Source organism: Leuciscus leuciscus (genome assembly GCF_965113295.1).
Source record: "Leuciscus leuciscus genome assembly, chromosome: 6".
In the NCBI taxonomy this organism is placed as follows: Eukaryota; Metazoa; Chordata; class Actinopteri; order Cypriniformes; family Leuciscidae; genus Leuciscus; species Leuciscus leuciscus.
Window position 1 is genome coordinate 16708525 of NC_138730.1, and position 72089 is coordinate 16780613.

The 72089-nt window shown below is 37.5% G+C and overlaps 2 protein-coding genes across 2 annotated transcripts in view; one reads left to right on the plus strand and one right to left on the minus strand.

Moving 5' to 3' along the window:
• Positions 1–1490: 1490 nt before the first annotated feature.
• On the plus strand, positions 1491–42854 carry st6galnac5a (ST6 (alpha-N-acetyl-neuraminyl-2,3-beta-galactosyl-1,3)-N-acetylgalactosaminide alpha-2,6-sialyltransferase 5a). Its single transcript, XM_082174085.1, has 5 exons — positions 1491–1669; positions 2331–2522; positions 32386–32798; positions 39833–39940; positions 41475–42854. Exons 1-5 carry the CDS (start codon positions 1655–1657, stop codon positions 41719–41721), a joined length of 975 nt encoding a protein of 324 aa, XP_082030211.1. The 5' UTR covers positions 1491–1654; the 3' UTR covers positions 41722–42854.
• Positions 42855–47457: 4603 nt separating this feature from the next.
• pigk (phosphatidylinositol glycan anchor biosynthesis, class K) overlaps positions 47458–72089 on the minus strand; it is a 49409-nt gene continuing 24777 nt past the window's right edge. The window contains exons 10-11 of the mRNA XM_082174066.1: positions 69415–69490; positions 47458–49240 (exon numbers count right to left, since the gene is read on the minus strand). Coding sequence (XP_082030192.1) covers positions 49124–49240; positions 69415–69490 — 193 coding nt within the window. The 3' untranslated portion in view covers positions 47458–49123. The remainder of the gene's footprint in view (positions 49241–69414; positions 69491–72089) is intronic.

The following is a 72089-nucleotide window of genomic DNA, read 5'->3' on the forward strand; positions in this document are numbered from 1 at the left end:
TGTTTATTGTCAAATTATAAATTCATAAAATAACATTAGAACTGATGATTTTTCATTTAAAAGGGGCCCTGGCGGTTCCTCTCTGATATATTGCAGCCTGTCACGGCGGTACCTTGTATGACTATTTGTATCTGACTGATGCAACGGACTCTTAAAACTGTGTTGCAGCCAGCCAATCACATCGAGACTGGCAATTTCATCACCACTTTTCTCTGCAATATGCATCAGGCAGTGAGTGTGACAAATACTGTGGATTGAGTTTAAAGGGATACTTCAGGATTTAGCATTAAGCTTTGTATCAGTAGAAAACCTGTAGTGTTTTCGAATTATCATGCTTTCCTCCCTCATATCCCCCTGAGATGAGAGATTTATGTTTTTTTTTTGTCTGGAAAAATCCTCAGATGACGCAAAAATCGTCATTTTGCGTCATCGGAGGATTTTTTGACCAGAGGCTAAAGACTACAGCCAGTAGTAGGGGCTGTCCCGCATGTTTTCAGCCCGCCCATAGAGGGTGGGATCTGACTCACAGAATATGTACACAGTGTCAGCCGTCTTTCTTTGGAAGCTAAGCTAGCAGGCTCTTGTTCTGTGGAGAAAGCTGAGTAGTAGGAGAAAACTGAGTAGTAGTCTTTTTCCCGGACATGTCCACCCGTCGAGATCGTCCAAAATGTCCGGGATTCAGCTTTTGCTTTCTGCAGTCGCTATTCATTGTTTACATGCACACCTTTTGTTTCAATCTAACTGAATTCATTCCGATTGGTGAATCTGAATGTAAAGAACATGAACGCTAAACAAGTGATTGATTGATGTGCTTTTTAACATTGCTAAGAAAATTCCTGCCCCTCCGTCGCTCATCAGTAATCACGCCACCGGCCTCGCGCCGTTCTCCCACGGCCCTCAGTCTCGTCCTGCTCATCACGGTAAACATAATGAATGGCGACTGTAGAACGCAAAAGCCGAATCCCGGACATTTTGGGTGATCTCGAAATCCCAGGCAGACTCGTCACGGAGACTCACTAGTAGCCTAGTCTTGTTGTTTAACTGCGTGCTCTTACCGGTAGGCGGGCTTGGGAGTGGCCTCGTAGAGCAGCGAAAAAGTGCATTCTGGGAGTTGTTGTCTTTCATCCACATAAGCCAAAAATACATTTTCTGGCTTTTCTCAGTCTAGAAGGTTCCAAATTCAAAAATAATTCCACATTTCTACTACATAAATGATCCATTTTAAATACACATTCATCTTTCCAGAGGTGAAGTATCCCTTTAACTTGTATTCAACCTGGAATATTACCTGTAGTTGTAGGCACATATTGAAAGAAATCACAAGGTACAATTTAAATATCAGTCTCTTACAAGAGATATTTGATGTATTTCCATGTCACAGCAAAGACTCCAAATGTGCAATTTGTCCTAAACGCTAAATTAGAGTTCACACTCAAACACCATGATCTTTAGGACCGTGCGCTCTCACACGGGCTGTGCTCGCCGAGCTCAAGAATGGGTTCAGTCCGCGCGCACAGCACACACACTGACATCTCCCAGCGCGAGCGGAGCGCGGCGATTTAATGACGGCATAATCTGATAAAGTAGCAACAATCGGGGGAAAAAAGTGGATCTTCATGCGCACATTCCCAGGAATATTCCAGCTGGCTTCAGGATGAAGACACCGATGGTAATTGTATTGAAAACAGTTTGAATGTCTCGCATCTCTCCTGTGCAGCATTGTTGCTGAAGTACTGCGGCTCTCTGTTGCTTTCACATGCTGAATGAAAGAAGATTAAAGACAATAAAACAACCTTAATCCCCATTTCTAAATCATGAGGAGTTTGTCGGAAATTACATTTATGGAGACAGGAAATTTAGCTTTGTGGAAAGAAAGTGGCTTTTGGGAATTTTATTTGTAAAATATTTTAAAAACATTTGCCATGAGAATTTTATGTCTTTCTATGCATTGCAACATTATGCAAACAGTTGTTTTTTATTATTATTATTTTAGTATGGCACTATTATATAATAACATTCTTTGAAATAATGGAGTTTTTTTTTTTTTTTTTTTTTTTTAGATCAACATACATATATCAACATATATACACAATTTTACTTTGTTTAATGTTGCTGTTGCAAAACCATTATTGCATGATCTGGTGCATTAGTTTTAGGCATCAGCATTTAGTTAGAACCTGCAAGTTCTTATAATCTCAATCTGATTAATATTTGAGCATGGGAAATGTGATTTGTATCCTATAATTGACTGCGCCGAGGGCATGGGTTGGTGATGATTTATGACCTTGCGCTCTGTGGTGGATTTGAACTTTTACCCTCATGTTTTCCAGCGTCATGGAGTTGCCGTTTTTCTCGCGATCACCATGTGCACCAGTCTGTTGTTCGTGTACAGCGTCAGCTACAATAATAATTCTACAGCATCCAGCGCGTCTAAGGGCGCGTCAGGTGAGAAAGTGGAGCCCACCAGAGCGCCGCGCGCGCCTCCAGCACTGCAGGGGTACAGCAGCATCATTGAGCACAAGGTAAACGGTTGTTCTTTATCTATTCAGGTGAAGTTGTCTGTAACCAATGCAAGACATTTTTTTGTTTGAAAAAAATAACACTAATGGTTATTTACCAGAGTTATGCACATTTGTATCCTGCTGGAAAATCAGCTTTGTTTTGAAAAAAGGTAGCAAGTTTATAACTGATCCAAGGTAGTTGTTAGCTTGTTTAAGAAACCAGCGTAAACGTGTGTGTGAGTGTGTGTATTAGTGCTGTCAATCGATTAAAAAAAACAAACAAAAATTAATCACACTTTTTTTAAATTAATTGCGATTAATAAAACCTAACATTAAAGTTAATATATTTTTATCTTGTAATATTTTTACATTTAATCTGCAAATGAATGTAGAAACAACATATAGACAATAGCTATTTAAAATATATATTTTTAATGGCATTGTATGAATGAAGCAGGGCAGTACCACTGATACCAATACTGTTACTGATGTCTCTATGAAATAGATTTTTTTTTCTCAATTAATTCTCATTAATTTGAGGCATTCAGAATTACCGTATAATTGAAAGCCATAATTTTTGACATTTATTAGGCTTTAAATAATATAACAACTTTTAATTTATGTGAACTTAAAACAATCTTCACATAAACCCATCATAATAAATCTCACATTTACCTGTGCCCTTCAATATATCAGGGCAAATTTTTTTATCGATTGGCCCAGTCAGACCACTTCAGATTGTTACTTGCCCTGTCAAAATGCACAAAAAGTTATTGTTTTCATTGTTTTCGACCCTTGTAACCTTATAAACAGGTGATCGATATTTCAGTATTGATATGAATTGAATAATCAATATTTTTGACAACACTGCAGTGCACTTAGTTTATTATTTCAGATGCCTTTAAAAAAAGTTATAATATATTCAAAATTCAACCCGCCAAAGCTGGTAGAAGTGATATGGGAGGTTGGTGGATGTTTATGTCAAGCAAAAAAAAAAAAAAAAAAAAAAAAAAATATATATATATATATATATACACACACACACACATATATGGTTAAATATCAATTTACATTACAGATAAGATACTGTATTCATAATTTCACAATGCAGGCTTCTGGAGGTGGTTGTACAACAAACGTTATCTGTGGGATAAGTCCATTATGTTTGAGCCATTATGTTGATGAGTGTACCTGCTGGCTGGCTTTCATTTTCTTTCAGCCCGTAATAGTGTTACAATTGGTTCCACTGTTACATGGAGAAAACAGTTTAAGCATTATGATTGACCTTTAAGCCTGATCATATCTTGCAGTCTGCACTTTATGTACTGTAGCAATGTTGCGCTTAACTGTCCGATTATAATGGGGGAGAGAGTTTTCAATGCTATCTGATTGATTGTTATATCTGGGGAACTTTTAATATATACTTTTAATATCAACACTCAGCGTAGAAAAGTCAAGAATAACGACATCTTATTAGATAATCCAATTGTATTTCAAGAGATTACTGAAATGCAGACACAGCAAATCACTGTGCGGAGATCACAGTCATTTCTTGCTCATGTTTACTGTGGAATCAGTTGCCTTTATTTTAATAAATTGTAAAAAAGTACTACTTTAGTACTACTTCTGGTAAATTACAGCAAATAGTAACCAGGAATTTACTATAAATTCACATGATTGTGGTATTGGGACATGTTATCACCAAATTTTTCCCTCTGCTATAAAGGTGAAAATGTCCAATTGCTTTTAGAGAAATTGACTTTCAAAATAATCCTACTCTAACAATAAAAAAAGGTAATGCATCATCTCTTTGGTCTGATTGGTGTTTTCATGGCTCAACACCATTTCTTAAGCTTGAGATTTATTAAAACTTTAGATAGTGGAAACCAGTTTTATCTAGGCCATGCAACAGACTAGACAAGTGCCTCACTGCATTTTTGAACAATGATCTTCAGAAGGTCTTGTGGTTAAAAATTGAACTGTGGCATTTAAAATGTCTACAGACAGACATATTTCTCGTAGCTTTGAGCCAGTTCAGTCAACGCTGAGCCATTCTGAGCGATTTAACGCTCATTCGGTTGCTGACACTGCTGATCAATAAACCAGATTATTAGTGTGGAGAATCATAACACCAGTGGTGTTCTCTAATCTCATCTTTGGTTAACTGGAGCCGTTTTGGTCAAAAAAGGTATTTCCATTTCACTTCCGTCACTGAATTAATTTCTCTTGTTGAAATCGTCTTGATATTCTACAGAGGAGGGCTGAGGGGAAGAATCAGATCGCAGGCACTAACCCTTCCTCCATCGGCCATTAATCACTATTTACCCCTGGCTCAGGCAGACGGGCGGCTCGATACTCACCTGCCTTTAGCAATATCAGCTTCAACTCAAGCGAAATCCCTCGTTGCCCTCTTCTATCTCTTATTGATAAACCCAGGCATTTTTTTCTGATGAGATTTGACACCTCTCTTCTGATGCCTCTGTTGATGACTGCCATGTTGTTCACACGAGGGCTGATAGAAAATGAAGTGCTGCACTTTAAGTCACGGAAGAGCTGTTGACAAAGCCAAATGAGCCTGTGATCGATCTGCGAGTTTCTTTGACGGCTCTATGTGAGTTGGTCTTCCATTGCTCAGTTTTTTATTTTTGCGAATCTCTGATTCTATTCACATTTATTTGAAGTGCGCTTTTCGCAATACGCATCATTTCAAAGCAGCTTTACAGAAAATGCATAAGTCCACATTACAATTTAGAGTGATCTGTTATCAGAGGTAAGTTATGTATTTCAGAAATGTATATATACAAAATCACAGTTAGCGAAAAAGGTATTAATTTAAACAATGTAATAATTTAATGCAGAAACAATGAGCTCATTGAAGTAATGAATACCTGTTTGTTAACAAATGATTATGACAGATGTAGCATTGGTGCATGTTGATTCAGAGTTTGCGCCATCTGAAGTCTTTGCAGGACTCTGATGGCTTGAGTTGACATTTGCTGAATGATTTCATTTATGAATGATATTAGCTGTAATATATTAATTCAAACTCATTATTTAAGACTGATGTTGTTTAAACTATTAAGGCCAGAAACTTGAGTACATGAGTTGCAAGCAAACACCCTGAACTTTGACCTTGACAATGCATTAAACATGTTGCTATTTCTGGACTGTTGCGATCAGCATTGTTGCTGTCTTTATGGTGGAATTACTCCTGCTATCGAGGAGCACACAAGTGCAGACAGATATCTATCTATCTATCTATCTATCTATCTATCTATCTATCTATCTATCTATCTATCTATCTAAAAAATCGAAACATTGACAAAATGGCCTTTAAAATTGTCCATTTATGTTCACGATTGTGCTCCATTCACTCACAAAAATAAATGTTTTATATGTTTACGGTAGGAAATTTACAAAATATCTTCATGAAACATGATCTTTACTTGATATCCTAATGATTTTTGGCATAAAAGAAAAATCGATCATTTTGACCCATACAATGTATTGTTGGCTATTGCCACAAATATACCCGTGCGACTTATGACTGGTTTTGTGATCCCGGGTCACATTTGAAAAGATACATCTATCCATCCATCTTTATCTATCTTTGATATTTGAATGTTAGTGTAGAAGACAAAATTCACAAAATGTATTTTTAGATGAATGTTGTTGGAACTTTTGTTTCCGACTGTATGACTCAAGTTCAATACATCAGAATTCAGCGCATGTCTTTTCAAGTATTATTTAAGGGCCTCCGCCTCAGTGGACGTCTGTGAGGTCTGTTTCTTTCAGCTGAATCTGAATTTGGTTTTCTGCATCAGATCAGTGGATGTCAGTGTGAAAGCAAAGCATGATTTCAACATTTGTGATTTGTTCAGGCCAGTAAGGTCAAAGATGAGAGCAAAGCGCATGAATCTGCTTAAAAGCAGTTGGTGGTGTAACTGACGGCTGAGTGCACATGCATTTGTGCTGCTTTAAGACTTTAAAGATTAAACCTCTGCACATTTTTAAAGTAGATGCCAAGTGCTGCTTATTGTTTTGTTTGCCACCGGATTATGTGGGTGGATTAGAAAGTCCACCGTTACATCAGTGATGTCTGGCTGACAGTATAGAAAGAATGCATATTATACTGCCCCAAATTCAGACCTGCCAGTTCAAAGGAAACAATTCTCAAGAGCATGTTAGAGAATGTACAGCCTGCTAATGTGATTTGAAGATAGTGGAAGGGCTCATTTTGAATCAACCCCACACGGACGCAAATAGAATTATGAAATACTATTCAAAATGCTTTTAAACCCAGCTGAATTCTTTGAAAAGCCAAGAGACGTACGCCAGCTCATTCTACTGTTTCACAGAACTTAAAGAGACAGTTCACCCAAATAAAAACAAGAAAACTACTCACCCTCAGTTCATTTCAAACTCATTTAACTTTCTTTTTTCTGCGGAATGCAAAAGGAGAAATTTGACTCAATGTTCAAACTCTTTTTCATACGACAAAGAGTCAATGACTAAGGGCTGGGAAACTCAGAAAATAAAAACAAAAAAGCACCATAAAAGTAGTCCATATATATATGCACTATTAAAGTCTTTGAGAGTCATTTGATAGTTTTGTGTGAGGTGCAGATAACAATTTGAGTTATTCAATGATTGTCTTAATTCGCTCCCAAGTATCATAACATTTGTGTATATTCAAAACATGCATTAAAACATGTTCAACCAGGTGTGTTTTGTGTGTCTTGTAACAGATTTTTGCACAAATTCAAATGACATCAGTGATATTTTAAATTGAAATTAGTTACATTTCAGTGTATTCCTCACACAAATCTTAAAACATCAGAAGACTTGCTGTACACAAATTGAACAATTGTATGATGTTTTTGTTGTTGTTGGTTACTAAGAACTGTCATACAATGAAAAATAGAGGCATGCATTCTTAAAAATGTCCTTTTGTGTTCCACAGAGAAATAAAAAAACAGCATACAGGTTAGGAATGGCAGGAGGGTGAGTCAATAATGACAGAATGTAAATTTTTCCATGAAGTATTAGGGTAACATAAATGTTATAGTCCATAGCTCTTATAATTCATCATTACACAGCACATTAGTTGCACACAGGTTCGAATCCGTATATACTTTGAGTGTTTAGTATTGAAAGGACATATACAAATGTAGCATGCATGTGGGCATCAAAGGATTTATTCTCTTTAACCTTAGCGTTTGGTTGTGGATGATTATACCAGAAAGATTTAGAAGTTTAGACTGCTCTTTTTTATAAGTGAATGGTGATCAGTGGCTGTATAGCTCCAAAAATTAAAATAAATAAATAAACTCAAACCGCAAAACTTTTTATGTGTTTTGGCTGTTCATTTACACGATTTGGATGCCTGAAAACACACATTTTTAAATTCGGGTTTCAAAGCGCAAGTTTTGGAAAACGGTCTCCATGTAAATAACAAAAATGCAAATCTCTTAAGACGATGACGTCATGCACATTATGGCTGCACAATTAAATGCTGCTCCATCTGAATGCCAGAGGGCTCTCTCACGCACACACGCCAAATATGCCCCGCCGCAGAAGTACGATAATGCACATAATTTCAAGAAATCCCCATTTTGCATCATACTATCTGTAGCTGAATAAACAGAAGATTGAAAAACTTTGATTGATTAAACATGACTAATAAACACACAACTGCCTTATTCTGTGTAAGAACCCACATCATCTCACAGAAGGATGCTCAAATGTCATTATGAAGTGAGTTTGTAAAAGCATGCTATTAAATGTTGTCTTTTGTTGGACAAGAGGTTCATAAATGCTTCTCATGTTTGGAAAGATGTTTGATTGCGTGTTGCTTTTTCAAATGCTTGTTATAAGTGACTCAAACTCACAGTGCTTTCAGATGAAGCAGCGTTTACAGAGCCGTACATCAATGACAAGCTGCCTATAAAAAATAATCACAGCCCTTACGATTTTAAAATCACGATAAGCCAAATCGGTTTAAGTGCGAATACGTGGAAATTGCGATTAATCGTGCAGCCCTAATGCACATGCGTATTACTTGTTCAGTCTGTGTTTCATCGCCATCTAATGGCAGCAGAATCCAGCGTTTTTAGTCATTTTCCCCATTTGCATGGGGATCGTTTTTGTCGTCTGTACGCAGAAAACTCAAAGGAAAAACGTCTCAGTTATAAGCATATCGTTGTCGTGTTAAAAAAAATATGTGCGGGACAATGAGCAAGTTCTTTTTGTATGCTGTTATACAGTCGTGGTTACAAACTCACTCTCTGCCTCCCTCGTATTTTGAGTGTGTGTGTGTTTTTTTTTTTTACAAATTTTTTTTTGTGATAATATCGTTATTGTGAGTTCTTCTGTCCACGGTAATTGTGTAGTGAAAACCTGATGGGACAGGCCTAGTTCCCGCCATTAGCTGACTTGCATAGTCACACAATTGGTTCCGATCAGACAAAATTCGACATAGCAGAATTTTTTTTCTGCCTAAATCGAAATTGGACACCCATGTGTCCACCTTGAGCCAGGGACCACAGTGGTGTAAGACACTTGAGTCTATGACAAACGGTCTAAGAGTTATGGGCAATTTCATACTTTTGCTTGCTGTAGCGCCACCTATGGGCCAATCGGGATCATACTCTGATAGGTTCTTCCAAATTGAGGCCTACCATCTGGCCAGGTTTCAAGTCTCTCGCCAATAACACAATTGGTGTGAGTGAATAAACAACTTTTAATGCTCAAAAATAGTTCCTGTTGAATTCACCATTGTTTTCTCGAGCTGTGGTCAAGTAACGTTGACATAGCACAGTCAAATATTAGAGGTACAAGGATCATTTAATTTTGTAAGTCACAATTCAGAAAGGACTTTATCCCTGCCTGTGCAATTAACAGTTTCCGAAAGGTGGATAGTGATAGGATTGGTCCCTCTGCTCTCTGCTGAGCTATCTCTGCATTTCATTTGCCGGATGACTGCTCCTTTGAATCCTCCCAGTGTGGGATGAGATGAGTGTCAGTTCTTCTCTCGACTGTGGAGAGGCTGAGCGAGACATCCCAACGGTCTTCCCTCAGCTCACCAAGCCGGGCTGATGTCTCCAGTGATGGCGGATTTGCACGGCTCTCAGCTCTGGGCTGAAAACATCCTCTCCACTCACTCTGAAAACACACAACCTGTGGATGTAAACAGTAGGGGAGCTTTGGATGCGTACCGATATGTATACCTCAGGAACACAATTTAATGGAAGGATGTGAATGTCATTCCCCTACAGTCAGTATATTCCAGTTCAGATGTTACTATGTGCCTGATACCTCATTTCCATTAGGTGTTAAAATTCTGTTCTTCCCAAAGCTTGTTTGTCATACAGATTTGACTTCTATGATGGCCTTGTGGCTGCTAAAATTCATTCAACACTTTAAGTTATTAGCGCTGCTTGCTAAGGTGCTTGGTAGTTCTAAGATTTGAACAAATCTCTAATCCTAAGTGTTAAATGAGTTATTAAATTTTTTTAATTACATTTTTTCTTGAGGTGTATTTATAATGTTTGTAAAGTTAGCTTCCTCTCAAACCCGAAGAATTAAACGTTTTTATTTTTTTACTGCAACTTTAAGATAAAACCAATCCTTTAAATAAGGAAAAGTTGAAATGAGATCATATTTTCTAGTGAATGTCTGTATATTTCATAAAAATGGTTTATTGAACCACCAAAATGTGAATAAAATGTCCAAAATGGGCATTCAAAATGTATATGCTCCCTCTGAGGAGGATACATTTTTAGGAATACACAATATCTCAGTTTCTGTTGGTATTTTTTTTATTTTTTTTTATTTTTTATTGATCAATATCAGTTAATATTTGATATACACAGATGAGCCAAAACAAACCTGAGGAATGGACTCTACAAGACTCTTGAAGATGTGCTGTGGTATATTCTCTGGACCAGGCGACCTTCTTCCACTACTCCAAGGTCCAGTTCTGACGCTCATGTGCCGATTGTAAGCACTTTCTGCAGTGGACAGGGGTCATCACAGGCACTCTGGTTGGTCTGCGGCTGCACAGTTCCATACGTGGCAGAGTGTGATGCATTGTGTGCTGTGACACATTCCCCCATAACCATCATTAAAATGTGTTGTGACTTGTGCCACAGTGGACCTTCTCTTGGCTTCAACCAGATGGGAAAGCCTTCATTTCCCCCGTGCACTGATGAGCCTTGGGCGCCCAACACCCTGAGGCTGGTTTGTGGTTTGTCCATCCTCGGACCACTGTTGGTAAATTCTCACCACTGCTGACTGGGAGCAACACAAAGGCCTTGCCATTTCAGAGATACTCTGACCCAGTCGCCTTGCCTTAACAGTTTGGCTCTTGTCAAAGTTGCTCGGTTCTTTATTCCTGATATTTCTCCTACATCCAACACATTGATTACAAGAACCAATTGTTTACTTACCATATAATCTACTCAGACCTTAAAATGTGGCCTTGTTTGGAGATCATCAACAATATAGGCTTCACCTCTGACTGGTCATAATGTTTTGGCTGATGAGACTGTATCAGACATTGGCTGATATTTCTAGTATTGTATTATCTCGTATTTTGGTGTCTGTTGGTAACAGAGATTTTTAAAATGTAATATTTTAATATTTGATATCTATCAGATATTGGTCAATATTTCCAATGTTTTTAACATTTAGATTTCCTTTGCATCATATATCGTTCACTTATTTTACTTAATTTGAATAACATTCATTTATCGCTTGTCATCCATAACATGACATTAATAATCGGCTTATCAGCATCTTCTAGAATTTTAATGTCTGTTTATCCCCAACATTATTTATTCCAACAAGAAAGTCATGTGACTTTGCCTCCACAAGTCATGTACTGAATAACATAATTTGGTGTCTTCAACTTCATGCGGTGCTGCGCAGGCCGGTTGCCGACTGACTTTGAGTGAAGCACACTGTCCTCTCCAAGACATAAGGCATCTTACACCGATTGCTAGCAAACATGAAGTTCATCAGATATTTTGTTTGTGCACTTTAATCCACAAGTAAATTATTACATTTAATAAAAGATCCACAGTGGCAGTGAAGATTTTGTTCTCTTGAACACATGCTGCTTTATTCATAAACTGATTTGGGGATTCCAGCGTTGAGTTCTTCACTGGCAAGCACCACTCAGGTTTTCAGTGTATCTTTTGGATTATAGCTATTTCAGCTGAAGTCATAACAGAAAGTCCTTCATGATTATGCTTGATCGGTCTCTGTTTAACTCTCACCTCTGCCATAGAGACTTTCTTTTATACTAAACAAAAGCACTCTTGGTAGCACCTTGTGGGCAGCACTACAACTGTGTGAATGTATGTATTTAAACTAGAATTCCTTCATGAATGTAATATTGTGGAAGGGGCCGTTTGGGGATTCTAGGTCAGGAAATTGCATCTAGATGTTTCAGTATAAAGCAGGAAATAGAGGGATTTGGGAAGCACTTGACTGTACAGAATGATGATTTTATGGTTTTAATGTTTAACCTCTTATTTCTTTCTGATCCGTAAGCTTGAGGGAATGATGTTTTCCAGTTGAGTCGCGCAAACCACAAACTGCTACACAACAACAGTCAGTCTACAGCGAGGTTTACATACATAACAGATGGATTGATCTTCCTCTGGCTATTCTCCTGGTGAGAAATTTAGAGGGGAAAGCAGCAGATGAATTGTTTATTAATGATTTTTTTGCACCCATAGTGCTCTAGCAGCCCGGGGCATTATGCAGCTATTTAGCAGTGATTGATGAGTTTGTCGTTCAGCCTCAGAAAAGAGCGATCAAGCTGTTATTTGTGTTTTCTATGTAATCTGGCCTTGATAAGTTTAAATGGCGATAACATTTCCCTGGAGATTTGGAACATATTGCGTGAACCACATGGAGCAATTCATTATTCCTCTACCAAGTCAAATCATTCTTATAAAGTTGCTCCAAATTACATTTTCTTAGTTGAGAGAAATTAGGAGGGATTAAACATTAAAGTATGTTTCTATGAACCAGTAACATTTAAGGAGACGTATGCTATTTATCTTTCCTTGTGTGTAATAGCTGTTTGTGCATGTAAGAAATCTGTGAAGTTACAAAGCAAAAAGCCCATGGCAAAAGTTCTGAATTTCTACAACGGAAAATACATGCCTGAAACGCCTCATCTGTAGTCCTGCCATTATTTCCGTAACGTCACTATATAACACATTTGCATATCTGCTGGCTTCTTTGGCTCGCTGTCAAACAAAGGTAGTTATGGCGCCAAGAAGAGTTTATCACTCTTATTTTTAACACTATTTCTAAGCAGTACAACCACAACCTTTTGTCTAAAGAATGCTTTCTGAATTGTGCAGTTAACGGACATACAGTTTTTACACTGATGTAGAAAAATTACGCAGTTATAACATCAGAGGAATAAAATTTAAAATTAACATTGTGAAACGTCCTGCACAAGTTTGTCCTTGTGATGGTGGTTCGGGCCAATCAGCTTGTTCTTCCTGACTGTCAATATCGGACCTGGACTCGAACTAATAGGTAGGAGGTAAACCAATCACAACAGACCGGGGCCGGCTGACCAATCAGAGCAGACTGCGCATTTCAGAAGGCGGGTTTTAAAGAAACTAAGGGTACGTTTACACAACAACACTATGTTTAAAACGGAGAAGTTTTTCCTTTTAGTTTCAGCGTATCAGACGACACCACTGTCAAAATGATACCCCTTCACACGAACCCGCGAATACGACTTAAATGCTGTGAATGGACAGCGAATATAGACTGAACACGAGATACGCATTAGCATGACGTCATCGTCTTCAGAGATTCACGTTTTTGTTGTTTACACGGAGAATGTTTTCAAAAACAAATTTTTCAATTTCATTTTGAAACCCGTTTCCAATAGTTTGCGTTTTCAGTCACTCAAAACGCCGTTGTCGTGTAAACGAACGGCCAAAACGCTTGAAAGTTGAAAACGGTGTCGTGTAAACAGCACCTTAACCTAAAGCAGAGCATTTAGACAGAGGGTGAAAATAGGTTCTACAACAATGCAAATTATTAGAACAATTATGTTTTTGGAACATTAAATCATGTAAACGTATTCTAGTAGACCCCTAAACTAAATGATGAACCTGTAAATGAGAACAATAGGGGCCCTTTAAATATAATCCTTTGGACTCAAAGCAACTGCAGGTTTAATCAAACCACAGCTGCAAAGGAAAATTATTTCTTACATCAATTTATCCTTTAGTTTCCCCACCGGACTCAAATCACAGCGATCCGAGAACAAGCTGACACTTTCTGCTAGCTTAAACTAAAGTGGTATTCCAAGAGGAATTTGCTGATTTTACCCACATTTCAACATTGACTAATAGCACAGCTTCACGGCTATGATGGATGCTGTTGACAGCTCTCATCAGCGCCTGTGACACGACAGATTGAAATATTGCCTAATAGTTTGGTCCCAAACACACTTGACAGCCCATTGTGTGAGACTTTGTTAGAGCTACAGTACAGACATGAGCATTATCATTCCTTTTTTTCTGCATATGCAGATCCCCGCTGGGACTCCATAGTAATTCAGGATCAGTCTTGTTGCTGAAGGATAAGCAAGAATGTGGGAGATGAATGGAGAACGTTTGTGACAGCATCTCCTTGATCTGCGAGCTTTAATGACTCCTCCTGATATCTGCCAGCTATTAAAGATATGAACGCACTTTCTTTAGAGCTATTATGGAGGTCAGGGGTTTAAAGAGAGGACTGAGTGGTGAATCACAAATGATAATAAACCCTATAGAGGGACAATGGACTTTGTTATCAAGTCTAATCATATTGCATTAATCCCTTTTAAATTGAACCGAGTCTTCGGGTTAATTGCATGAAACATGCCTCTTTATACTTCTGGTTGACTTGAAAATGGCAGCTGTGGCTGCCAGAAGATCACTGCAAAAATATGGTGACAGTGTCAAATTTACAGTTCATAACCATAAGCTGTATTTCATTTATTGATACAAAGTTAATATAGCAGTCTACTTGAACTACAGCCTTATACAACTAAATATAAAATATGCTGATAAAAACCATAGAGGTGGTATTAATACATGACATCTCAAATTTATTTAAAATTGGCAGTTTCATGAACAAAAGCTAATGAACTTGCACACTAATAAACACACATGGCATTAAAATAAAGCGTAAGCAGCAACTAAAAACATAATGTGCTTAACTGATGATACTATTATATAAATAAATACAATGCCAATTTTACTTTATTTTACTGTAAATTAGGTTAAGATGACTTAACTTGACTTAACTTTTTTTTTTTTTTTACTATAGGTGATTTCAGTTAATGTGTATTGTCTTGTTAAATGTAATAAGTATTTTCACCATACATTGTTGTAATTCACGATTGTTATGTAAAAAAAAAATTACAGCATGTATTATGTTAAATCATGTCAACATTTTTCAAATAAGATTTTTTTTTAACTGTAAGTTACCATAACTTATTAGTCAACTTAGTTTTTAATTTATACTCAGTTTGATTTAGATATATTTTACTGCAGAATATAAAAAAGGAAGTACAAATTCTGAATTACTATATACTGATATAATGTATATGTACACACAGCAGTTAAAAAATAAAGGTTAATTTAGTAAGTCTGAAAATTACAAACAATTGTTATAATGGATAATTTATTATACCTTTCTGCAATAGTGCCTAAGTTGTGATGGTCGATAAACAGCTGTTTTGTCTGTGGTTATGCTTGAATGTGGAGTGTGTTAAGAGGATTTGGTGTTCTACTCGTGCGACACTATAGTGTGCAACCAATGAAAGAAGTACTATCTGCTCAACAGCCCATGGAGAAATGAGGCATTATCAACACAAGGTTAGAGTCTCACTAGCTCAGCAGAAGCCCAGGATCATTATCATTATCTGATAAAGAGCAGAGAAGTTAATGACTGGCAGAGCGTGAGTGTATTCGTGTCTTTTAAATGGAGATGATAGGATGTCTCTAATGAGTACTGTGTGTCATTATGGGTAGCGTCATGTGCCTTTAGAGCTGCGTCTGTTATGATGGTTACACACTTTAACCGATTTAATCCCAGCTAAACTTCAGATACACTCTGCATGTGTGTAGAATGTCAAATAGAATCACCCTAAAAAAAGCCTTTTTTTCACATTTGGGTTCTTATTCTGTGAAGCATCTCATCTGGTGTTGTTTACGTTCTTGTTGTGTGTTTGCGAACTTTTCAAATCATTCTTTCAACTCTGCAAAGGTTTTGATCGGCTTTGATCAGCACACTGGCCTAAAGAAACCCCCCTTTATATAATTTTGAAGTATTGGGACATATTGATTTGGACAGTATTGGGATTTCTTTAGTTATTACTAGTCTGGATTTGGCCTTATGGAACGTTATAGAAACTCATAAAAAAAATCTATTGGGAACAAGACTTATACTACTAGCAACTTTGGTGGGTTGAATTTTATACAGTTTGTATTCTTTTAAAAAAGCATCTGAAATAATAAACTAAGTGCAAAGTAGTCTTGTCAAAAATATCGATTTTTCGATGCATATACAGTATATACTGAAATAACTGAAACGCTTCCAATTCTCATTTTACAAAGAATAGATACAAGATACCAGCTGTGCTTTCTCGCTTTTTTATCTCTCCAACAGTGAGTTGACACACTAACCCGCCTCCCCTCCCATTTGTTTAATTTGCTCCGGATTAATATTGTTGGTGTTACAGGGCTTGAATTTCGGCGTGGGATTGCGCGTATTGCGCATAATTTTATTCATTCCCACAGATTTTGTGCTCAGAAATTCAGCACTTTTTCACTGATTATTGCAGTTAAACTGTCAAATACACACAAAATAATGACAAAATGCTGGTCTTGGCGAGTATTCATGTAAATATTGGCGTTTATGTTTTAAGTGAACGTAAACAGTTGAGAAAGAAAACGCATGTGCAACAGTATAATGGATCAGTGCGTCGGGTCTTAAAGTGACAGCAGCCTAATAAACCTGCTGCCAAATTATGAGATAATATAAGAAAATATCTATTGCCGTTTTGGCATCAATGTCAAAATTGTGGCCAGTTAAAATGCAGAGAAGTAATTAATTAAGAAGATAATCAAACCTGATGCTGGTCGTTCTGTGCAGTTCGTGGCCGAACTCTCCTCATTGATTTAATCCTTTTTTTTTTCCTTTTTTTTTTTTTACATCAGATGGGATGCCAGCAGTAGCTGAACCAACTGTTGTTTTACTCAGAAAGTTGGCAAAAAGGTGTAAATCCATAATGAAGGTGCATCAGGCAGTGCAGCAATAAATTTAGCATCATTTTTTAAGGTCATAATACATACAGAGAAGCATTGTGAAAATAAAAATACTGCAATTTCAGACATTCATCAAACAATCTAGACAACATATGATTTCTCAGAGGACCTCTGTGTTTGTTGTATAGCTAGGTGGGTAATTTGCTTCATACTTTGTACAGAATGTGTGATGAAAAAAAAAGAAGGATTAAAAACACAAATTTACCAGATCCCCTCAAGAAAAACAAGTCCCGTCTGAATAGGGCTTAACGCTGATCAATTTGTTAATGCATTTAATACACACTTAAGGCATTCACCTACATTATAACCGTTTCATTCTGTTCTGTGTTGCACAACTACTGCAATCCCATAGCCAGACTCTTGTTTATCAGCAAATGATAGAAAAATACAGTTTTAACAGCAACCTGAAAAGGGACATTTGACAGAAGTAAACTATTCGTTGTATATATCTGTATAGTGGTCTAACATTCTTTATTCTGCAGAACACAAAAGAAGATCTCGTTTTTTTTTCGTTTTTTTTTTTCTATTTGTCCAAGCAATGACAACATTGGGTCCCAGTGACTTTCAATGTATTTTGCTGCACTGTAGAGCACTGCATTGATGACGCAATTTTGTAGGCCAACCCCTAAGTTTGCTTCACCCTGGTTCCCTCGACAAAAAACACAATAGTATTTTTCCATATTGCTATTCTTCCACAATAGCATTTAGCCACTTGTTAGCAAAACCACCTTTTTGAAGACAAGTAAAAGCAGGGGGTATTACTACTCTATTTTATGGTGTAGAATATAACGTGAACTCTTTCAAAAAACCCATTGACTTCAGATCTATAGAACCGGAAGTGCTAAAATATGAACTAGTTTTAAGGTTTTGGCCTACAAAAATAAATCATCCCTGCAACACTCTATTGCTAAATCAAGTAGCTTAGAATTGTAACATTGTAAAATGTATACACTTTAGTATTAACTACATAAATATATATTAATAACATGCTTTTGACATTAAAATATACTATTTTGGGTGTTTCTTCTGGGTCAGTGAGACCTGCATGTTCTTATAAAATGTCATCGTCTACTTCAGAAAAGTGCTCTTTCAAGTACTCCCATGATTCATGCTTGAATCTTCTCCTCCTTTTCCCCCGCCAGAACACCCTCCCCCCTTTCAAAGCACTTGTTCTTGCAATCCTAACCCCTCCTCACACTTTTACTATGATTGCCCCTTCTGCAGCGCATCTCTCCTTTCTATACCCTCACCATGCTCTACTTGAGAAGAGCTTTTTATCATTGCAGCCCATCTCTGGTTTATAAGCCCGGGTACGGATGATAATTCCTCCCTGAGGGCTTGTTTTAAAGAATTGCGGATGTCTGCGGCCAGACCTAATCTGTGCTCGCAAACAACACGAAGTGTTTGCTGGGAAGAACCTTTTGTATTCAGGGCAAAGCAATCATCCCACCGGGGAGCGTCTTCGTCTCATCTCAATTCTGACAATGTCTCCTGCATCTTTTTTTTTACTCGCTTTATTGCTCTCTCTCTCTCTCTCTCTCTCTCTCTCTCTCTCTCTCTCTCTCTCTCTCTCTCTCTCTCTCTCTCTCTCTCTCTCTCTCTCTCTGTTTTTCCCTTTTCCATTCAGTCATATTACCAAAGAGGTACACACATTCTCTGTGTTTCTTTTCTTGCTGAGGATGCGATGAGCCCTCAGTATGAAGTCAGAGGAGCCTCTGCGGCTCACAGATTAAGTTGGAGGATGACGATGAATCTGTAGGCTTTACTTTTCACAAACACACAGATGATGCTGGAAGGGTTACATCCAAATGGCCTTGACAAACGTCAATCTCCTGCAATGCTTTTGTGTAATTTTATTTACTCGATTTATGGAGTGCTTCTGTACAGAGTGCTTCTGTACAGAGTTTAGCTCTAACTTGCTTCAACACACCTGTCTGGAAGTTTCTGTTTGCCTGAGTAGTTGTTTCAGGGGTGTTTAATTGGGGTTGGAGCTGAACTCTGCAGGACAGTGGCCCTCAAGTAGCAGGATTGGACACCCCTGGCTTAAACTGTTGTAGGTTGTGGAATGATACTTTTAATGCATTTTGACTCGTTTGTACGGTGGCCCAGTAGTGCACAGCACAACGAAATAAAGCCACAACACAACAGAAATGCTCCCGACCACTAGAGGGCTCTCGGAGCGCGGTTAGTTTTCCTTGCCACTGTTCTATTGAGTCGGCAGTCTTACAAAGGTTTCAATACCACGATTAGTTTTAACAGTATGTAACCATTGTATATCGACATGAATGCTAATTGAATAATGGTAGTGTGTCGAAGCATTTACATTTTACATTTTACATTTACATTTATTCATTTAGCTGACGCTTTTATCCGAAGCGACTTACAATTGCTATATATGTCAGAGGTCGCACGCCTCTGGAGCAACTAGGGGTTAAGTGTCTTGCTCAGGGACACATTGGTGTCTCACAGTGGATTCGAACCCGGGTCTCTCACACCAAAGGCATGTGTCTTATCCATTGCGCCACCACCACCCCTGCATTTTCAAGTGATGCATTTTCAAGTATAAAAACACATCTATAATGTACGTAGGTGATTTTGAATTAATATTTCATGTCGATATAGAATGGTTACATACTGTTAAAACTAATCGTGGTGTTGATATATTTTTTAGACTGCCGACTCTATAGAACAGTGGCGAGGGAAACTAACCGCGCTCCGAGAGCCCTCTAGTGGTCGGGAGCATCTCCGTTGTGTTGTGGCTTTATTTTGTTGTGTTGTGAACTTATGTTTGCTTTTTAAATTTCGTTGTGTTGTGCACCACCGTACGTTTGCCACAAACACAACACCAGCACAGCTAGTCTACTCAACTGTAATGGTGACTGATTTGAAACCTTTTAGTTGCTGGTTAGCAACAGCATCCTTGATTTCACTCATCCTTGATTGCATCACCTTGATTACAGCATCCTTGATTTCACTCATAGTAATAACATAGTAATATGTGGTCTATATATCACATTCAATACAGACAGCTAACTTAATTAACTGATTTATAATTTATTTTGCTGGGGCTCTGCATGTTAACTTTGATATACACAAATTACAAGCATACAACTTTATAAAATAATAAGAAATTATTGCAAACAATTTGCATTATCCATCAACCAGATGGCATGTGTTGAAACGTACACACCGCGAATAATCATCTAAGAGGACATTATTACAATAGGTTATCAATAATATCTAGGTGCAGACAGAATCTTTGACCTTGAATTTTAAATGCAATTTTGGGGAAGAATGGAGGAATGGAATCTGCAGAGGAAGGGATTTAAATTAAAAAAAAAAGTCAAAAAAAAAAAAAGTAAACAGAGCTGAGAGTGTAAGTCTCCTATTGCCAGCTGAAACCACAATGAGATTATCCTAAAAATGTAATAAATGAAATGTCAGGAGTAGGGGATAGTATTTTTTTAAGTTCAGACACTTTTCCATTTTCCAGGTCTGCAATATCTGCAGAATGTCTTGCCTGAGTGCGGAATCCGTGTGGGTCTTCACAACCTAAAAAAAAAACAAATACAAAAAAAAAAACAGCTAGGCTTATTGGAAATAATTTTTTTTCATTTTTGTAAAACTCCAAACAATTTACCTATACATACAATTCACTGCAGATTCCAATTGAAATTAACACTAGTGGCAGTAAAACACCAACAGTATTCCTTTTCACACAAATTATGATTAGCAGGGCAGATTATCAATTATTAAAAAACTTGTTTTTGCACAGATCTTTGCACAATACTATGTTTTGACCTCAAAAACACTTTTACCAGTAGATCATCTGTAAACTAATACATTTTAACATTTGCATCACATAGCCAGCTCCATATGTGTGGCTTTTCTAATCTTGCCCAGTAGCTCACCTTCTACAGCATTGCACTTGCGATCCGGAGCACTCGGGTACGAGTCCTGTGGAGTAACAACTCTATAAAAGAACTCAAAGACTTGTAGAAGCAAGCTAAAACAATTAAAGAGCATTAACCTTTTAGCTCAACTCACCTGACATTTCATTTCCATACACCTGCGATGCATACACCAACCAATGTAATAAAACACGGTTACACTTTATTTTGATGGTCTCTTTTGAACATAGTTACATAGACTATAAGTAACTTTGCAACTACATGTCAACTAACTCTTATTAGAGTATTAGTAGACTGTCTGCCTTATATCTGCTAACTCTTTATTGTGATGCTCCCCCAACAGATATTCTACTGACTTTGCAAGTACATGTCAACTTATTCTAACCCTAACCCTACCAGTCTACTAATACTCTACTGACACTCTACTGAGAGTTAGTAGACATGTAGGTGCAACACTACTCATAGTCAACAGAATGTGTTAAAGGGACCATCAAAATAAAGTGAAACCTAAAACATTGTCAGATTCATGTTAATCTATTTCTGATCAAACTGTACATGGTTTTAGAGCCGCTCACTGGATATTTCACTTTGAAAGTGTCGCGAAACTTGCAAGTAGCCACGTAATATCAATCCCCTCTGGCAATAGCAGCATTCAGTTAACAATAATAATATTCAGTTTTTCTAGAACTTAAAAAAACTTTGTCAGAAAGTCTCACAGCCAGAACAGTCATTTAGAGATTAATGTTCTGTGCAGTTCCATTACGAGTCTGTGTGGTGATGACTTGACTTGCTTCTATCACACTTCTCTCGAACCATCACAGACAAGAACATCACTAGACGCTTCGGTAGATTTCATTTTCGGGAAAGAGAGACGTGTACCCTCATCTGCAGCAATTTGGTTCTGTTTGAAACATAATAAAACTCCTCTGTCCTCCTCCCTTCCCCATCATCTGGCCTCTGTGCTGTTATTGGAAGCTCCAAATAATTGGGATAAACTTCTTTTTTTAGTGGCATTGTGGGAAAAAAGAAAAGCTTTTGTCTAATTAAGAGCATGCAGGAACATGCAGCTTGGACCTTCAGCAGGGTGATGATGGGACGCCAATGGGATTTGGCTAATTGCCGCTCGTTTCGCTAAGGCTGGTGCGCCCCATCGAGTCTCCTTTGTTAGCTCCGTATATCATGTGCACCGTGGGCCGTTCGGGTCAGCAGAGTGCTTTGCATAGAGTCAGCGATCTCGGCAGGGCCTTTAATCGATGATGCCCCAGAGCCACTTCCTCCCACAATGCAAATGCAGTTTTATTTCCTCTCTCTGGCCTGATTTGAAAGAGATATCTATTTTTTTAATTCGAGATTTGCCTGCAGCATGTACACTGAGACTAATTACTCCCTCCTTCCCTCCCTCCCTGTGTCTTTTCGCCTTCATTTTTAATTATCTTCCTTGGGTTCCATGAAGCACTGACTAAACATCATGGAATCTCAATTAAGAAAGCTGTCTGAACAAAGAAAGCTTGCCAAACAGAAGCCTTGGTCAGATTATATTAGATATATTGTTGGGGTGTTAAAATAAACATGACATCAAAATTGACCCAACTTACTTACTTAATGTTTCTTTTCTCTGAAAAAAAATTGGAGTGACATTTACTTAAAAAAAGCTAGGCAACTTTTTAGTAAAAGCTAGTAAAAGGTTGATTATTATCGATTTAGTTGAAATTTCCTTTGCATTACATTTCACTCGAACAATAATATTGAATTATACCAGTCATTTATAGTATGTGCTTTACTTAGATTATCTTAGTAATTTATACTACATCATGTCAGATGTTAAGCATCATGTGAATGCAAAGACCTCAATACTTGGTAGACAATACACAATGACGGTAACATTTGATGGATTGTTTTTGTGTTTGAATGTGTCATTTTGAGCAGAAAATTTACTCGAAATGTCACAAAATGGCAAGTTACTAATCCTGACAACAAAAGCAATGATAAAACAGTGTAAATACAGCTGGAAACCAGTGAAAAATGAACCTAATTAATTATTCAAGGTCCAGTGCATGATGGGAACCCCAGTATCAGAAAAGTTGAGTAATTTTTACTTAATTTTATTGAGTTGATATTTACGCTTTCATTTCTACTCGCTTGAATTAAGTACTGATATGGAATTTACTTAGTTTTTTTCATTCTTGCCTGAACTAACTTTTTCATGTAAATTACATTGTTTTTTTTTCAGTAGTATTTACTTCACCAAAAAATCTTTTTTTACAGTGCACTATTCATCAAACTCACATTCAGGTAAACGCATTCTCAATGGAAAATCTGGAGATCTGGAATTGTTGTCTTGTTGGCAGTGCTCGGACATATCTAGATTATTGATTAACCCTTAATGCATGAATGTTTCATCAATCATCATTACATAACGATAATCTATATATCTTACACGGATGGATCTCTACCTGTCGCAGTAATATAAAACTCCCCAGATATTAGAATAACAATCACAGGAGAGTAAAAAAAAAGCATATTTTGTTACCTTTTGGAGCTTGGAAGGGTTCCGTTTGAGCAGATATTTTACACCATCATCACTGTCCTCGTCAGAGCTCATTTCCCAATTCATTCAGCATCTGGCTCATATTCGCCATCTCAAACATATTCTCAAACTATCATTTTCAACATCTTCAAAATCAATATTTTGATCGCTGACAGTTTCTTCACCAGATCCACCATCAAGTGACAGTGACTCTAATATTTGATTGCGTTCAGTAATCTGTTGTGGTAACTATGAGTGAAATGTCACTTCATCATTGTGATGAAGTCATCATTGCACATTCATCATAGTGCAAACTTAAAGGCATACTTCACCTCTGGAAAGATGAATATGTATTTAAAATAGGTCATTTATGTAGAAGAAATGTGAAATTATTTTTGAATTTGGAGCTTTCTCGACTGAGAAAAGCCATAAAATGTATTTTTGGCTTATGTGGATGAAAGACAACAACTCCCAGAATGCACTTGCTTCGCTGCCCTACGAGGCCACTCCCAAGCCACACCTACAGGTAAGAGGCGCACTTGAAAACAACAAGGCTAGGCTACTAGTGAGTCTCCGTGACGAGTCTGCCCGGGATTTCGAGATTGCCCAAAATGTCCGGGATTCGGCTTTTGCGTTCTACAGTCGCTATTCATTATGTTTACTGTGGCGAGCAGGACGAGACTGACGGCCGCGGGAGAACGGCGCGAGGCCGGTGGCGTGATTACTGAGACGCTCCGGTCTCCTATCTCTCACGGAGGAGCAGGAATTTTCTTAGCAATTTTTAAAACGCACATCAACCGATCACTTGTTTAGCGTTCATGTAAACACTACATTCAGATTCACCAATCGGAATGAATTCAGTTAGATTGAAACAAAAGGTGTGCGTGTAAACAATGAATGGCGACTGCAGAAAGCAAAAGCCGAATCCCGGACATTTTGGACGATCTCGACGGCCGGACATGTCCAGGAAAAAGAGGATGGTAACCCCTACTACTCAGCTTTCTCCTACTACTCAGCTTTCTCCACAGAACAAGAGCCTGCTAGCTTAGCTTCCAAAGAAAGACGGCTGACACTATGTGTACATTCTGTGAGTGAGATCCCACCCTCTATGGGCGGGTTGAAAACATGCGGGACAGCCCCTACTACTGGCTGTAGTCTTTAGCCTCTGGCCAAAAAATCCTCCGATGACGCAAAATTACTATTTTTGCGTCATCTGAGGATTTTTTCCAGACAAAAAATACATAAATCTCTCATCTCAGGGGGATATGAGGGTGGAAAGCATGGTAATTCGAAAATACTACAGGTTTTCTACTAATACAAAGCTTAATGCTAAATCCTGAAGTATCCCTTTAATACATTTACATTTGCATCACATAATCAGCTCCATATGCACGGCTTTTCTGAAGTGGTAAACTTGCTCAGTTGCTCACCTGGTACGTACATCATTGCACTTGTGATGCGGAGCGCTTTGGTACAAATCCTGTAAAACGCAAGTCACAATAAAAGAGATCAATCACTTTTGAAAGAAATCTAAAATGGCATGGTTGCTTAAAGTCCCCATGTAGTCAATAATTGTATCCCTTAAAACTCGACTTTGATCACCAAAATTACATATTTAAAAGTTTTTTCCTTGAAAAAAAATGAAAAAAACCCTGCATGCCTTACATAGCTTGAATGTAACTCTACAACCTTGCCTCATTTAGTATACGCGTATCAAATTACCCCCACCTCCACTTACTCACACTGAATCAGAGATCCATTTGTTGACGATACACACAATATCCGGATTGGTTACATGGTAGTTTGTGTCGTCAGAAACACCAGCGATTTCAAACCGCGTTTTTGAGACTGTCTTTGGTTCACTGCAGTTTTAAAGAGAAAATATTACGCAATGGTGTTGACATGAATTTGCACATGGTTTGTCATATTAACAACAGCACATTGACCTATAAACAACATTAAAAGCTGGATTTTCACCACAGGAGGACTTTAAGCAAATGCGTTTTTCATTTACATTTGCTTTTGTTAACACTATTTGTTAGCTTCAGGGTGTAGGGTGTAGTTTAGAGGGTTCATTATTTTCAAATGCAATAGCACATTAACCTTTTAGCCAATGGTGGAGTGTGGTGTCAGGTCTGCAAAGCATCTCCTTGAAAAGTGTGCATGTGATGGTTTTGACATTCATGCAGCCTTGCTCAACCTGCGCAACACACCCAGGGATGGCATTATCCAGCGCAACATTTACTGTCTCGACGCACCAGGTCTGTGATCCCCATGGTACCATACCATCCCAGCTCACACCGAGAGTTGAGACTAATGTTCAGGCTGTTTTGTTCACACTCAGACAAAAATGAAAGATAAGCCATGACAAATCTGCCAGATGCCTTTCACCTCTGGAGCCTGGGCAGACGATACGCATGGAGACAACCTGTGGGTTTGACAAACTGGCCACGGTTTCAGGAAATTACCTCCAACCCAAAGAAAGATATAGAATATGTGTGTGTTGCACATATTCATATATGTATGGGAGCCGGATGTCTGCAAATGGACATGGTGGGGTGTTCGGATGCTACGAGACATCACACATTAAACCAGTTCATCAAGTTATCAAACGACTCCTCTGTTTTGTGCACATCTACAGACCACAAGCACAAGCTCTTAAAGTCCCCCTGTGGTGAAAATCAAGTTTTAAATGTTGTTTATATGTCTATGTGGTGTTTTTAATATGCTTTAAGACAAACCATGTGCAAATTCATAAGTCAACACCATTGCTAAGTATTTTCTCTTTTAAACTGCAGTGAACCAAAAACTAGGTTCAAGATCGCTGGTGTTTCTGACGTCACAAACTACCTTGTAACCAATCAGGTCAACGTGTGGTCGTCAAAAAGTGGATCTCTGCGCTCGTGTGAGTGAGTGGAGGCGGGACTCATTTGCATATGAATGGTTACTCATTTACTAAATGAAGCAAGGGTGTAGAGTTACGTTCAAGCTATTTTAAGGCATGAAGGGACATTTTTTTTTAAATGTGTCATTTTGGTGATCAAAGATGTTTAAAGATGTTTAAAGTTTAAAGGGATATAATTATTAACTTCAGGGGGACTTTAAATAATTGACTAATTACATAAACCATAATTCACAAGCATATCCGATTGCCATGTGCTTAGATAACAGTGAAATGTATAGTAAACATTTCTCTCAAGATACAAGACAGCATTAACTTTTTAGCAGGAGCACATTTTGCCCCCAGCACTTCTGGAGATGCAATGACATTGCAAAAAATGTCTATCTTGTAGATGGCAGCTGAATTTGACATGATTTTTGAATTTGTATTAATGCTGCAAATAGCTAATGCTAATATTCAAGCAAATATCAAAAGCTAAATTTATTTATTTTTTATTCTTGTAAAATTTTATCACAGTATAGCACTCAAAATCATAGCTAACCTTTCATAAAATTACACAAAATGCTTCAATTCTCAAGTCGTCATGCCAGGGTAGCATTTATGTGTCATTTTGTAAGATTACTCTTGTCATCTGCTTCTCAGATGGCTATCAATCTGATAGTGACATTTTCCAGTGACATTTCCTCATGTGTGAAGTAAAAGCTGAAGCACTGCAGAAAACACTGAGGGATTTCGTTCACATTGCACACCAATCCAATTTGCGTTTCAAATCGATCTTTAGGATCGCCTCTCTACACTTTGTCATTTTGCAAGTGATGAAATCTGATCCGTTAGTTCTGACATTGTAATCGATATGTGTTGTATTTACAGTGGTTACTACAGCAATGATGTAAGCGTCAGCAGCATGCCAAGAAACTTTCTCATAAAACTGCGAATAGCTGTCATTGTGGAAAGAGAAGATGGAAAATCATGACCCCGCATGAGTCAATATGGATGACATATTATGCATTCATCTGTTTAGAACTGCTGACTCAGTCACTCATTCACTATTCACTGCATGGTGAATGGGGTACAAGTCATTTAAATGAACTTTGGACAAGCTACAAATGACATCCCAAATGATCTGAAAATATGAGACAGTTTAGACTGAGGTTACATCTACCTTAATCTGGATACATTTGAAAAAAGCGTTTCCATTTCAAAACACTCTTTGTCCACACTTGCACTTTCAAGTGTTTTCAAAAAGTTTATTGTCCACACTGATGAAGGTTCACAGAGATTGTAGACCAGACATAACGTTTTCATGCTATTCATCTGGCACTGTCATTTTATACTATTAGCAAGACATCCCCATCACTTACTAGTGCGTTCAGGTCGCACTCATGTTTTTCCACAGGACAACAATTTGGAGTATACATCTTCTGATATCTTTGCAGAAATGCAATATAATGTTTGTACAGAGTAACATTTATCTTTAGCAACACTGTAAAAGCAAATAGCACATATCAGGAACATGCCCCTATAGCCACATGACTAAATATGCACCATCATTTTCAAAAACCTCCATTTTCAAGAACACAATTATGTTTTATGAACAAATTTCAGACGGAGCATTTTTGATTTTCCAAAAAAAAAAAGGTTTTAAACCGATGGCAAACCATGTATAGGTAACACTTTACAATAAGGTTCATTAGCTAACATTATCAACTACCTTAGTTAACATGAACAATATACGGCATTTAGTAATCTTAGTTCAAATTAATTTCAACATTTACTAATACTGTTAGGGAGGTGCAGGAACAGGAACCCAAGAGCAGATCAATTGAGAATAGGATTTATTGTCCAAAAGAGCCAAAAACAATACAAAACATAAAATAATTGGTAGCCGAGCCACCAAGTACGAGGGTGAGTCAGAGGCGAAATCCAATGGACAGGCTGGGGTCAAAACCAGTACCGGACCAACAGTTTCAAGGAAGAAGCCAAGGCAATAGTCCAGGACGAAAGCAGGGGGGGTCAAAAACCGGGTGAGCAAGCTGAGTCGAGATAGGGAACAGGAACTAGGCAAATAAACAACAAAACAGGATTAAATAATCAGACAAGGCGTTAAAGGTTTAGAAGCAACCAAAACAAGACTTTCGGGCAAGGGGGCAGTGGTGAAGCGGACGGACACCAAGACACACTGACAGAGAACCAAAGAAAGAGTGAAGCATAAGTAGTGGCAGAGAATGTCTAATATGGCGAGAAGTTTCACTCTCACTACACTTCCGGCTTCTGAACTGGTTGCAGTTCCACTCTGATTCCATATGAGGGCGCTCACAGGACGAGTGCAGAATGAATGGAGGTCAATGGCGGTATACCCCTCAAAATCCACTTTTCTCAGGATATAATTTTTTGTCTAGTAATTTGAATGTTGTATTCGAAAGGAGATGCAAAGAAATTACACATTGCTGGGTGTTAGATTTTTTAGAGTCACTTATTTGATTTAAAAAAGTCTTTCAAAATGTCAATGACGTCAGAATGCTGACGTCATTAGCAGAATGCTAGCGTGTTATGGGCAACAACAACTCAACCTGTAAGAAATCAAAACGACATAAGTACTCGTTCATTCAACTTTCGACCTAAAACCCATGTTGAACTTGCAAAATCTACAATCACATCTGAGATTTCTCAACGGCAATCGGGTGAAAGAGACAAATTTAGCCGTCTAGCCCCATTGACTCCCATTCATTTTGCACTCATGGCGAGCGCCCCCAGTGGAACTCTGGTGGTACTACAACCAAAATTCGGTACAATAGGGCTTAATAGGGAGTGGACAGGCTCTCCGTAGACGGGCTCTGGTAGTGGAGAAAATCAGTGCAAAAAATGGAAAACAGGTGTGTGAGTAATGAGAGTGAGAGCACTGATTAGGATGGGATTCAGCTGTGATTGTAGAGTGAGGTGAACTGACAATCAAGACACAAGACAAACACAGCAGAAAGGCTGAAGATCAAACCAGAGTCCTGACAAATACATTATTAAAATCAAAGGTTGTATTTGTTAAAGGAACACTCCACCGTTTTTTTAAATAGGGCTTATTCACCTTCTTTCCTACATTTAGATAGGTGGGCAAATGCATTTTTGTCTCAGTGCATGCATTGTTTTAGTTTGACAGGGTTGGCGCTAGCTTAGCTTAGCATAATGAATGGAATCCTTTGTTGCCAGCTAGCATGTCCTGAGTAAAAGTGATATATAAAAAAAAAAAACCCTACCTAATTACTTCTTGTGGCCTGCGTATTCACAATGAGTACAAATAGCGATGCAGATTAACACTAGGCGATTTCCTATGCAGATTTTGACTTGGGACTATATTAGGGGGAAGCACAGGCGAAGCACTGCTACTTGGGCGCAGAGATATCACGCCCAAGTAGCAGTGCTTCGCCTGTGCTTCCCCCTAATATAGTCCTTAATATATAAGTCAATATCTGCCTAGGAAATGGCCTAGTGTTAATCTGCATCACTATTTGTACTTGTTATGAATACGCAGGCCACAAGAAGTAATTAGGTAGGGGTTTTTTTTATTTTTATATCACTTTTATTCAGGACATGCTAGCTGGCAACAAAGGATTCCATTCATTATGCTAAGCTAAGCTCACGCCGACCCTGTCAAACTAAAACAATGCATGCACTGAGACAAAAATGCATTTGCCCACCTATCTAAATGTGGGAAAGAAGGTGAATAAGCCCTATTTAAAAAAAACAGTGGAGTGTTCCTTTAACATTAGTTAATGCACCGTGAACTAACATGAACAAACAATGAACAGCTGGATTTTTATTAACTAACATTAACAAAGATTAATAAATACTGTAACAAATGTATTGCTCTTTGTTAGTTCATGTTAGTTAATACATTAACTAATGAACCTTATTGTAAAGTGTTACCCATGTATAAATGTGGTTTGGATCAGGTTTATATTCAATGTGTTTTTGTACTGTTTAGAATACAAAAACAGATAGATTTGAGTGGATATGCCCACAAATCGATTTTGTTGTTCTTGTTGTTTTCCCAGGGCAGCTTTAAATGCCCATATGTTAAGATTTGTCGGACAGTGACTGCTGTTGTTTTCGTTTAACCCTCACTAATGCCACATCTGGATGGGACAGAACTTGAGTCTCCTGTGCGAGTATCGACGTTACCAGGACGTTTTTCAGCAGTTAAATTAAGGGTTTTGGGGCGACACGGGAATCTCATGCGGCCCACAAGGATTGAACTCATTAAACATTATGTCAGTGGAGCAGCACCTGTGTCTTCTCTGACCTGCGGCTGAGTTTCATTACCTAGAGAGCAATGGATGCCAAGAGAAGACACATGCAAATGCTGCAGCATTGCCTGCAGAATACATGGCGCCATTTGTTATTATTATTTCTCTCACAGCAGATGCCTTCATCCAGGACAAATTACGCAGCGCTGGCTGCGCTCTTTGCATATTATTGATTTAAAAAGGGTGACAGAGGACGTGCAAGAAGAAATTCACCGTAAATGCGACACTTCCTTGAGAAGCGGAGATGGGCGTTTATTCCTGAAACCTTTTATCCTCCAAGGATAGGGCTGGAGGGACTGTGCCCTTATTACTATAAGAATACCAATGTTGCTTTTATATTGGCTGGGAATAATTCATGGAATGAATGGACATTCATCCTCCATCAGAGGATGGACAGACACGCAGTGTAAACGTATGTGGAATGAATGTGGAGATGTGCTGGAGAAGCTGGAGGGTTTTTAAAACTTTTCAAGGTCTGGAGGAGGTCTGAATTACCAACCGCTTCAATTATATCTTAACAACAAGATGTTGTGAATAAACACATCCTGAAGAAAAATTGCAGGGCAAAATGTCAACAATATCTTTGAAACCGGGACATTTTTTCCTGAATAGATCTTCTAAGTTGGAGCATCCTTTGATTCTCGGTGCATTCTACCTGACCCATGACTGAGAGTACCAAATCAAGGTCTGGAGACTAAATGAAACCGTTGTTCAGTCATATGTGAATGTTTCTTCATCTTTTGAGCCTTGTGGAAATGAACTGCTCGCTAAAATAAATTCTCTGAAAACACAGTTTATACACTCTCACTCAAGTTAATCTGTCTACTATCACCAAACATGCAACACCAATTCACTTCCGTCATCATCCTTTACTCACCTTCATGTCGTTCCAAACATGACTTTAACTTTTGGATGATCTATCCCTTTAACATTCGTTCGCTCATGAAAGCTTGTAGTAGAGGCTTGTAGCAGTCTGTAATGTCTTGATACCTCTTTTTTTTGACAAAGATAAAGAAAGATTTTTGTAAAGTTTACATTTTTTTTAACGACATTTAGTCTTTTTTTTTTGTCAATGATATTGCATGTTAATATAGTCACAGTCATCATTTAATGACCTTAGGGCGTTTTCACACCTATAGATCATTTGTTTTGTTCCGAAACAGGGACTTAATTTGTTACAATGTTGCATTTTCTACTTGGTTCGGTTTACTTTCACAAGGCAACCTTTCAAAGCTTACCAAAATGTGTTTATGCAAGTCACATGTGAGTACAACTGTCCTCTTATTGGTCAGAGTTTCCTCTGTGTCGAGCGGCAAGTTCGCTCCATGAGCTAATTTTGGATTTATTTGTAACTGTCAAGACACGCAAACACTATATGAATGTAGACGTCATTCTCGCTGTTAAATTGTATATTACATTCGTATTAATACTACAGCAAATTCAAACGCGCTCTCTCTGGATTTCCCAGCCCTTATAGAGGTTAATAGTGTCAAGACACATGCAAACATACCAATGTTATAATGCAGCTAGAGCAGGAATAAAGTGAAAAAAATCAAGGAAAAACAGTGCTTTTGTCTATATTGTTTTGCCTTCAGAATAAAAGTCTGGGTAAAACAGCTCTAAATTAAAGGCAATTGAGTTAAAAAAATTAAAGTTCATCTCTTCGTCTCAATAAAAACCCCTGATCCATGAAAGTGTAGTTGATGAAACACCAATAAGGCATTGAGGTTGATCTTGTTTGCCTTGAACTGCTACACTGGTGATCCCATTTGCTATACGAATACATTATTTAAATGACCACTGCATGTATTATAGACTCGGTATGAAATATTGAGTACAATTTTATGCTTGCATAAACTTATCTTTTCGCTCTCTCTTCCTTACAGCCTCTGAAGATGCACTGCAAGAGCTGCGCGCTTGTCACCAGTTCAGGCCATCTAACCGGTGGGGGTCGTGGAAAAGAGATCGATCAGGCGGAGTGCGTCATCCGAATGAATGATGCGCCTACAGCCCGCGGCTACGGGGCGGACGTGGGTCACCGCACGAGCCTGAGGGTCATCGCTCACTCCAGCATGCAGAGAGTCCTGCGCAGCCGCCATGAACTCCTCAACTCCAGTCAGGACACGGTCTTCATCTTCTGGGGACCCAGTAGTTACATGCGACGTGACGGGAAAGGGCTGGTTTATAACAACCTGCGGCTTATGAACCAAGTGCTGCCCAAACTCAAGGTCTACATCATCTCCTGGCAGAAAATGCTCCAGTTTGATGAGCTATTCAAGAGAGAGACCGGCAAAGACAGGTAATAGGCACTTTATTACGCTGTGCAGAGTCAATTTGAAATTGTATTATTTGCTACGAGGCCAATTTAGTATCTGTAATGATACGATCAAGAAAATAAGCTTAAATATGTGACTACTTTGATGTTACATTGAATAAAGCTAAATATTTTCAAACCCATTTCTGAACTGAAATGGGTCTTCAGGACATGATTAACCGAAAGCGTGCATTTAGATGTGTGCAATGACAGACGTTTTCATCAACCTGCCAATACTATGAATGTGGTATGCCCTAATTTTTTGTGACCTATTTTTTTTATTTAAAAAAGGTGTTATAAGGGAAAGATAAGTGTCCTAGAATTGAGTCTGCAGAGGCCCTTATTATTCCACATTTACTGCTCTCTGAGAAGACCAACCTCTTTTCCTCTTTCAACTCCAGGATCACATGGGAAATTAGTTTGTGTGGGATTCTAGATTTGAACATTAAGCCAAAATCTCCACTTAATCAAAGCAAAAAAAGGAGATTAGTCTGTGAGCGAATGGAGCTGGATATAGTCATTTTTGCCCACAGAACATGAATTTGTTATGATTGTAATTTTGTACAAAGTCCTTTCTTGGTTCTATGAAGAACCTTTAACATCCATGGAATCTTTACAAATACACAACAAAGTTCTTTAAAGTGGAAAAAGGTTCTGGTTCTTTTAAGAACTGTTCACTGAAAGGTTCTTTGGCAACCCAAAATGGTTTTTCTATGGCATCACTGTGAAAACCCTTCTGGAACCTTTATTTTTAAGAGTGTAAATTTACAGAATATAGGTCCTGGTTTTATTCTGGTTCTTCAAACTAACACTAATATTGTTATGGTTATATCTCATCCTGATGCTCTCATTAGTGAATGTCTTTCAGTGTGGGGTTTTATCGCAAAAACTCTTCTTCTTTTTACAGAGTGCAGTTCTCCTTAAAACTCTTTGGAGGCTCGTTAGAAAGAAATGCAAATATTACCATTGATGAACTGGCTTAGAATGATCCAGGAGCGTTTTGAGGCTTCTGTCCCTTATTACCACAGCAGTCATATTGCAGACGTAAAAGTGTGTCTTTCTTTCATCTTGTATCTGTTTCTTTGGTGTTATTCTCCAAAGTGGCAAATGAAAAGCGTTGAAGACAAAAGATTGCTGAATCAACCACACTAAAGAAAAAATCTGTTAGATGTCAGACGTGGACTGGAGAAGGACGGCCGCGGTTCATTTATTGGTTTGATCAGTGTTTTCCTGGGTTTGTTTGCATATAGAGAATTTCAAAGAGCTGGTCTATCAAAAGTTACTTTAAGAAACAGAAACTAAGACACTGTCTTAAAATGCAAAAAAAGATAATTAAACACAAACAATAACCAGGAATAATTTTTTTTAAAAAGCACCAAGTTCCTAGCCTGGCTAACGTCAGACGAGGTCTGGGAACCACATGTTCATTTTCTCGTATTTGAGGCGTGGTTTATGAATGCCCAGAGCCGTTTATTGGGCGCTACGAATGTCTATCAAATGCGCCTGTACGTAGCTCATAGCCAATCGTTTCAATTATACCAGATGACGTATGTAGAGCGACAGAAATTCGACGAGGAAGAAGACGATGGGTCAGAGATTTATGTGTACGCGATGGCGTTCAGCGACTATTGCCGTTTGTGCAAGACAAACATGAGGGTAGAAGATATGGATATAAACAAACTGCTTCGGTGTGTCGCATAGACGTCGTCATCGTCTTGCTGCTCCCTCCCCGTTCTGTGATTGGTCCCCTCGTTGAGGCGAAAATCTGGTCCATGGAATCCAGGCTGCCTAGCAGCGTGAATAAAATCGCGCTGCGCACAAGGCAGCATGGGGAAACCCAGGCTACCAAGTTCCAGTCATGTAACATTATTAATATTCAATGAGCAGTGCCTAACACAGTAGGATTTGCATCTGGGACTTTCCACTTCAAGGAATATTTTAATATTTATATTAAGAGCTCTTGCCAAAGGTGTGTTTACAAATATTTTTTTTTAAAGACTTTTCAGTCTTTTTAGAGGCATAATAATTGCAATTCAATCATTGGCCCTACATATACAACAATACTAAATATAACAAATAATTGGTAACATATTTCATTCATTAGTTTGTTTTATGAAATAATACTGTGGATTTTTAACTGCATGCTGTCGGATGAGCAATCAGACTTGATTTAAGTCTCACAAGACAATGCAACAAAGTTATAAACTGTATGTATGTAATTCACTACAAATAACCCCTTCATGAGACTAATTCGATTAGGAATCGGATAATGTTTGCGCTGAATGCTTGTGTTTCACTATAAAGAATCAGCTTGCCATTATTTCTGTAATCAGACTACACTGGTCGTGCATCTTTTTGGCACTGTATATTCAGGAAACACTGTCAGAGATCTGCAGATCTATTAGGGGGACTGTATCAGGGTTGTGGACTCACATTGCCCGCGGTAAAATCACTGTAACTCATGGCGTCTAATGGCTTATTGCTTTATTAAAGAATCATAGGGCCCTGAGAGCTTCAATCTGCTCGGTCCTTCTGAAACTGTTCTTACAGTTAGACCCCAAGACTACTTTTAACGTAATTCAGGCTGATGGTGCTATAATTCGTGCATGGTACTGTAGGTCATGTAAATAGTCTTGCAGGAACACTTGGCAGTCGGGACGCAGTGTCTTTGCTCTCTGGCCTGGCAGTGACAGACAGCCCTGTGGCACAAACACAGCCCAATGTGTTTTGGCATTTAGTTTTTCCACGACTTAGCAGTTCGTTTGTCTCTTCTTCTGTTGTTTTCTCCTGCATCTGGTCACATTGGCTTCTAAACAACCAGTCAAAATGTGTTCACGGGGATTCTGAGCATAAATCTAAGTAATATGTTTCCATGATATCTGGATAGCATTTGCTGGATATTGAATGTTGAATATTATGTTTGGTAACTTATTTTTGTAGTGACTTAATGGGTAAAATACAAACTCACACTTGAATTTTTTTGGATACTTAAAATGCAGAGGTTGCGGTCATCCCTCTGCCACTTTGAATTTATGAATTTTCCCACGTAATACTGTACCACACACATTTCTGTAAGTGCTCTTCATGTACTAAACATTGTCAGGCATTATCATCCTAATCAAATCTCAGTGGCGTATCCCCGTGTGCATTCCAGAAATCATTTGTTTCTTCTGAAAAATCGTTGAAAGAAACTAGCACACATATAGTAGTAAATTCAGTTATTGATTTAATTTAACCCTCAAATGACACGATATGTTTATGTCTTCGGGGCCATCTTTATACTTGGATATTTTCCTGAGACTATAAGCGAACCGACCTTCAACTAACATACATATTTTTTTAATAATGAGTCAGACATCCTCTATTTGCAATTCAAGTACAGCTGAAATGACAGAAAATCTACACATCCATTACAGATAATGATTTTCATTTTATGTTCTTCCACCTCCATAACCACAGCGACCGGGACATGTTTGGTTCACTTAGTTTTGTCGTGGTCATGAGACATTAACTCGCGGGAATGTGATAATATGGCGTGGCTACGAGATATTAATTTGTGGGAACGTGACTGAAATGTGTTATTAAACTAAACAAAACACAGAGGAGATCACAAGAGCAAACATAAGTAACGAAAACCACACTTGTGGTTAGTACGATGTATTAAAAACGGAAACGTTTGTCCTTTGTGTTTTTCGTGTACAGATAACGTTGTCAAAACGATCCCCGTTCACACGGTTCCGCGTAAATGATTAAAAACGCTGTATTCTGCTGCCAGGCCAGTAGGTGGCGATGTCACTTTGTGAAGAAACACTACGAGCCTATAGACTGAACACGTAACACGCATGCACATGACGTCACCGGTTTCACTAATTCACGCTTTTGTAGTTTACACACAGACACGATAATGGTATTGTTTCCAAAAACTGGCACTTTGAAACCCGTTTTCAAAGGTTTGTGATTTCAGGTCCGCAAAACGCCATTTTCGTGTAAATGAACGGGCAAAATGCATAGATATGTTTCCAAACGTTGTCATGTAAACGGCCCCTTAGTGTCAACGAGAACAGAGAACAGACCAGGAGTAACTGAAACACAGGGCTTAAATATACAGTGAAACTTAATGAGATACAGGTGGCAAAAAAGAATAACTATAGCAACAAAAGAGCACATAATGAGTAGCCAAGGAGACAGAGAGGGAAAACAAGAACAAAAAAAAACTGTTTTATTCTAGATTCATGCATTCTTTTTTTTAAAATCATGCTGAGAAAATGCATTTTTAATATACATATAAATAAAATAATAAAAATATAAATAATACATCCAGATGGGAGTCAGAACGATAATCAAATCATAGATGGTAGATCGGGTCCATCAACTGAACTAAAGCTTCACAGTCCTATAGCTCATCCAGGATCGACATTTCATTCAGTAACATTAGGCAGTTTTGATTTATATGCTGTTTAATGTTGATGATCACGTTATTTTACATATGCCTCTGCTTACATATAATATCCATAGACAGTATATAAACTGGACACAGCGACCCCATTGGATTCAACGGAGAGAAGTGAAGTCAATTAGAAGCACTCACTTCCTGATGGTCGAGCGTACTGCGCAGACTCAAACTGAGCTTGACGACGTAGATGTGACGTGAGCAACCCGTCTGTCTTCTAGTAGCTGTGCCAAGAGAAATCTGAATCATTCCCTTCCGAAACTTGCAGAGACGGAGAGTGTGAGTAGGAGGTGTCCATGAGCTTGGAGCAGGAGAAACTTTTGCTAAGTATTCTGATTAATTACTTTGTCATTTTGCCTCCACGTCTCCCCGATTGCCCGCGAGCTTCTCCTCCTGTCCATACGGTAATCTCTCTACTGTGCGACAGAGAGTCGCGTGGTTATGACGCAATCGTTAGCCTATTTTTACAAAAACTGCTTCTACGGGGCCATAACGTAAGATGCAAGGTAATGGAGCCTTTTATACATTTTCGTGTTTCTTTAGAAATAAATAATGGACAAATGGAGTCTTTAAACGCCTCAGATGTAAAGTTATTCGCTGTCAAAGTGACGCCAAAATGAATGGGAGTCAATGGAATGCTAACAGCAGGTGATGGTCTGCTAATCAATGGCGGCGCCGGGGGAAGTTTCAATATTTTATGAAACCCTGCCCCCCTGATAATATCGCTTGTTTCTGCTGCTTCTTCACATGTCTTTTGATCTTTCAGAAGATGTGTCATAGCACCCCCTACCATATAACAGTGAAAACACGGTAAGCCAGAAATTTCTGTCAATGGCGGCAAAAGAGTTAAGTCTGTATCGGTAGAAGGTTGTGATTAGTGAATGTATAAGGGAGTGACTGAATTTTTTATTCAGCCAATTTGTTCAAAAACTCTGATTCATTCATAAACAAATTAGTGTTTGGCTGCATCCAAATATACTTCCCTGCATACTCAGGGAAAAGTGAAAAGTGTAGTATGAATTCACAGTTTTCATAAAACAGTGGGCAAAAAGAACCCAGATAACCTCCTATTTACAGCGAGATTCTTAAGTGCGTTTAGCTTGACACAGGCACACACATATTTTTTAACTCTTCCTAATCAAACACACCTGATTCAAGTCATAAGCTCGTTAGTAGAGACTCCAAGACCTGAAATATATACGGGTCAGATAAGGGAGACATCCGAACTGTGCGCTGTTGGTGTGCCTCCAGGAACAGGGTTGGGAAACACTTGTCTAGCACACACACAGACATAAAAAAACATGTTGTGAGTGAACCGGCCATTAAAAATGTGAGAGGTATAGCAGTAGAATTTTAAAAAGTTTTGAGACACGCTTTTTAAAAATGTATTTTCTTTATCTTGAGCGCTGTGTTTTTGGAATTCCATATCATGCGAAATCATGAATTATGAATAAAAGGAAAGCATGGCTGTGGAATGCAAAGTCACGTTCTTTGTGAAGAGCCCATAACTATGGAAGCTTGTTTTCGCCACAGAAAAAAAAAACATTTAAAAAGATGACTTTTTATCTCACAAATTGCGAGTTTACATCTTGCAATTCTGACTTTATTTCTCAGAATTGTGAGATATAAAGTCAGAATTGCGTGTTATAAAGTCAGAATTGCAAGATATAAACACACAATTGCGATAAATAAACTCACAATTCTGACTTTATAACACGCAATTGCGAGTTTATATCTCGCAATTCTGACATCTTTTCTCAGAATTGTGAGATATAAACTCGCAATTTCGAGTTATAAAGTCCAATTCTAAGGAAAAAAAGTCTGAGGACTTTTTTCCTCAGAAATGCAAGTTTATATCTCACAATTCTGACTTTATAACACGCAATTGCAACTTTATATTACACAATTGCGACTTTATATCTCATATCGGAAAGTCAGAATTGCGACAGAATTTTTCCCTCACAATTCTGACTTTATAAATCTTTTGGATTTGCGACTTTATATCATGCAAGTCAGAATTGCGAGATAAAAAGTCGCAATTACCTTTTTTATTTTTTATTCTGTGGCGGAAACAAGCTTCCATACATAACTGTGCAGAGGTTTAGATGTTAATTCCACTGTATATTCCAGCGTATGCACAAGAGATTATTTACATTGCATTTGCCAGACAGTGTTACAGTGTTACAGTGTTACAAACAGACTCTGTTATCGGAAGTAATTTAACAGTAATCAGAGGCTTCTAATCAATCACGTCCGGGCTGTTGTTCACTAATGCTTTGTTTTCCTTTATTAATGTGTTATTTGTCAAAGATTCACCAGGGGTTTCATGTCAGACGGCAGGTTGGCAGAACTGATGAACAGTTGATGATAATGTTCAGTTGCAGAAATGATCCTGACAGCTGGACGGCACTCTAAACGCAACAAAATCTTAGGGTTGCGTGCGCGGAATTTCTAACAGAAATGTCTTCTGGAATGTTAAACACTGCACACCTCGCAGTTTGGTATTCATTGTATTGTTTTCAGCAAACAGTCTCTCTCTCTCTCTCTCTCTCTCTGTTTCTCTTTTCAGGAGGATCTCTAACTCTTGGTTAAGCACAGGCTGGTTCACAATGACTATTGCCTTAGAGCTTTGTGACAGAATCAATGTTTATGGCATGGTGCCTCCAGATTTCTGTAGGTAAGTCATATTTCAATGCATTGTTTTGGGGGTTTTGGTGTACAGTGAAATCTAAAAGTCTGAGTCCACTTGTGAAAATGTTTTTCTTTTGCATTTTTCTGATTTATACCGTTCAAAAGTTTTTATGATTTTTCAATGTTTTTGAAATAAGTCTTGTATGCTTATCAAGGCTGCATGTATTTGATCAGAAATACAGTAAAAACAGTAATATTATGAACTATTATTAACATTTTAAATAATAGTTTTATATTTTAATATATATATTTTTATATATAATTTATTTCATGTGATGGCAAAGCATCATTACATCATCTGAAATCATTCTAATATGCTGATTTGGTGCTCAAGAAAGATTTCTTATTATTATCAATGTTGAAAATAGATTTTGGTGCTTATTATTTTTGTGGAAACCATGATCATTTTTTTTCAGGATTCTTTGCTGAATAGAAAGTGTAACAATGTAATGTAACAATATAAAAAAGGTCATTTTTCTAATGTTTGATCAATTTAATGCATCCTTGCTGAATAAAAGTATGAAATAAATAAATAAATAAATAAAGTCTTACTGGCCACAACCTTTTGAATGTTTAAAGAACATCTGACCATCTAGTCAAATGATTTTTTGTCACAAGATTAATGCCACAAATTTGTTTATTTTATTATTGACCTAGAAATAATCATGCACTGATATTACAATTCTATCTAATATAAGACAAGACATTTATATTTATTTTCATGTTACAGCCACAAAAAAAGGCAGATTTAAAAATTCTATAGTATTTTGTCTAAGTAAAACAAAAATGTCTAATGTATAAAACTCTTAAAACTAAAATTAATAGTTAAATGCTACAAGCGAATTTATGCATCATGACTTTGTAATGTGCAATTTATAAAATGTATATTTAAATATTACATTTAACACTTGTTATTAAATTATTAGTGTTTTTAAAGATTATCTTTGAGTAATTATTAGGTGACGACAAATGTAATCTAAATGTAAAAATATAGAAAATATAGTATATTAAATATCCAATATTGGCCTATATGATAAATAAAAACTTGCAATGTATCATGCACCCCTATGAGAAATAGGTCACAGATCAACTAGGCTTTTTTTTTCCGTCATAATGTTTCATTGTTTACAGTGTTTCAAAATCTCAGTTTAAATTATATCGTGAATCGCAGATGTGGTCAAAGATCAGATCTTTCTATATGTGTCTGATTGATTTTCTCCCTGCATAGTCTGCAATATTGCCACGGCAGTCCCTGCTGTGTACCAGAGCTACAGGGAAAACCCAAAGCCGAAAATTAAATGATTCATTGTGATTCCCCGCTGAGGCATGACCTTTCCCCCAGCCATTTTCCAACCTTAATGTATTACATAAAATCTATTTATTCCCCTTAAAGCACGCTGTACTCTGAACCAAATCAGGTTAATTGCCTTGAAAACAAATATCTAGCTCAGGATTAATTGGGGAATGGAGAAATACAATGACACTGTCCCCATTTTAATCTCCTCTCTCATTGTGTCCAGGGAGTCTCAGCACCACTCTGTCCCGTATCACTACTACGAGCCCACGGGCCCGGACGAATGTGCCATGTACATCTCCCACGAGCGAGGCCGTCGAGGCAGCCACCATCGCTTCATCACAGAGAAGCGGGTCTTTGCAAACTGGGCTCGGACATTCAACATCCATTTCTACCAGCCGGACTGGAGTCCTCCGCCGTTACCGAGAAATCACACGGCGACCACAGCGTTTCCCCACTCGCAGAACACGTGACTCTTACCAGAGCCTTCCAAAGATCTCAAACTGCCTCAAACCGATCACTGGCTAATTCCTGTTGCCATGTGGATGGAGCTTTTACGTGTTGGATTGGCTGGGAGAGGGCGATTCATGGAGAACTGATGCTTAAACCTATTCTTTTGCACATTCATTGTTTTGTTTTTTTAAGGTATGAAAAGCATTCCAGCAATCTGTACACATTCATATTTCAGAAATCCTTATCAGCAATTTATTGAGTATCACTGGGAGATCTTGGTTTTATACAGTGAAAGAAAAAAGAAAAAGGATGGCGGATCCAAGAGCTCTGGAGTGACGAGGATCCGCTTGCAACAAAATGTGTGCTAAAGTCAATGTAAATGTAAAGTCCATAATTCAATGAGAGAACAAAACGGTGCAACTTCATTTAATCCAGCAACATGGTGTTGGCCCAGATCCGGCCCACATCTGGCACACACGGATTCCCCACGGCCCAAATGTGGGCCGGATCTGGGCCGAAACTATGTTGCTGTTAATTGATTTGACTGTGAAACGTGGTTTCTAAATGACAGGTGGCTTGAGGGAGTGGTTTGTGACGTTTTTTTTATTTTTTTATTTTATTAATTTTGATTATGAGGACCATTTTTACAAATTTGGAATAACGTAAAGTGATAAACAATTCGTAATGAAACCACAAATGTGCTCTAAGGGGCCGTTTACACAACACCGTTTTCAATTTAAAACGGAAAACTTTTTATGCATTTTGACCAATCATTTACATGACAATGGCGTTTTGCGGGCCAGAAAATGTCAACTTTTGAAAACGGCTTTTGAAAACTATACCGTTATCGTCTCCGTGTAAACTACAAAAACGCATAGTTTTTCTTTACAAAGTAACATCGCCAACTAGTGGCCTGGCAGCAGAATACAGCGTTTTTAGTCGTTTATGGGGATCCGTGTGAATGGAGATCATTTTGACAACGTTGTGGTCTGTACATGAAACTTTTCAAAAACGCAAAGGAAAAACTTTTTAGGTTTTGAAAATGTTTTAGTACATCATACATCGTTGTCGTGTAAACGTACCCTAAGAAAGTAATGTTGTATTTAAGGCAAGACACCCAGGTAAATAGGTAAAAAAAAAAAAATATATATATATATATATATATATATATATATATATGTAGCCTACGTTTTATAAAATATAGTTCAAATATGCAAATGAGGCTTTATCTAATTAAATATGCATTCATTTACATAAATTTTCAGGAAAGAAATCTGAATATTCGATAAAGCCAGGTTCAAAGTTATTTTTTTATTTTGTTTTGTTTTGTTGACATATTAGAGTTAAAGCGTTTTACAGAGGGGATTTGGGATTTCTCTTTTCGAAACTTCATAAATCAGAAAATACTATCAACTGGCAAAAAAAAAAAAAAAAAAAAAAATGCTTTTAGAAATGAAATGTTAAAATCAGGAAAATGATACAAGAACAAACCCCTCAGTAAAAACTACAGAATATAGATGGGAAACATCTGTGACATTTGATGTAAGTGCTACTGAAGTGGAGATGTATCTAAGATTTATTTAAGTCAAATAGATGCAAATGCAAATAGATAAAGTGCAATATAAAAAATACAAAATAAACACTTAGTAAACACACTAGTATGTGAAGAGAAGTTATGAAAAAACCTTAAAATCACAAAATGCTTTTTTTGCCTGTAGTGTCTTGCTTTAAATAATTATCAAATCCAATAATGTCCTGTGTATTATTGACTATTTAGATTTTATTGTCCCCACTGACACTCTATCTATCTATCTATCTATCTATCTATCTATCTATCTATCTATCTATCTATCTATCTATCTATCTATCTATCTATCTATCTATCTATCTTCTTAAGATAAGAAAGTTGCGCACTGCAGAAACCGTTACACAGAAGATCAATGTTGCAAATGATTGTACTTGATTGTGAGATTGACTTGAAATGTTTTAACATGAACAATAAACAATTTGTTTGTTAAAACGTACAAATGACAATTAATAAGCACTGTGATCCTGCAGTTTTGATCTAGCGTTCTCACATTTATCAAAACTGGAATATTTAAGATGACCAGATGGGATGCGTAGACAGATCCGATGTCTTGTGCCAGGTTTCAGATCTAGTAAAACGGCATCTTGAAATCCCACAAGAAACGCAGCAGTATGAAGTCAACACAGAGCGTATGGCCTATTCAAATGAAATGCATTATTTTTGTGGTCAGTGTGAAGAGCATGTCAGAGGTGTACAGGACGCGTACAGGTGTAATTATGCCCGTCACAGCAGGAGGTCACGCATCATTGACCATGACCGCGCTGCGCCTGTCAGTCATGCAAATGTACACACGCGTCGGGACTGTTAAAGCAGCCGTCGCATTAATGCGCCCCAGATGACTGACAAGTTTCACATCGCTGTTGAATGCACAAATGTTTGCAGATACGATGCGCCGCTAAGAGTGATGGGTCATTATAGCATGAATTATTGCAAAAGCGACTGTATAAATGCTGATGTAGGCCTGTCCATCTTGAAGGGAAGCACTAGAATGTGAAAAACAGTAGGAAAAGTGTTTGCAAGATAAAGTCATTCCTATAATAATTAATAGGGCTGTTATCTTAATTGATCTGACCACAATAATTAGGGGCCCTGTTTTAACGATCTAAGCGCATGGTCTAAAGCGCACGGCTCAAGTGCAGTTAGGTCGTGTCTGAATCCACTTTTGCTAGTTTAATGGAGGGAAAAATGGTCGGCGCGCCCGGCGCTTGGTCTAAAAGGGTTGTCCCTATTCTCTTAATGAGTAATGGGTGTGTTTTGGGCATAACGTGCAATAAACCAATCAGAGTCTCATCTCCCATTCCCTTTAAAAGCCAATTGCGCTCGTGCTATGGCGGATTCGCTATTTACATGGCAGAATTTGCAAACGGAAAAATTTAACGCTTCTCTAGCGAGGAAACGGATCTGCTCGTGCGCGAGGATAAAGCGTGCAAGCAGAACATATACGGGACAAAGTGTACGTGCATCATGGACCCGCCTATATGCGCATATTAATAATGTGCTCTTTAAACAAAAATATATATATATTGCGCCATTGACTTTAGAACAGGTTTCAGTTGGTCAATGGCTCAGTCTATTTCAGTTACCTCAAAATAGCAATGCGCCAACAATGCGCCTGAACACACCTTGTTCTCAGACCAGCACGCCCATGGGCGCACAGATGGGCACAAATGCATTTACTATTTAAACAACATGGTGCAGGACGTGAAAATGAAAACTGCGTCGGGCTGGTTGCGATTCGTAGGCCGATTGCGCTGGGTGTATGATAGGGCCCTTAGTCTGTTTTGAAAACAGAGGAATGATGCAGCTTTAAATTACTATTCTGGGTTCAGAAGTTGTTCGTTCGTTCAGGACTAAAGCCAGGTGCACACGATTTTGGCCGCGATTTGGCCGTCTGAGACAAATTGTGCAAATCCTAAAAGAATCCTCTGATCCTAGGCTAAAATCTGAAGTCTTTGAACGTCAGTTTGACATGTTCGCCGACAGCAGATTAATGACCGTTCCGATAGAATTTGACCTCCGACGAAAATCTGGCAGTGTCAGAAGATTAGACTCAGTCCTGCAGTGTGACTTCTCCTACGACGACCGTTTTTCAAGACAAGTCGTAACCAAAATTAACGTTAGAGATTTCTTTGTAGCCACCATTTCAATCCCGCATGTAACGCAGCTCACATCACCGGACGCGTCATTGATCGATGATGTAAAACTCCGGACAAGTTTTCTTGCTGGCGTCCGTTTTTAACGCGTCTTTATTTTCGTACAGTCTGACATTAATGAGAACCGAGATCTTACAGTGTAACATGGCTTACAGCGATGATCATGTTCGTAGGCCTACAGTCTGACAAGCAACAATCGTAAAGGACGAAAATAAATCGTACAGTGTGCAACTGGCTTAAAGGACAATTCCGGTGAAAAATGAACCTAGGGTAATTAACACATGGTTACTCAGTCGATCGTTCCCTCGAGTCACGAACGCCGTGCTACGTTAGATTTCACAAACGTAATTCCTATCGACCAGCTCACTTAGTACGGCGTTCGTGACTCGATTAGTCGAGATTGTTTTCCAAGATGACGCCTGCCTGCAAACGCGTAATGTACTGTCTTTATAAAGTATCTTCTTATTAAACTGTCTGTACACTTACAAAGTTCTCAATGCTTCGGTTTGCATGTAGGGGCCCTCATTATGCTACCGTGTTAGTGTGAGGCTATTTTGAGCCTTGTTAGTGGTATTAACTAGCGATTTACTTTTACTTACTGTGCCCCATATACTAGCGTTATAAGCTAATCTGTTTTTAGAGATAAAACTCTTAACATTCGATTTTCATGAAAACGCATCCCAGGGAACGATCGACTCGGTAATCATGTGTTAATTACCCCTAGGTTCATTTTTCACCGGAATTGTCCTTTAAGTCTGATTGGCTGTCAATCGTTTATCATCCGGAGAAAATCATTCTGAAAGTGATTCCAACAATATTGTTTCTTGGTGCTGTAATAGTTATACTGTAGTTGTGGTGTGTACTCTGCAATTCTTTTAAATGTAGAACGATTTTTTTTTTTTTTTGTTATCGTCCTTACTTTTTTTAATAAGATATTTTATCACTCATCACTCAACAAGAGTGAGCTTAAGTTATATTTAACCCCAGAATATAACTTTAATGGTGAAGCGTGCACGTGTCCTTGGTGGTGGTATTACATGGACCCTTTCTCCTCTTCAGTTTGTGCCACACTGTAGACAATCCTTGGAAGCAGGTTACTCTGTGTAGAGGAAAACTCACAGTTTTGAACAGAATAGCTCAAGTGTGGCACTATAGTATGATGCTGAAAGAGAATTGTTGAGAAATAAAGCAATTTGGGTCACTGCAGCTAGACCAGATTACTACGGTATAGAGTCTATCTCTTGGTGGTGTATTGATTCATTGTGGCCCAGCTATTTTCCAAACAGCGAGTCGCTGACTGAGAAACAATAGTCTCCTGCTCTGAGAAAACACACAGAATGATGAAATCACCGAGTGCTGAGCTGTAATTAAACCCCAAATTTGGCCATATATAACCAACCCTGAAATTACATGCTAAATAATTTCATATATGAAAATCATAAAATGTAATGCTGGAAAAAAAAATAGCTCAGTGATTTTCTTTTTGTGCGAGATTATATTTACAAAAAAAAGCCAAAAGGTCTGAATACAATCAACTAATAATGACTAATTCATTGAAAGTAGGGTGAATCAATGTTGACCTGCATTTATTGATTGTAGGCTACTTATGATCAACCATTAAACAGGTTGTAACGTATTGGATTCTGAAAAAAATAAGCCTTTTAATGGGCACTAATGAGCTTCAATGAGCTGAAATATGCAATTAGCATAATTAATAATGACTTTATGATTTGAGAGAGCTGACATCCTATAATTTACATTTTAACAAGATTTCATAGCCTAATGCATTAAGTAGATTTTTTAAGACAACATAACCAGAAAATAATTCACAGCTTTCAACTCAACGTCCTGTTACAAGGATTCATTTTCGCAATGCTTCTCCATTGAAAAATGTGAGTTCTTTGTTCTCTTTCATTTCATACAGAAAAAGGAGCTCCTGCTTTTCCACTATTTTTCCACTACTTTCTGCTTTATTACTCTCCTTCAACTTTTAAAAGGAACCGAACATGAAAAGCTTTCAGTCTTTTCTCTGTAGGCTTTATTCAAAACTCACCTTTAGCCAGTTTTATAATAACAATAATAAAAAATAAAAAAACAGCAAAATGCTAGAGAACATAAATATGAAAAAGGCAAAATGGCACTGTAGAAATTCTCATAATGCATTAACTTGCATGAGTGCCAGTGAATATTTTGATGTGGGCTCTCCTAAATAATTCGTGATGTCTGACCTACCAACAGTTAATGATGCATTAGACAAACAGGAACAAAAAAAAAATGAGCTAGAATCGTCCAATTTGTCAATCTCTCATTCATACTTACTGTGTAGCAGGGGGTGAATTCGGTCGACCCCTTTTAGAGCATGTTCTTAACATGGTTCAAGTGGAGTGGAGATGCTAATGGACAGATACAGGACACAGCCAAAGGCAAATGGAGTGATTTGGTTGCTGTACATGGAAATGTGTTTGCTGTCCATTAATTCCTCACATTTATAAAAAAAAAAAAACATTTTGCTTAAGAAAAAAAATGAAGCTTAGTTTAGGACCAATAAGATATTTGACATTTTCTACCTACTTGTTAGTTAATTGTCAGAAGCTAAAATAAGCTTCATTTTCTTTCAATGATCCAAACATTATATGAATAAGTGGTTCTCAGATATGTTCACAGTTGGTTTTCACAACTCTTCTCAGAGCTATCCTGAACATTAGTATATTTTCCCATTTCATATAACCATTGCAGAATAAGACTGGAAATTATAAAGTGACACTGAAACAATAGATCAGCAATTGCATATACAGATTTAGAACATCTGTAAAAAGCTAACAAACAATCTCATCCCACTGAGAACAAAATGAAGGAATCTGGTAGGAGTGCATGCCCTCATTACAAGTTACAATTCCATGTGTGCCATAATAAATGTTAGAAAATAATTGAACCCTGCCCTGGGCTGAAGAATGCTTGTAGCTTGTTTCCGCCACTGAATAAAAAGTAAAAAAGGTAATTGCGACTTTTTATTCAACAATTCTGACGTTTTTTTCTCGCAATTGCAAGTTTACATCTCGCAATTCTGAATATTTTTTTCCTCAGAACTGCATGATATAAACTCGCAATTCTGAGTTATAAAGTCAGAATTGCAAGATATATAAGACTCAATATAAGTCAGTCTTTTTACCTCAGAATTGGACTTTATAACTCGTAATTGCTCTGAGAAAAGTAGTCAGAATTGTGACAAACGCATAATAGCGGAAAAAAAAGAATTGTGAGATAAAAAGTCGCAATTATCCTTTTAATTATTTTATTCCGTGGTGGAAACAAGCTTCCATACTGAAGAGGTGAAACTATAACTGGAAATTAAAAAACAAAAAAACAGAAACAAACCAAAAAAAACAAGAAGTATGCTTCTCCCTCCCACACTGTCTGTGTGTGTTTAGTTCAAAAGAAAGTCCCTGTGTGAAATTCAAATGGATTTCACTACAGAGCTAAAAACAACAACAACAAAGAACATTTCAACGCAAGTCAGTGCATGTCACTTTCAAAATATGATACACAGCAAAACCAAAAGAAAACAAACTTGCATCAAGAAATAAATAACCTATTCCTGACCAAATCAATCATGAAGAAAGTTGTGGTGGACTCTCTTATGACAGAGACACAGACGCAGCAGGTTCTTTGACCTCTGTGGGATCAGAAGATGTGTTTGAGATGTTTGATGCCATAGGTCTTGAAGAACACCAGCAGGATTAGAGTCCAGAGCCCCAGAATGAAGCCATCAGGAGGGTGCCAGTCTTTCTGCTTGGGTTTCTGTGAAGACATGTAGCGAGAACTCTGATGAGTCTGTTTCACAGCATGAACAACTGAATTTAATTTGCTCTTCTGAAATAAAAGAACTGGATGCACTATGTAAACACTATGTGTCAATCGTTGCCTTTTACAGACGATATGAGATGTAAATAGCAACTGTAAATAGCGGGGCAGTCATGGCCTAGTGGTTAGGGAGTTGATCTGGTGACCCAAAGGTTGCTGGTTCGATTCCAGAACCGGTGGGAAATGACTGAGGTGCCCTTGAGCAAGGCACCTAACCCCTAATCGCTCCCCGGGCGCCACACAAAGGCTGCCCGCTGCTCTGGGTGTGTGTATCCACGTTTGCAGTGTGTGTGTGTTAACTACTCACTACTCTGCTCCTAATGTGTGTGCATTAACTTGGATGGGTTAAATGCAGAGGTCAAATTCCAAGTATGGGTTACCATACTTGGCCGTCACGTGTCACTTTCACTTTCACTTTCACTTTCATTATGGAGGATGATCAGATCTTTATTTTATTAAAAACTTGTGTTTACGTCTCTCAAATAGCACATTTAGCCAGCTACAGAGAAACTGGTAGCCAGGCAACAGACAAGTGACCAATCCTGAGTGCCGACGTCATTACACGCATTCTACCAGCACGGTAGAACTCCGGGCCGAGAATCGTGTAATCGTAATCGGGCTTAAGTTGAAATATAACTGGAACCGTTCCTTATCGTTCTTAGAACCGTTCGGCCCGATGTCGAAAAAGAAGCTAATGTTTACACAAAGGCTGTTATTGAAGGATAGGGCAGTGCAAACTCCGGACAGCAGATGTTATTACCAACCACACACATTCAACTAATACTGAGAGGGAAAAAACAGCTCACCACATTTTCTTGCAATTGTGAGTTTATGTAGATCTCACAAGTCTGACTTAAACTGGCAATTGTGAGTTTCTATCTCACAATTCTGACTTTATAGAAAATAAAGTCAGAATTGCGAGATACTAACGGGCAATTCTGAGAAATAAAGACAGAATTGCGAGATGTAAAATGCCAATTGTAAAGCCCTATTCGGACGGGATTAGTTTACCATGGAGAGGTAGGGTAAAGTAATTATTACCAGAGCTTCTCAGTGATTTTAGTCCCGTCCGAATGTGCCATCTCAGTAATCATTACGGACAATGGCAGTAAAGATTACGGCGACTTTTACCTTCCAGAAAAATGTACTTAGGTAATACTACTGTAATCCCGTGCGAATAGACCCGTTGTAAATATGTACGTAAATATTCCGTAATTTCCTGTTTAAAAGTAGTTTTCCACGATTTTTAAAGTATGGAAGCGCTTGAAAAAGCATTCAGTTGCAATCTAGGCGGTGGGAGGTCAAGTCTGTGGCAAAACTCAAGTGTTTTCCACATACCATTCAGATCTAAAAGAAGGTCGAAAGCACTTGTTAGAGGCACAAAACTTGTTTTAGCATTAGGTAAGTGCCTATTACCAACATAATCCAATCTGAAGTTAATTAATACATCGTTTGACCGGACATTCTGTTTTACATCTATATAAATAAAATATAGCTTATATGTGACCCTGGACCACAAAACCAGTCACATGGGTCAATTTTATGAAATTGAGATGTATACACAGCTGAATAAATAAGCTTTCCATTGATGTATGGTTTGTTAGGATAGGACAATATTTTGCCGAGATACTAAACCTGGAATCTGAGGGTGCAAAAAATCGAAACATTGAGAAAATCGACCTTTAGAGTTGCCATTTATGTTCGCGATTGTGCTGCATTCACTCACAAAAATAAATGTTTTATATATTTACGGTAGGAAATTTACAAAATATCTAAAGAAAAATTTATAATTTTGACCTATACAATATATTGTTTGATATTGCCACAAATATACCCGTGTGCGACTTGTGACTGGTTTTGTGATCCAGGGTCACATATGTGTTTGCGCATGTGATATCAGGAAGCAACGTAATACACACATGATGACAGGAGGGTGACGGCGGTGTATAAATGGAGTTACCCCTCCAACTTCTGCTAGTTTTACTGAGATATCTTATCCAGTGCGAATTGGCCATTACAGTTTTTTACAATCGCTATGACAGTTTTTTCAATACATTTAACAAGTTTCCTAAACTCTTAACGCACCAACACACCTAAAACACACAATTGGCAAAACGGTTAATTTCATGCTCAAAATCACACATTGTAAACTAAACTCCAAAACTAATTTTCAAAATACAATAATACACTGACACAATACACAATGTCTAACAAAACACTGCAAACATGTTTCAAAATCAAATAATTATTCAAAACACTAACACATGTTCTCTTCCAACAGGAACATTTAGTCAATCATAACACAATGACAAAAAAAACACTATCATCAGCTGAAATTACAGAAACTGCATTATTTTATGTGTCAGGTCTGCCCTTATACAACAGACAGTATATTGTATTGATCATAGATTGTGTTTTGCACTGCAGTTTATTTATTTTTTTGAAGTCGCTCTACATTTTTGTTTTGTTTGTAATGTAAATGCATGCATTTTGTTGTTGTTGTTTTTTGCAGCAGAAATTCAATACAACAAAATAAATGACCCTTCTTAGAGTAGCTTTATAGAATGTATGGTTTATGAAAAAAAAGAAGACAGACACAGAATTGCTGCAGTAACGGCTTTATTTGCGACAGGACATTTCTGCAAGATAACAAAAATATGCAATATAGCTGCCATTTACAGTATTACTGTATGTGAAAATACAAAATATACAAACAGAAAAGGCCATCTTCTAATCTGCCCGGTCTTCTGCATTTGTCCACATGTTCTCATCCACATCACACCTGATATCTTCCCTGGCAAGGCATCTTGGGAAGAATCGTTTACAGTAACATGCCTTATCCACACCTGGCAGTGTTCAACTGTGATGTCTTGGTATGCAGCATCTTTTGTATACAGGAGGGACATTTGGTCCTGTGGACTATGGTCAAAAACCTTTCATCTCCAGGCTGAGAAAACTCCTCAATGGGGTTGAGGAAAGGGAAGTAAGGGGCAAGGAAAATGGACATCATCCTCTGATGGGCGTCAAACCAGGCTGTGACTAGACGGGAATGGTGGAATGCCACATTGTCCCATATTTGCATAACTTCAATCAGCTGTTTCTCACTAGCAATGGAATAATGTGAAAATACAAAATATACGAACAGAAAAAGCACAAGAAGAAAAAAAAAAGAGTCATCTTCTAATTATTTGCATAATTCAATCAGCTGTTTCTCAGTAAGAATAGAATAAAATACAGGGGATATATTTGTGTTTCAATTCACAATATAAGCAGCTGTTTACCTTGACTTTAGCCTGTAAGGTTAGGTTTAGAACATGGTGTTATCTGTGCTGGCATACAGTGTTAAAGCATTGGTAAATTTGGCAGTAAAAATCCATTGTTTTTTTCTTGTTTGAGCTTGTGTGTAAAAGAAGTTTAAGCATTTTAAATTTGTGTTAATTGCATGCATTTTGTGTTAAAGCAACAAGAAATGTGTTAATAGTATAGCTTACACAGACGGATGTAGTGCTAACTGTGTTAAGAGTTTTGGAAAATTGTTAAAAGTATAGAAAAATCTGTCATAGCAATCGTAAAAAACTGTAATATAACAGACGTCCTGTGGAAAAATTACATTACTCCATCTACTCTTGTAAAGTTAATCCCGTCCGAATAGTGCTTAAGAAATAAAGTCAGAATTACGGGATGTAACTAGCAATTCTGAGTAATAATGTCAGAATTACGAGATGTAAACTGTATGAACATGCAATGGGTGTCAAGCCCATATTCTCTTACAAGTGACCATAGTATATATCAAAAGATTATATCAAAGATGGCGACATCCATAAAACTAAAAAGTCTTCTCACTTTTAACATGACAAGAGTCCAACAGAGCCGCGAGTTTCTATTTAGAGTCTGACGAGAGCAGCTCTGGTGGAGAACAGAGACTGGATCTAAAACCTTCAGATGACACACAGCTCATATCTCGAAACCACAAATGAAAACCCGCAAGACACGGCAGACACGTGTTTGTGCAGCACAAGAGCGGCTTTCGTTCACACAGCACAGGTTTTCAAGAATGCGGTTGTGAGTCCTGAAAATGTATGGATGTAAGTTTGGTTATAGCAGGAGGTTGTCACTACCGTACGTAACTGATCTGTTTGTGAACGTAACTGTATTAAAGGAGAAGTTCACTTTTGAAAAAACTTTTGCTGATAATTTACTCACCCCCATGTCATCCAAGATGTCCATGTCTTTCTTTCTTCAGTCGAAAAGAAATTAAGGTTTTTGATGAAAACATTCCAGGATTTTTCCACATATTATGGATTCCATTGGGACCCAAACGGTTCAAGGTCCAAATGACAGTTTCATTGCCGCTTCAAAGGGCTTTAAACGATACCAGACGATGAATAAGGGTCTTATCTAGCGAAACGATCGGTCATTTCAAAAATAAAATAAAAAGTTGACGTTTTATAAGCACAAATGTTCGCCTTGCTCTGTTCTGTGATGCGCGTTCGTGACGTCACGTAATACGCAATTACGTTGAAAAGGTCAAGTTTGATGTGTTTACAAATGTGCGGAAGGAGGACCATATAAACATTTTCAAATGTATTTGTGTCAGTTTATCGTTTAAAATGCCCATTTCGTGTGCGCATCCTGAGTGTTTTAATATTAAAAAGCCAAAAAGAACATTTTCTTCAATTTTTCAAGCGTGACCTTTTCAACGTAATTGCGTATTACGTGACGTCACGAACGCGCATCACAGAACAGAGCAAGGCGAACATTTGTGCTTATAAAACGTCAACTTTTTATTTTATTTTTGAAATGACCGATCGTTTCGCTAGATAAGACCCTTATTCATCGTCTGGTATCGTTTAAAGCCCTTTGAAGCGGCAATGAAACTGTCATTTGGACCTTGAACCGTTTGGGTCCCAATGGAATCCATAATATGTGAAAAAATCCTGGAATGTTTTCATCAAAAACCTTAATTTCTTTTCGACTGAAGAAAGAAAGACATGGACATCTTGGATGACATGGGGGTGAGTAAATTATCAGCAAAAGTTTTTTTAAAAGTGAACTTCTCCTTTAAGGACTCAAATACAAAACTTGACAACTGCATTCTGCTGCTGTGTGAACGTGGCCAAAGAAAGAGATGAAGAACAGAACAAGTCAACAAAAAAAGAAAGAACAAATGAGAGAAAACAGAAAAAAAGAAAGGAAACAGAAAGAAAAACTGAAAGAATAAATATAAAGACATATAAAGAATGAATGAAAGAAAAAGCAAGCGGATGAAAAAAATGAAAAGATAAAACTAACAAAAAAGGGAATAATCAAATGAATCAATGAATGAACAAATGAAGGACAAACAATCAAACAGATCATAGAATGAACATGCAAGCAAACAAGTGAACAAAACTGATAAAAACAAACAAACAAAAAAACTGAATGAGCGAGTAAAAGAAAACACAAAAAACATTGAAAAGAAGAAAGAACAAAGAAATTATGGAAAGAGAGACTGATTGGACAAATGAAACAAAGAACGTGCAAGAGAACAAATGAATGAACAGAAAAAAGAAGAATGAATGAAGCCATGGGACAATGGGAAAAAAAGAAAAAGCAAAATTTATCTATTGATTAAAAGAGCACAAATTAATGAAAAAAAGAAGAATCGTCGAGTGAATGGAAGAAGGAAAAGTGCAAGCGGATAAATAAAAGAATGAAGAGAACAAATGAAAAATAGAACAAAAAGAAAAGAAAGTCAGAGTGAGGGAAAAACGAAAGTAAAAACGAACAAACAATAAAAAAGACTAATCGGACGACTGCAACAAAGCACTCGAACAAATGAATCAATGCGAAAAAAGAATTAAGTGGAAAAAATAATGAAAGGAGAAAAGACAGAACTAGAGGGTGAAAAAGAAAGAGCAAAAGAATGAAAGCACAAACAAGAGAAAGACAGAATGATCGAAGAACGAGCACTTGCAAGCAAAAATAAACGAACAGAAAAACAAAAGTAAGAAAGAAAGAAAGAAAGAAAGAAAGAAAGAAAGAAAGAAAGAAAGAAAGAAAGAAAGAAGCAGAACACGTCTGCTTCAGTCACTGTTTGCACATTTACAGCCACATGATCATTTTGTGTATGAATATTATACATTTAAATCACCCACCATTAAACATGCATCACCAGAAGAGCATATTTATATGCTAATGCGGACTGAATATTCTACTGAAAAGAAAAGGTTAACCTCTAAAAAGAGAGTTCGCATAACTTTTCCAACAAAGTTCCCGGGGCTTCCAGGCCTTTGCCTGCACTGCATGTGATCATGACTGTGTTTCACTGTGATCTAGAAATTAATAATATATATCCACAATGACCACCACAGAGCACATAACCATGCAACCCACAGGAACCGGGGAAAAGGGGTTTGTGTGACACATACAGCTTCGGGGAAAGACGGATACAGAACATTTGTGCATGTTGTTTACGCGTGTTCACCGTCCTTCCCATCACGGCTGTGCAGGATACACACTTTCAAATGAATAATTCACCCGAAAGTGAAAATTCTCTCACCCTCATGTTGGTCCAAAAAAATATGAGTTTCATTTTTCCGTGGAACAAAAAAAGAGAAATGTTGAAGAATGTACTTGTCACTCTTTTCCATAAATAAAAGTGAATGGGACACACACACAAATAAATAGATAGATAAAGCACCATAAAAGTGGTCCATATACACTGTGCGCTATATTCTAAATCTTCTGAAGCCATAAAATAGCTTTGTTGATGAACTGACTCAAATTTATGTTGGAAAATATTGTCCTCCCATTCTAACATGAAAAAGTTTTATACTATTAAACAAACATTTCTATGTAATTACTCTACAGATTTGTTGTGCGGAAAAAGAACATTTGACTCACACCCTGAATATGTGTGTACACATCTTTTACTAAGGTAAAAAGAATGTATTACAAACGTCATGCATTATTTATTCATAAATATCATTACATTGGGGAGTCGCACCACATGAAATTGTATAATCTTTTTCACCTTGACTTGTCATAAAAAGGTCAGATTATCTGCTGTTTTAAGAGGCACATTGACCTTGACACAAGTGTTATTTTAATATTATTTATATACACTAGTGTTTATTAATATATTTAATTCGATTTTATTTTTATATTTTCAGTTTTTATTTTAATTTCAACTTTTAGTAATTATTAAAAAAAATCTATTTTTGTTATGTTTTTATTAAATACTATTTAATTACTTTATTACTATTAAGGCTTAATTTATAGTTTTTAGTTTTAGTTCAGTTTTAGGTTGTTGTTTTTTCTCAATTATTAGCTTAAAACATTTATTTTAGTTAGTTGCCAAGGCAGATTTCTAACTTTGGTTTAGTTTTTTTCATCAAACATTTACATTTATTTTATTTCAGTTTCATTTCAATTAACAAAAATGTGTATAATAGTTATATTTTACAATAATAACTGCTCCACACAGTCATGAGGGTCTGCAGGTTGAGTTGCGTTAATAGTGTGTTGAAACTCAAGGTTATGGAAAGGGGCGGGACATTTCCAAAACACTTTCAAAACAGCAATTGACCAATCACAACACACTGGTCCAGCCGACCAATCAGAGCACAGTGCGCTTTTAGGAAGGAGTGGCTTTGTAGAGACCGGAACTAATGGCGCTTTTCCACTGCATGGTACGGCTCGGTTCGGCTCGGTACGGTTCGACTCGGCACGGAACGGTTCGGCTCGCTTCGCTTTTCCACTGCGTGGTACGACTCGGCTCGGTACGGCACGGTTCGGTTCGCTTTAGCTCGGTTGCTTTTCCACTGCAGTTAGTACCGATTCAAAGTGGGTGTGACTGATCATTATAGTTGCCGTCTCTACTGCCATGACAGCATCATATTAAATGCGAATTTTTCATTCCGGGTTTCCCCATCCGCTCCTCGGCAACCAACGAGAGGAACGTCTGCATCGTCCACTGACCACGATTCATCCATTTCTTTTTTTAAGTTTATACTCTTTTTTTGAAGCAAATACTTCTAAAACAGGCGCTACAGCGTTGGCTGTTGTCTACTGGCTATTTAAATCTAGCGGGTTTAGTGTCTCGTGTCGTAAATACAATGACGCTGGTATTGATGATTCTGTCTGACCTATCAGTGATCTGCAGTGTTTTCACGTCACATTTTAGTATCGGTACGGTACGCTTGGAACCTCAACAGACCAGGTACCATTTAAAGCAAGCCGAAGCGAGCCGTACCGTACCGTACCGTGCAGTGGAAATGCGTCATAAGTGAGCCGGACTGAACCGAGCCGTACCGTACCATGCAGTGGAAAAGCGACAAAGCGTGCCGTACCGAACCGAACCGTACCGTACCATGCAGTGGAAAAGCGCCATAAAACAGAGACTGGCAGACTGCGAAGAGAGGTGCTGCAACAATGTAAAATATGTGAAAAACAATGTTTTTTGAACATTCAAACATGAAAATCTATTTTAGCAGACACCAAGTACAAAATCAAGACTTTATAAAAAGGCATAATATGGCCTCTTTAACAAAACTTCACGTTTTATTTTCTCTAAGAAATAATAATGTTGGATAATGCCAAACTACTCGATACGGATTTTTCAATTTCAACAATTTGATAATTTTTTTCTTCATTATGACATCAGCACACTTGTACCTTCCTAACATTTTTTTTTACTTCATACTCCGCATATTCACATGCTGCAAGACGATGTGTTTTGCTCCATCAGACAGTAAGGACAGCAATAATGAGTGGCCTTCATCTGCATAATACATTGCAGCTGAGCGTGGAGGACAGTGGAGGAGATGTCCCGAGTGCTGAGGCAGTTAACCTCCACAAGTAAGAGGGAAACAGGAGGGTGAAGACTACATAAGGGGGCTTCGCACATGGCTGAACACGGACTGATGGATCGACTCCGACAGACGGCTCAGTCTACCTCCGGGAGCAGTTGAGGAACTGAGCTAGAGTTAACTGAAGCCACGATAATGAGGGAGAGGGAGATGATTGGGATTAATGAGAGATTATTAGCGCTCGAAAAGTAAAAAATTGTTTAGATCAAGATGATCAAGGGACTGCACTCACAAATAAGTGACACAGTTCTTTGATAGTCAGTTGTGGGATCACACGTTCTCACCTGGCGAATGATGAAATGGGTGAAAAATTTCAGACACTGCAGGAGGAGCGTGAGAGACCAGAATATCAAAAGAGAAGTACCAGGATGTAACTATAACACCCTAGAGACTTCATTTAGCAACAAGTTAAAACACTTGGAACACCTGAACCCAGAGCATCAGCCAGATGAGCTGGGCATTATTGCAATAATGATCAGATGATCAGGATGGGTCCTGATTTTGTGTGTGTGTTTTTGTTTTTTTTGACAATAACGACTCTATTTCAGGGGTTCCCAAACATTTTTATTAGCCAAACCCCTTGGATGTCAAATATTGACTTGAAGTACCCCCTGAAATAGGTAATTATTATTATTATTTTAACTCTAATTACAAAAATCAAGGCAGAAATATTTAACTGTTATACATTATAATTTTATTGTAAAATAAAAATGTATATTTGATAAATATAATAATAATTATATTAAGTTACAATACTAATTCTGCACTTTCAAACATTTAAACCCTCAAACTTTGAACATTTACAATCCTTGAGCTCTTAATTTGGCGGAACACTGCTGAAATGCAGTAAACTTCTGCCCACAAAAATGTTTAAAATAAAGTGAGCCCGGCGCATGTTGAGTTCCAAAATGCACGTTAAACTCGCAGAACATGCAGAGATTTGCTGCATTTAAAGATCTAGCAATATTGAGCTAGCTTTGAAAGCATAAGATCCCACCCTCCCTTCACAGCATCTCCAAAGCCACGCCTCCTTTAAAACACATGAACGCTTACAGCAGGGAGCAAACAAAAGCGTTGCGGGAGAAGGCGTTAAACTACCTCATGTCTCAAAGCACATAACATTACAATAATAATGAACATAGCTTAAAGAGCACTGACCTGTACCACCTGACTGCTGCAAATTCATTTCGGCGTTGATAGTGTTGCCATTGAAACTTATTAATTCGATTCAGGAACCGCTCCTAGTATAACGTCACAGGTTTTATGCCTCCTCCAAATTACAGTAGTTATGGCGTGAACGCAGCATAAGCTGGTTGTTTTGGTTCAGGAAGAACTGAAAAAAGTAGCTGATGGTTGTTTGTGGTGCTCAGTGACTGACGTCTGTCTAACGAGGAGGAATGGAAATACATACGTTGACAGGGAGGTGACATCGTATCATTGCATTCGGAACAAATTAAATAATTGGATGAAAATGTTATGGTCCTACGCCTTCCACAGACAATATATATTTACATATAAATACATTTAGACCACTTAACTTAGTTATTGATATCAGGATGTGAAGAGACTTTCAACCAGCATAACAAAAAATATATAAAAAAATAATCTGTTACAAATCGCCTACCCTGCCTTTAATGTGAATCACGTTTTTTAACGTGCGGAGGATCAGACTACATAGTTATTTAATTAAATCACAGCCTTTGATTTGACAGACGCACCATATCACGATTATCGAGCAGCTCCATTTATTTAATTTTACATAGGATATTTAATTATTAGCCATTCATCAATTTAGAAACCTCCAGCAACTCCTGTTAGGAAAACCCTGCTCTATATGATCCTGCTTATTACATGCTTACTAACCAAATAAATGAATAATTTCACCCCAAATCAATACTTCATGTCCATTTATTTATTTGATTATGTGAGAACAATGAGAGATGTGGAGTAAGAACGCTGTAGGAGATCACACAAATTGATAAAGCACACTAGATGCCTGATTCTGATTCTCTAACACGATAACTGTGTGGCTGTGAAGTAGTTCCAGATCTAGACCGCATTTCAGTTCAATTTCCCTTTGCCGAATAATATCAGTTATGTATAGCTGTATAGTCTACCACAGCAAAAGACCCAGAAAAAATAAAGATATTGGCCAAAGCATTTTTTTTTTCCCCCTCTAAATTATTTTTATCTACAGAAAGCACATCCCTCCCCCCTCGCTCTTTCTCTCACACACACGCAACACAGAACCATGTTGTTCTATATTATCTTATCAATAACTCAATATTGCGTTGTCAATTATTTCTTATGCAGTTGATCACAGAGTGCTGCACCTGAAGTGTTGAGTAGAGATATCAAGAGTATCCTGGCTAGTTAACATAAAATACATGCTGGTTTCAATGAAGATTAACACCTCTGTAAAGCTGCTCCATATGCGTGCATAGATATTGTATGAAAAGAGATGTGAAGTGATAGGCTAGTACTTCACTATATATTTAAATATTATTCTGGGGAACCTGTCCTTGAGTTCTGTTAAAACAGAATACTTGTACTTATCCTCAATTACATTTACAAGGAATTTTTTTTTTTTTTTCTCCATTACAATTTCGTGTAGACTTCAAAGTACATATGTCATCATGACTTAAAAGTATTTTTCTTTTTCCCAGTTTTTCTTTATCCTAACAAGCCAATCAATCATGCCCACATAAATTCATTTTTGGGTGAATAATCTCTTTCAGACACAGACTTTAAACAAATGTGTTTTTTATAATAACAATTTAGATTATGATCTTGAGTCAAGTGTGAGCAGTGTGATTAGTTTTGATTATTAATCTAAAAATTACTATATTCACAATAAATGTCAAACCACTATAAAATCATTGTCTGCTAATTTTAACTAAAATATCCGGGTTAACTTTAACATCTGCAGTGTCCTCGAGTTTTAACAATGAGAAAATTGTGATTAATGACAGGGTTCTTTACAAAGTTTATAAAAAAAAAAAAAAAAAAAGAGAAAATCATTTTTTCAGTCTTTTGTTTTCAAAAGTCAATTTAAAATGCCAAGATAAGTGTTTAATTTTTAACGTTTAAATACCTTCAATTAAACAAAAAAAATTTTTTCAGGTATTCAAGTATATTTCACTTTCTGATAAACGATAGAGGATTCAGTCTCTTTAAATCCCTCCTTTCTGTGAGCCTACTCTACTCTGATTGGTCAGATGGCTTAGTCTGATGTGATTGGTCTACTCTGCTCTGATTGGTCAGATGAACCAATCTGTTGTGATTGAGCATAATAGGTAGCCTAGCAAGCCAGACCTACATCAAGATGTTAGGTCTGGCAACTCACCATTGGCACGGCTCAATCCGAGGGGCGGGATAAACGGTTGTCTCTCAAAATCCCTCTGCACGCAATAGGACAGCGCTACAACCAATCAGAGCAACGAATCCAGTCGGCAAAACTCCCCCCCAAAAAATGACTTAAATGCCGTTCTTTGCTCTTTTCTCAAAGAAAAGTTTAACTCCGAGTCGTGGCCAAAGCCGATTCGAAAGACTGCTGTTCGCCAACAGCAGAAGCCATTCTTTGTTTTCAAGTAGCAGGGAACCGTCGCAACTCTGTCGTCATTATGTTAAGCCCGCCCCGCCTACTCTATACACGATGTGATTGGCCTGACCTGAGTTTGGTTTCCAGCTCGAAAATCAGCGGAGAGTTGCTAGACCACACTGGCTGCAAAATAAATGTTGCTGCCGTTAGGGTGCGTCTAGATTTCTAGGCTACATAATAGGGACATTTTAAGTACAATTTCTAAGTACATTTCTTCTGAATATGAAGTAAAACAGCAAGAATCTTGAAAGTTTTGACATAACATGAACAAAAACTGGTCAAACTCTTAAAAACTCTTCTTTAGCAATTATGCATAAGAATAAAAAGTCATGAGTTTAGAATCCCATGAGTTAATTAATAAATGTATTATTATTTTATTTTTTTTGGCTTAACTATCCCTTTAAGTTTTCTGGTAAATCATGCTTTATGCGTGGAATAGGGGTTATGCGGAACGCCCAATGTTCGAACTGGAAAACAGGTATAAGCATTTCCGGTTTGCACTACCGTACGCATCTGCAGCGCTAGGTGAAAACACCTTTTCGCTTTTTTAGAAAACAATTCTTATTTCTGTTTTAATAAAAATGTCACGAATGCTTAAGTATCAGAAAAAAAGTTTTTATAAAAAAACTTCATTTGATTGTTTTAATCCTATGCAAGCAAATATAAAAGGTTAAACTACTATGATAGCATACAAGTCTAAACTAACTTACTGATAGTTAGCTAACTCTACATCGGGTGCCATTAGCAAAAGCTACATACTAACTTACATACCTTCATAATCATGAATAAATGAGGAGGCGTAAAACTTTATCTAACGGAGTACTCGGGGGTCTGGAAGTCCGTTTGGCAATACGATGTACATCTGAAATGGACAGAATGGGTAGCACCTGTAAACACCGGCTATAAAAGGTCGCCATTCCTACGCTGTGTTTACCTCAGTAATTGAGGACCGGACGTAGTTATATCTGTTTTGTAGAACCCGGAAATATGTTGTGTATAACCCCTATTGTACTCCATTCTGCTGGAATGGAAACTCTGCCATCAAACCCCATGCTATTCAGTGAAGAAATGATTTTCGATTGAACTGGTTCACAACCCAGACAAAAAAGGACAAAAAGAGGACAAGCCATGCATCCTCCTCCTCCAGCTTTGATTCCCTAAAGCCATAGTGCTGAGGCATCAAACTGTCAAGCCAACAAATAACTATTCAAAGCTGAAAGCAAGAGTCCTCAGAGCAAAATCATCGCAACAAGCAGAGTAATTGAGTTTGGAGAAAAGCATTCAGCTGAGTACACCGTGATTAGTCTCTGACATTTAAATTCTGATTCAGAAGCAAGAATGATCGCTGCACAAAGGGGATAACCTAATCCTCAACCGGAGACAGAAGGTTTGAACCAGGAGACAGCACGGCTAACAAGAGCTCTTGGAAGAAAAGACAGGGTTACAGCCCAGCGTTCCCACTGCTACTGTATGACCTCATACACTGACTAGATTTGTTAAATAGATTAAACATGGGGGATTTCTCTAAGAACGAACTTGCAGTCTGCACTGTTTTTGAAAGAAGTCTCTTATGCTCACCAAGTCTATCTATTTGATTCAAAATAGAGTAAAAACAGAACTATTGTGAAATATTAGTATAATTCCTGTGATGGCTAAGCTGAATTTTCAGCATCATTACTCCAGTCTTCAGTGTCACAAGATCCTTCAGAAATCATTCTAATATGCTTATTTGCGGCTCAAGAAATATTTATTATTATTACCAATGCCGAAAACAGATTTTTGCTGCCTATTTTTTTGTCAAAAGATTTAGTTGTCAAATAAAAATGTATTTTGAACTTTCTATTTATAAAAGAATCCTAAAAAAAAAAAATCTCAGTTTCCAAAAAACAAACAAACAAAAAGCAGCAAAAACGGTTTTCAACATTGATAATAAGATCCATTACTAATAACTGAGCACCAATAATAAATTATAATTGAGCAACAAATACGAATGTTTAAGCTTAGTAAGCTTAGCCATCACAGGAATAAATTATGTTTTAAAATTAAAAACAGAAAGCAGTTCTGCAGTTCAATTCTGCTAAATTGTGATCGTATTTCAAAATATTACTAAAGTTTTACTTTATTTTTAATCAAATAAAGGCATCCTTGGAGAGCATAAACAATAAAAACAATAAAAAAAAATCTTAATTATTCCAAGCTTTTGACCGTTAGTGTCTCCATCTCGTTCAATAGTAGAGGATACAGCAGATTACTGTTCTCTGGCATACTTTATTGAGACTCTACAGCATTCCTCCACCACTGTGCTCCAGAGACCAGAATAAGCTCTTTAAAATACTGAAAATGAGCTTGACAACACTGTGTTACTGGATGTATGGAGTTCTCCAGGATTTTAACATCATTTGATAAATTACTTTTGCCATGCTCATTAGAAAATGTAGTAAAAAAAAAAAACTATTAAAAATGAATATAATTTTTTATTAATTAAAAATAAAACAGGAATTAATATTATTAGGTGCAATCTATAAAGCCAATTCATGTAGAAAGGAGGTATATTTATACTGAAAAGAATGACAATGACTTAACTGAACTATGGTGCACAAATCGTGCCTCGTTAAACTGGATTGTGGATGATAAGGTAATATGATGCAGATGTTAAAGGATAGTTCACCTAAACATGAAAATTAGCCCATGATTTACACACCCTCAAGCCATCCTAGGTGTATATGACTTTCTTTTTTCAGACGAACACAATCGGAGTTATATAAAAAAATTTCCTGGCTCTTCCAAGCTTATAATGGCAGTGAATGGAGGACGAGATTTTGAAGCCCAAAAAAGTGCATCTATCCATCATAAAAGTAATCCATTCGGCTCCATGGGGTTAATAAAATTGAAGGATGGGTGCACTTTTTTTGCATTCAAAATCATATCCTCCATTCACTGCCATTATAAAGCTTGGAAGAGTCAGGGCATTTTTTTTTATTTAACTCCGATTCTATTCATCTGACAGGAAAAAAGTCAGATACACCAAGGATGACTTGAAGGGGAGTACATCATGGGGTAATTTTCATTTTTGGGTGAACTATCCCTTTAATGCGTACAAAAGTGATGCAACTATTCAGTGAATTAGGCACATAATATCACAGCAATTTGAGGTAGAATTATTCATCTTTGGCTATCTTAAATAATTCTGTGCTGTTCTAAAAATGCTCTTTAATGTTTCTGTCTTAAGACACTTTAGAACTTTGATCATTAAACATTTTGAATCTAAGAAAAGATATCTTAAACTACAAAATATCTGCACATTTTAAACAGAAGCTCACTTACAAATTATCTTAAAGTATCAGTCATAATCAAATTTTTAACGGGTCCATGGCTACATTGCAAATCAAACATGTATAAAAGTTCTGAATGGAGGAGGAAATGTCATTTCCATTTTGCAGTCTACAAGGTTTGATGAATATCTGATCTGGGGAACAAAAAAACAGTCACTCTTTAACCAGCAAAAAGGCATGATTAGAAATAATATTTAAATTAGGCACTGTGAGTGTGTGTGTGTGTGTGTGTGTGTGTGTGTGTGTGTGTGTGTGTGAGTGTGAGTGTGTGAGAGAGAGAGAGAGAGAGAGAGAGAGAGAGAGAGAGAGAGAGAGAGAGAGATTGTGTAACTTACAGTAAGTCCTTGCTAAAAATACACTATAATACCCAAGTTACTTTTTTCAAACAAGTATAATTGAATGTATTTACAATTGAAAAAAATTGTTATAGTGCGACAAAAATAAGTAACATTATGTTTAGTTTAGAATGACTAAAATTACTTTAAGACTACAACAAGAATGTGAATCCAATTGAAATGGCTCTTGAAAGTCTCTATACCACGACGCAATGTGACTACGTCTTTGGCTTGATAAGGAAAGATGTCCATTCAGCACTCTTATAACACTACACAACTCTCTTTTTTGAAATAGAGCAAGAACACCACCTTCCTTATCTGTGAAGAGCGGCCACAGGAGAATCTGACCTGAAAACCACACTTTTTTGAGCATTACATTCATTCAGTTATTCTAATATTCACAAAACAGTCCCGCATCACACCACTGCGCATTTGCATTCAATTCTGCTATCATAGAATTTCTATGATATTCTGATGGCTTGGAACTCTCCTTCAATGTTGATCCATTTGTGGTATCATTCATGTTTGTAATACAAGTCCAGAAAGAAATGCACACCAAAGTTTAATTACAGGGTTAGGGTTATATCATGTCCAAACCAACTGCGACAATGTACATTTTCTGACCACAAGTTCTTCGTACATTTTTCGATGCGACAAAACCACTGCCAATCCAAACATATTTTACATCTTTTGGCTGGTTAGGACAAAAAAAAGTATCTAATATTGCATTATGTTTGGTTAGACGGTATTAGGGGTTTGATCATATTCTTAATCTAAATCAGAGTTTAAGAAATAATGAGGTTTTTGCCTTTGCCATTATCTCTAAATAACCATGTAGCAGAGGAGAATTTGCCCAAAGCTGGTTTGTATCTTACTATATTTGGTATATACATACTACACAGCACCCTATAAAAGACTCATTTTCTTCCTAGAAACCTAGGAAGAATCTGTTGCTCTGTTTGAAAATTGTGGCGCACAATCACCATCCAACTGAAGCAAATCTGCCGGAAAGAACGGGCTAAAATCAAACAGTGTAAGACTGTGGGGGTGCAAAAGAAAAACGAGAAAATGAAAGTGTTTGGGCATACAGGGAATGGCAAATAAAGAACTGATTTAAGAGTTATTTACTGATTTAAGTACTGAATTTAATTGAGATATTAAATTAATTTGAGATCATAGTGTTTGGTATTCAGACAGAATCATTTTAAATGCTTAGGCATTTTGTCCAGAAGTAATATTTTAATAAAGGAATCAGTAAAGGGAGTCTCTGCTTAAAGGGTTAGTTCACCCAAAAATGAAAATTCTGTCAGTAATTGCTCGCCCTCATGCTGATCCAACCCCCTAAGATTTCGTTCATCTTCGGAACACAAATTAAGATATTTTTGATGAAATCTGAGAGCTGTCTCTCTCCCCCAAAGGCTTCTATGTTATTGAAACTTGCCGGCCCAGAAAAGTTAGTAAAGACAATGTTTAAAATAGTCCAAGTGACTACAGTGGCTCAACCTTAAGTTTATCAAGCGACGAGAATACTTTTTGTGCGTAAAAACAATACAAAAATGATGACTTTATTCAACTATTCATTTTCTTCAATGTGGGCCTCTGAGTGAGTTCACGTAGTGAAGCAGCACAGTGCTTCTGTGTTGTACGTCACACGCATCACACACATGACCAGCGTTGGCCAATAGTAAGCCTACGTGCTGACGTACAACCCGGAAGCGCTGCGCTGTTACACTACGTGAACTCATTCAGAAGCCCACACAGAAGAAAATTAATAGTTGAATAAATCATTATTTTGGGGGGGTTTTGCGCACAAAAAGTATTCTCGTCGCTTGATAAACTTATGGTTGAGCCACTGTAGGCCAGCAAGTTTCAATAACATAGAAGCCTTTGGAGGAGTGAGCCAGCTCTAAGATTTCTTAAAAAATATCTTAATTTGTGTTTCGAAGATGAACGAAAGTCTTACGGGGTTGGAACAACATGAGGGTGAGCAATTACTGACAGAATTTTCAGTTTTGGCCGAACTTACCCTTTAACATTCTCACTAATAAAAATTTATGAAGAGAAAGGAGAGATGGAGATAGAAAGATCAATGGTTCTGATGTAGTCAGCATGAGGCCAGTAATAGAGTCCAGCACGCCGTGGGAGGGAGCGTCCAATCATCCGAATACAGAATGAACGAATGCTATTAGGACGACTCATCCCGCTACATATACACACACTGCCTCACACTGTCTTTTTATCCTGAATAGAACATTCACATATTTATGAATGCCATTGCGAAGCTCGGTTATGACAGTTCGATATCATCACTCTAAAGACAGTCATGACTCATGACAGGCCTGAATCTTCAGCAATATGCTGCAGTCCTCCAGATGATTTCTTAAAGCCACTGGGGTTTCGATGGCAAAAATCGAAAAGAAGCCTTTTTTTCTCATACACAATTGAATATGACAATCCATATATATATATATATATATATACTGAAATATGTTCTAGATGTTCTATAGATATGTTCAGAAATTTAAGAGAAGTAATACAATAGTCAGTGTCCAGTCCACCTCAAAGATTTGGTTCATTTCTAGGTGGTTTGCAAGGATTTTTGCCGATATTTAAATGGTTGAAATTAATTCAGACCTCTCTAACGCCAGAAACATTTTATGAAATTACAACGGATGCAGAGACGACAATAAAATGATTTATAGGGATAGTTCACCCAAATATTTTTATTCTGTCATTACTCACCCTCATGTCGCTCCAAACCCGTAAGACTTTCATTCATCTTCAGAACACAAATTAAGATCTTTTTAATAAAATCTAAGCAATTTCTGTCCCTCCATTGACACAGTCTACGCAACTATCACTTTGATGCATCAAAAAGTTTACAAAGAGATCGTAAAACTAATCCATATGAATTGAGCGGTTTAATCCAAATTTTCTGAAGAGACAAGATTGCTTTATATGAGGAACAGATTGAATTTAGGCTTTTAATCACATTTAAACATTCATTCGGAAAGGTTCGCTTCACGTGTGAGAACCAATGAGGTTCATTCTCGTGTTACGCAGCAAAATTGAGCTTCCGCAAGAACCAATGAGGTTCATTCTCGTGTTACGCAGTAATTTGAGTTTCAGCAAGAACCAATAAGGTTAATTCTCTTTGTTACGCAGGACGTTTGAGCTTCCGCAAGAACCAATGAGGTTTGTTCTTGTGCGTCAATCAGGTTTGGTTGAGCTTCTGTTTAGGTTTGCAGATCAATTGTGAATAAAAGCCGAAATTTAATCTGTTCATCATATAAAGTATCATGTCTCTTCATAAAATGTGCACTAAACTGCTCAATCCATATGGATTAGTATTACAATCTCTTTATGGTAGTTGCGTAGTTGTCTATAGAGGAACATAATCTATCAGATTTCATTAAAAAAAGATCATCATTTATGTTTCGAAAATGAACGAAAGTCTTACGGCTTTGAAACAATATGAGGGTGCGTAAATTATGGCAGAATTTTCATTTTTGTGTAAACAATCCCTTTAATAAATAATCAGATGTAAATGATATGCAAATAACACTTAAAAGTGAACTATATTAGGGTATACTGCTAAATGACTGGAAGAGCACAGCAAATATCATTTTTGCATTCGCATTTGCTACAACAGCAAAAACAAACAAACAATGGATTGTGAAAGCAGATGTCAAAATTACAGTCAGTCCCTTAGCAGCTCTACTTAAAACCACACTCCAGCTGTGTTAACTAATTTCCTGTAATTTCATGCCAGAGTAATATAACACAACAGTATAGTGAAATAAATGTACATTCATTAAAACAAAAACTAAACAAAGAAGCCTTTTTTTCAAAGAAGATAGATTTATGAAGTTGAAAAATAAATATGTATCTTATGAATAATCAATTGTACGTTTCGAACGTTCACAATCATGGACCATATCAACCATTTCCTCATTAATATATTCCACCAATATTTAACAATTAGACTTACCTGATGAATAATTTCAGCCACTGGAAGTTGGTCCACATACGTCAACGATTCGATCTGTAGATCGCCACTTCCAGACCTGAAGGAACAAAACAAGAAGAGGCAACTGTCTTAAAACAAGTCCTTTTTAAACGTAATGCTTTCCAACTTTGCCAGCGGCAAAACAACAAAACCGTATTTTCAGACTAAACAAATCATTTGTTTTGTCTTCCGTAAAATTGAAGCACCCTCTAATCTAACCACATTACTATGCAGTGGGCTGAAGAAGCCAAAGCCTCATCAACGTACAGCCATTCCCTTACGAAATTGCCCGCAGTCTGTTCGTTTGAGTGGTGGGATGATGTTTTGGCCTTCATGTGGGCCAGCAAAGCTCAGAGGCAGGACCAGACGAAAGAGTCTGCTTCAGCCCGGCTGTCTCCGGCTTCATACATGAGTGGCTGCTGAAATTGAATTCAGGATGCAGCTCTCAATTCCACACAACAACTGACTGAGACAGAGTATGATCTGGAGTGGAAGGTACCACAACAAAAACAACTTTCCTTTATAATGAATAAAGGGAAGATAAGAGTAAGCGATACAAAACCCTCATGAAATCCCATTGGACTATATTTTCGAAAAAAATGTCTGCATCCAGAGTTAGTTGAAGCAACACTTTTATATGGTTAGTAGGACAAATAAAACAAATCGAGCTTTAAAATATTCATTGGGTGACGAGGGGGTGGTGACTGACAGGTAATTTTAGAGGTGTCATTGCTATTCACTGAACAAACAGCAAACAAACTGAAAGGTGTTTGTATGAAGAATGAGGCGTTGGAGAGTGGAGGCAATTGGTAATCTATAGTTGGGCACAGCATTTCAGCCGACAAATCACTCCTGTATTTCAATGAGCGGCCTGGACAGCAAATTCATGGCCCATCGGGATGAGGCTTTTTCTATTAGGTGACAAAATGGCCTGTCATTCTAGCCATGTGTATGGTATAGGCACATTGAACCACTTTTGGTTTCGGTTTAAATGGCTAGACTTGAATTACTGCAAAACGGAAAAGCAACAAGAACACGGCAATATTATTTACTGTGAGCCTGCCAGCTCCAACATCTGCACACCAGCAATGAAACCGCAATAAAAACACTGCAGTAGCAATGTAACAAATCGCTTCATTCTAACAAGTAATAAAATAAACAAATTTTTTTCATTTACGTTTTCAAAACGTCACAATTCCAACAAAAAGGTTGCTAATATGTTTTGGATTAGTTTTAACGTGTTTCTAAGAGGTTGCTAGGGTGTTCTGAAGTGATTGTTTCGTGGTTTGAAGAGAGTCAAAATCGCCCACCCTCTTTATGACATTCTGGTCCCAAGATCTCAACAATCCTTCAAATCCTTGTTAAGAATCTCCCCAACAAGCCACACAATTTGAGGTGTAATTCATGCATGTAGTCAAAATGGTGTGGGACAAGTTACTAGGGGTGTAACTACACAAAAAGGACGGTTCTGAAGTCAGTTTTGAAGTCACGATTTGGTAAAACAGCAAACCACTTTTTTTTCTATAAAACAGTCTGTATTTAATATATAAGAGTCTGTCAATGTTGTTGCAACTGGAACTAACATACCGCACAGTTTATGGTGCTGTAATTGAGGGAGGAGATCTGAAGTGCGTACACTTTTGGATGCAAAATACTGTATGTTAGAAAAATATTTTTGGATAAAGTTAGAATCGAGAATTGCAGTGCTCCCATTCTAATCCGCTCCATTTGTTTTGAGCATGCGTCGCCGGCACTTGTTCATTGAAGTCTGCGAATTTAAACATGTACACACTTGCTGTCAGGATAATAAATGGAAATACTTGCGTGAATTTGTAACATTTACATGCAAGTATACAACTGTACTATGTAAGTTGTGCACTGAGGAAAACACATCTCAAACATATTAAAACACAAACATCTGACAGAAGGGCAAGCCATGTTTATGATTTAGTTTAAAGAGCTTAACATAAAGCGCATCTCATGTTTATGACAAATTGGATCGTCCACTTATCTGGCAGAAGCTCACTCTGTCATTTGTTACTTTTCAGATGAACATCAACATCAACATACAACATCAAAGAATATCGATATAAACGATATCATTACAAACAAGGGGGGAAACTCTGAGTTTGAAATTACATTCCACACAAAGTTCCACACATGCAGTGGTTAAAACAACACTGTATTCAACCGTGCGCTTTTACACCCCTACAAGGTATGCATCAAAACCTAATACTTGACAGATTATCTGTGGGGTTGCTACTAGGGCTGAAAACAGTTGAAAAATGTTCTGAATTTTATTAAATTCTCATTTTGCTGAAAGATACAGCGCAACTTACCAAAATTTATCATGTCTCATGTAATCGCTCAACCAGTGTTTCAACTAACAATTCAAAACAATATTTATGTTTCAAAACATAAAGATGTCAATAAAACTGCTTGTAAATAATGTTGCGTAACATTGCATTTACCTTAGAAAAGCCATTCAATGACCATAATGTGATAGTTAGCTAGTAAAAGTATTTTTCCCGTAGCGTACTTGTAATGTACCTGATATACATCCAAATGAATCAATGTCAAATCAAATTGATTCGTTATCGGAACTGCAAGTTTGTGAATACCCAGCCCTAGTTGCTACTCAACTGCAATATCCAACA

Bases quoted from the DNA above. Each gene is read 5' to 3' on its own strand.
- st6galnac5a (XM_082174085.1), top strand. The intron at 2,523-32,385 runs GTAAACGGTTGT...TCTTCCTTACAG, and splicing joins GCAGCATCATTGAGCACAAG to CCTCTGAAGATGCACTGCAA. The intron at 32,799-39,832 runs GTAATAGGCACT...TTCTCTTTTCAG, and splicing joins AGAGAGACCGGCAAAGACAG to GAGGATCTCTAACTCTTGGT.